This window comes from Lemur catta, chromosome 2 (genome assembly GCF_020740605.2).
Source record: "Lemur catta isolate mLemCat1 chromosome 2, mLemCat1.pri, whole genome shotgun sequence".
In the NCBI taxonomy this organism is placed as follows: domain Eukaryota; kingdom Metazoa; phylum Chordata; class Mammalia; order Primates; family Lemuridae; genus Lemur; species Lemur catta.
Genome location: NC_059129.1, coordinates 57,478,652 through 57,550,740, shown reverse-complemented (window position 1 = coordinate 57,550,740; position 72,089 = coordinate 57,478,652). Strand labels below are relative to the sequence as shown.

General features: G+C 35.5%; 2 protein-coding genes and 1 long non-coding RNA gene across 3 annotated transcripts; 2 read left to right on the top strand and 1 right to left on the bottom strand.

Moving 5' to 3' along the window:
- Window positions 1-27,290: 27,290 nt before the first annotated feature.
- On the bottom strand, window positions 27,291-47,236 carry LOC123632933. The gene is made up of 3 exons (XR_006733508.1): window positions 47,159-47,236; window positions 30,134-30,224; window positions 27,291-27,860 (listed from the first exon to the last, which is right to left on the bottom strand). It is a non-coding gene; the product is annotated as an uncharacterized LOC123632933 (long non-coding RNA).
- Window positions 29,154-57,238, top strand: CRISP1 (cysteine rich secretory protein 1). Its single transcript, XM_045543717.1, has 8 exons — window positions 29,154-29,286; window positions 39,357-39,424; window positions 45,327-45,455; window positions 49,594-49,684; window positions 50,743-50,891; window positions 51,920-52,017; window positions 53,951-54,039; window positions 56,669-57,238. Exons 2-8 carry the CDS (start codon window positions 39,359-39,361, stop codon window positions 56,794-56,796), a joined length of 750 nt encoding a protein of 249 aa, XP_045399673.1. The 5' UTR covers window positions 29,154-29,286; window positions 39,357-39,358; the 3' UTR covers window positions 56,797-57,238.
- A 12,430-nt stretch (window positions 57,239-69,668) lies between these two features.
- PGK2 (phosphoglycerate kinase 2) lies at window positions 69,669-71,322 on the top strand. Its single transcript, XM_045543716.1, has one exon. The coding sequence runs from the start codon at window positions 69,779-69,781 to the stop codon at window positions 71,030-71,032; it is 1,254 nt and encodes a 417-aa protein (XP_045399672.1). The 5' UTR covers window positions 69,669-69,778; the 3' UTR covers window positions 71,033-71,322.
- Window positions 71,323-72,089: the final 767 nt, after the last annotated feature.

Here is a 72,089-nt window from a genome sequence, read left to right as displayed (position 1 = left end):
GTTGAACTCAAAGATGCAACTAATCATTTCCAGTAGTGAAGCCCTATTGGCTTGGGGCTTAAAGTGGCTATTTTGTTTGTTTTCATTCCATTTCTGATTCCCAGATAAATCGAATCTGCTTTTGAGCATGAGCATGTTTTTAAAAATATGTACTAATAATATTTTGTCAATTATGCTGTGTGCTTTGAATATGTGGATACAGTGTGAACTAACTGTAATGTACTTACCAGGAGATGTCCCAAAAGAGTTTTTTTTAATCTATTTTTATTTAACCTTGAACAGCTTTACAATAAGCTACGCCTTTAACAAAATTCAAAGATCAGAAGGAATACAGACTATATTAGCTCACAAAAGAATTCAAGATCTTTATCTGAGCATGGGGTTTCTGGATTTAAGTGTGGAGAGAACAGGAATATAATTTTTAAAATTAGAAACTGAATGTTTTGTGTTTAGAGAGAAAATATACAGAGAGTAGAGAGAGAGAGAGAAAATGAGCACTGACTAAGAGATTGTGAGGCTTGAAAATGTGATTCTTGAATGTATAATTCATCAACAAAAATCTTCCTCAGAATGCTATCAATTAAGTGCAATCAACCCTTTCTTATAAAAATGTCTTACATTATAAAATATCTTATGCCACAAAATATCTTACTCTATAAAAATATTTTAATGCATCATCAATTGATATGTCACAAAAGGTTGAATTTTTAAAAATTACATTAAAGTACTTTATTGCTCAAGTACAAAAATGAGCTTAAATTAGTAATTAGTATTCAGAATAAGCAATAGCATGGATCATATTACTTATTGGTTTATTCAGCTTAAAATTGCAGAAGCCAAATGAGGTAACAGACATGTTATTCAGTAATAGGTAGAATATTATTTTTTCCTTCATTGGAAATAATCCATTTCTTTTAATACCTAATACTAATCTTACTAATGCTAATGATAATATATAATTCAAAATTTCATTGCACCCAAACCCTCAAAATTTCTGATGCTAGTTTTACAATGAGAATATATAAAAATAAATTTCATTTATTTAGCCAACATATATTTTGGGCCATCTAGTCTGTATAGAGCATAGCTAGGTTTTAAGTGGAACACAAAATAAGTCACACTTTTTGCTATAGCAATCATCTGTATTTTTGTCTACACATTCCTTTTCTTTGAGGAGTTTCTTTATGTCACATAGCACTTGATATATCAACTTCCAGTAAGTAGAGCAACTCTGACATGGAACAAGTTGTTTATGTAAGTGAGAACTTGCCTATCATCCAATAGATACATGTTGAACTTAAGTAACTAAAGGAAACCCACATCATTTGAAATTATTCCATTTGGGGAACTCTCGGCATTCCATAATAGTGCTCTCAACCACCAAGCCCTCACCTCTTCCTCTTCTCTCTCCCTTAAGTTTCTGTTTTCTACCCTTAATAACACCTTGGGAATGTGTGGGTAACTTAAAGATATGCACTTTGTTTTTTTGTGTTTGATTACATGGCATCCATCATCATTCTACATGTATGAAGTAATGTCCTTCCAAGACTGACTTGGAAGAGTGTTTTTTCCAAGAAAACATCACAGAGATTTTATGTGTCAGTGTTTCTCTTAGTCCTCTTTTGAGTCGTTTTTCTCCTTTGTAACATCTCCTCAAAGTAGAATATAGAAAGAGGACAGAGAAATCTTCATTATTTAGCCAACTAGCTTTCACTAGCCAAAGAAATGCTACTGTTGCTTCCAAGTCTAGCTATTTCCACTTCACTTCCAATTTTCTTTGCTTATTTGAAATTAAAACACATTTTTATAAAGGGAAATTGTGTTGTTTTCTGACCATATCTTTCTTAAAGGTCCTTTCTTATTCTTTAAAATATCAATGTTTTTATATCTATATTCAGTTTAATCCCCTTGCTTTAATTATCTCAAACTTTTATGTATCAGTAAAGCTGGCTCCTGCCCTGGATTGAAGGATAAACTTAGAATGATAGGAATAAAAAATATCATTGAGTTGACAACATAGCATTTTGTTGGCTATTGAAGGTTACTGTACTTTGAGTAGATGTCTCAAAAAAGAAAAAGGAGAACTCAAAAATTGGGTTGAATTCATTTTCACTTGCATTACAACATTGTATCTTCTTTTTCATTCCTCTCAAACAGCACTTGCAATAAATATTTTCTATCCCTAATCCTTACTAATTCATTGTCCTGTGATTTCTTTTCCTTTTAGTTGCCATGCTAAAAAAAAAAAAAAAAAAAAAAAAGTGAGTTAAAATCTCATGCAAATGTGTCAGTACAGTTACCAAATTTCAAATATTCTGTTGGGAAATAATGTGACTTGATGAGTATTCTAATAATAAAAACCCAAATCAAAGAACAGTAAAAGCTTTCTGTAAAATTGGATGCATAAAATGTTGGTGCTCATGTACTCTTAATCTGGGCACTCTTAATAGCCAATATCACTACTGAGAGATTAAATATCTTAAGTATTAAAATGCTTTATAAACTTGCTACTTAACAAAAGGGCAAATCTCGTTAGGTGGACAATATTTAACATGCTTGCAATAAACACAATTACCATGCATCTCTCCATTTATGTATTTTAGTTTCCATGTTAATCCTTTATTTATTAACTGAAAAGTATGGGTCTTTGAGCTCCATCTAAGTGTTGGTGTCTGGATGGAAAAATATCTAATATTGAGAAAAAGATCAGTATTATGTAGTGGAAAGATCATGAGAGAGAAATAAAACACTTTGAGTTTGAATCTTACCTCAAGAATTTTATAATTTTATATATATGTAATCTTTGGTAAGTATTCAACTTATTTAACCTCTTCATTATTTTTTTTTTTTTTTGGAAAGTAAACTCACTGCAGGTTTTTTTGAGAGTTAAAAGTAAACCCTTTGACTACCTGAGTATCTGCCACCAAAATATACACAATAGATTATATTATATTTCATTCTTATTGCCATAAAAATTATTCTAACTGTGTATGCTATTTCTCTATCTCTTTATTCAAAGCTCAGGTACTGAGATATTGAGAATACATACTTTTCTCACAAAACATCTTGCAAAGCTGTTACATGTTTAAGACTGAAGAGCAATCAATGCCTTTTACACTATAAGTATACTTAAAAAGACAAGTCCTTAGCACTAAATGTAAAATAGTGTGTCTCCATCTTACCATCTAAGTTCAGAAAACAATGCACATATTTTTTGAGTTACCTATCATGAAGAGTAAAATGCATGTTAGAAAGCTGGTAACTAGGAAAATTTCTCTGAACAGAGAAAAGCTCGGCTGGTGACAACAAGTATGAAAGTCAAATAATTTTTCCTTATATCTTTCTTAAAAATAAATATATCATGTCATTTTGGGACTGTCTACTTATTAAATATGAGTAGACTAATTTCAGTCCTTTTAAAATTGCTGAAGCAACTATCTATAAAGAGCAAAGAAGCAGATGTTTTCAAATGATGAATTAAGTTCATCTTGCATACATGCAAAAAGTCTCATATTTTAGATATGGTATTTTGGAATTAGTTCCCCTAAAACAAATGGACTTCCTATATACATGCCTTCATATCTATCCATAAGCAGAAAATAATTAGAAACAAATTCTAGGTTAACTGGTCATGATAATAGCAAAGATCCCTATAGGCATGAAGGGACTATAACAAATCACAAGTTTAACATCCTTTTGTCTAGAATAAACTTCACCTTCCCCAAGTCTGATTGCTTCTCTCAGACTATAAATCCCCTGAAGAGGCAGTTTACAAATAACACCCATGTTAAATATAATCTACTCCTTTGGGTATTTACCTTTAGGATCAGATATGCTCATTAGCCTAAGAAGAGAACAGAAGCCTTGGCTGCTTACATGTTAGTGAGAAAAAAAGATTTTTGGAGGGGTATTCTAGCCCAAGTCCAGGTTAACATGCTTTGGCTTCTATTACTCAAAGGACTGCCAAGTCTAGTGGGGGGTATGACCTGCCACTGTGTCATCACCTCGCATCTGCTAGATGCTGACAATAACCCATTTTGGGGCTAAGCATCCTGACAAATAGCACTTTCTCATGATTTATTTCTGGCATATCTTCAAGTATTCAACAACACTGCCAGAAAAATATCTGTTGTTCCTACAGGAATTTTTAGAATGGAAATGAATATTTCCTTAGTTATGGTTATTGTGTACTGACAGAAAGTAATGAAGCAGGAAAATTTGCAGGCAAAAATAAGTGCCTACTGATTGAATATTTGTAAAATGCTAACTATGATTTCATAATGTACTCTTGAAATCATGGAGATAAGAAATGCTCCCAAGAATTACAACACAAATGAGAGGCAAAGGAAAAAATTCTCTAAAATGACTATGTGTTATGCAGAAAGTTCATAATTAATATTGTAAATACAAAATGACTGCTATCTTATTCTTTATTTAGACCTTATACAAAGAAGGGGGATTCTGGTGGCATTTTCCTAATTATGAGTCATGATGTGCCTAAAACCTGGTTCTCCAACAGAAAAGGAGGCCAAAAATTCCAACCTCTAATCTGGCTCATTCGATTGTTCAAATTTTAAAATTAGGTATATAAAATCTCACTAGAATACATGAAAAGCAGAGTAATTTACAGTTAGTCATAAAAATAAAGACATATAAATGCCAGAATTCCTTCCAAAAATATCTATGATTTGAGGACCATTTAGAAAGTGAAAATCCTCATAAAAACCAAAATATACTGTGAAGGATTGAATTACATAGCTTAAAGTATCTGAAAAGCAAGGCTGCATTTTTCCACTGAAGTTAAAACCCCTATAATTATACTTACATTTGAGGCAAAATTAAGATTTATATCACAACATCCCTTTCTTGAAATCAAAACACAATTTTGTTGGCTACGTATTGTTGAGTGGCAATGGAGATCATCAAATATTCCATCTGCTTCCCCCTGCTTCTCATCCACTCCCCTGCAGTTAGTGGAACCACTGAACATCTTCAACCTTTAAACTGAGAGCAAATATGATGTGAGTTATTTCTGGGCCTACAAATAAAAAAAACCTCGTAAACAATATTACAGCCATTTTTCCCATAGCCACAGTGATTCAAGAGCCCACATATTCCAAATGATAAACCTAAATTACCCTCTTAGTCACTTATATGTGTACATGTTTAACATTCTCAGGTATCCTATAGGGTAGTGTTATCAAATTCATTTTATAAATTAGAAAACTGAGGATAAAGTTGGTTAAGTCACTGGCATGATCAATGTGTTGGTGAAGAACCTATGTCCTGAGATTAGACAGAAAAATCATTCAAGTCTTATCTCTACCACTTACTTCTCATATGATGTTATCCTGGTTATGTAATTTCTTAAAGCCTCAGATCCTTCATCTAAACAATGAGAATGATTACAGGACCTTTTTGTAGGACTATAGTGAGAACTGAGTAATAAAATGCACATTGAATTCTTAGCATGTAGTAAACACTCAATACCAGAGAGCTATTTGTCTTAAATTGTCACAAACCCACAGGCTGTTTGATGTCTTTTAAGCTTTAATATTTTTTAATGATTAGGTAGGAGATATGGACAATCAGTTTGAAAGTGGAGTATTTTCATATTACAGAAGATCAGGTGCAAACAATGTTGCCAGCATGATACAAAGATGTTAAGTTCCTTACATGAATAATATTCTTTCTATGGTTCCTTTATTTTTAATGTGGGCAATACTCTTCACCACTCTTGTCCTAAAATTAAAACGTTGCACAGTTATAAATTCTGGATCCCCTAGTAAATTATGTAGGACATTTTTAATTTTTATCTCATCGTCAATTTTCAAAAGAACATAATTTGAGGCGGGAAGAGGGAGATGTGAGAGGAGTTCCATTGTGAAGTTTCCTTAAATTTCAGAGAATCTTTGAACAATATTTGTTTCTAAGAATTATAGTAATGATACAGATGATCTTTCTAAAATGATTATCTAAAACTACCAATTGCCTGAGTATGAATTTTTTCAAGAATAAGGTTCAGGTTCTTTAGCATGTGACTATTTGGATCTGCTCTCTATATTTCAGACCCTTCATTTCTCTTGTCCTGTTCTACTTTGAGTTAAATTAAACTATATTCAATTTCCCAAATTATCCATATTCGCTTAAACCCTAGTCTTTACACTGTGACCTACAACAAAATTCCCAATTGTAGGCCTAAAAATTTTGGTTTCCCAGGATGAGAATATAACCAAATTAAAAAAAGTCATTTTCAGGTACAAGTAGAGGAATTGTTTGGAAGGTAAACCTTCCTCCTCCCTAAACAGAGGCCCAGCAGAGACAATGAGGTCTGAGAGATGAAGAATGATAAAGAGAAAGAACATTTGAGCACCTGCATCTAGCCATATACAAAGTCAACATCATCTCATCTGACTTCCCATATATTTAAGTCAAAAATATAATTTTTCTCATTTGCAGCCATACTTACAGAGATTTTATGTTTTTCCATTTTTCCCTAAATGTTCTTAAGGTACAAACTCTAAATTTAGTGTGCATAAGATTTTCTGGAGAGGCTTGTTAATGACAGATTTATGGCTTCACTCCTAGAATGTCCAATTTAACAGTTTTGGGAAGGAACCCAGGAATTTGTATTTTTTAGCCAATACCCAATATGTCTCTTATGCATCTGAAGGTTTTGTACCATAAGAAATACAAGCTATAAGGGTTAAGAAAGTATACATTTTGGTAATGCTTGAAAATACCAATTATAGTGCCTGATGCAAATGTTAGGTCTCTTTCTTATACTCACAAGTATACAAATAATGAATAATATTTGCTTTACTCAATTAGATTACTGAAAATATGAAATCAATGATTGTATTCTTATAGAGACATCATTCTGCTCGATAATCATTGGTTGTCTTTATTCAACACTCACCACCAGTGCATACTAACAAGTGATCATTGAAACTAATGACCTCATGTTGTACTAGGTTCTGGACAGCTGTTCCAGAATCTTCTAACATGAACTTACAATACTTCTCACTGCTGATGGCTGCCGTGGCCTATGCCATCACACCATCTGCTCAGCTCTCACTCACCAACAGCTGCTATTCTTGCTTTGGCACCATCTGCCTGGCTATCTCTGCATCCCATCTGTACTACTCATTGGCACTGCTAAAATTACAACACATTTCACCCTCTATTCTTAAACAGAGGAATTCCTCAGTCATTTCTCCTTTTAGATTTAGGGAAACCCTTTGTGGAACATCTATAGGGCTCACTTTAAAGATCCCTTTTTTCTCACATTTAAAAATTTCCCACAATCATTATTATTATTATTATTATTTTAATTGGGGTTAGGGGGTCTGACTTTGTTGCCATAGTAGAAATACAGAGCTTCATAAATGCAATTATAATACTTGGTGTTTAGATAATGCCTCTTCTGTAAAAAAAAAAAAATGCTATATATAATAAAGAGAAAAAACTCAGGGATTTTGGCAATTTGGATATATAAACAAATCTGGTGACTAAAAGTTTGCCATGTATTTGATCAGTAAATAAGTATGAGGTAAGTACTGTGTAGTATCAGTGGGAAATATAAAATTTGAAAGGCATAAATTTATAACATAGTTTGGAAAATACAAATATGTATAAATGATTGAAACATAAGTCTTAAAATGATTGAATGTTTGAAGGTGCTGACTCGGGGAGGTGGGGGGTGGGGGGAGGGGATGGAGGTATGACTACATGGTGAGTGCCAGGCGCTCTGTCTGGGGAATGGACACACTTGAGGCTCTGACTCAGGGGGATGGGCAGGACATGGGCAATATATATAACCTGAGCTTTTGTACCCCCATAATAAGCTGAAATAAAAAAAAAGACTAAAATGAACAACAGTATGGTATCAAATGTCAAAGTCACAGAGCTAAAATGAATAAATGAGTTGTGGTGTTTTGCTGGCTAAAAAAAAAAAAAAGCAACCTCTACAGGAGATTAGAATGTTCTCTTAAGATCCAAAACAAAACAAATACTATCAACATTATATATATATGTATATGTATATATATATATTCGTGTGTGTGTGTACATACATATGTAATGAGTTCATCAATAGCAACATATAAGTCCATATAATCCATAGCACATTGCCATGCAACTTGTTTACATTTTAAAAGCCTCCTCTTACAAATTTATGTTAGAAAGCATTACCTTGTTTAGTTTAATATATTCACCATTGGAATTCATTTCATCTCTTTCAAATTTTCAACCTAAGATTGGAGTTATGATTAGCCCAAATTTATACTTACAAATTGCTAACCTGGCCTAGCAGCTTCATTCTCTTATTTTCAAACTGTATCTTCCCTCTAGGAATTTCTCATTTTGTCCCAATGGACCCAATCTAGCCCTGACCAGCAGAAGGTTCCTGCTGTTTCCTGTGAGGTCACAGCAGCCTTCACCAATACCACATCAGCGGGGTATGAATTTTGCCTTTTATTTCAAAGTTCTAAACATAGGAAAGACTTTACTGTTACTTAAGATCTTCCTATAGGATTTAAGGCCTATCAAGAGACATATAAAAGTTCTGATGCATTTATATGCCAAGTCTTTCATGTTTTAGCCATTACTAAAAACTTTAGCTTTTGGGTAAAATAGATGAAATTCCACTGTGTATAAGGGGACAGTAAGCAAATGTGACATCACTTTAGTGACTTTTGGATGGAGAAAATGCTATTAAATCAAGGGCCAGACTTAATAGAATATTCCAAGTTTACTCATTTATTCTATTAAGAAAAAATACCCAACATGTTGAAATAAGGTAAATAGAGGGCAGCGTTTCCTTTCATATATAGGTGCATTGTTTAACAGGGTTACTTAATCATCCAGGGAAGCGTACCATTGCTCGGCTCACTATCTGCTATTGATCAAAGGCCGAGACTCCGTGAAGTTGCATGTTTATTTATCATTTTGTCCATTAGAGATGCAAATGATTTCTGTCTAACAGAAAAATAACCCCAAACACTATGCTTATATGGCCTATAAGATATCAGTAGGTTTAGTATATAACCCAGCAATATTATTTTAAATTGTCTTAAGTCAAATGCCTATAAACACTCAGTTCTTGAAATGTTCTTTTTCATCTTTACCAACATTATCATCCTGCTGATTCCCATTTTAATAACCTGAATAAATCTTTGACTCATGTTTATTCTAAAAAAAAAAAAAGTCTTTATTTAGAAGAGTTAAACCTTCCCCCCTGCTTCTTCAGTGCCCTCATTTACCTACAGAAACAAATGACCTCTCCCCTGAAGAAAATAGGAGGCTTATAAATTGGAGAAGTTAAACAAGAAGAGCTTTGGATTCAGAAACCCAAAATGAAGCACAGGGCAATGAAAGATTGCAAAGAGCAAAACAAAAGAAAGGTTATTCCATGGTAATTTCTATACATGCCGAATCAGAATTCTCAGTTCTAACCTTCCCCACTCTGCTCCTAGAATACCAGCAGCCAGGTCTGTAACTTTCCCTGACTTTTAAATTAGAGGATTCTTCCCTGCAACAAGGAGGAGGAGTGGTGAGGGGCTCCACATTTTGACATTTGAGGTGTGTAGAAAAATTTTTTTTAAAAAAAGAGAAAACCATGATTTTTATACAAATATAACTAACGTGTCAACCATGTCAAATAAAAAAACCTGAATTTAATAAAGACAGACTTTTATTCAAAAGGATTGTTGCAAGGGAGGAAAATGGGCTATTTTAACAGGGGAGAATAACAAGAATTAAGTCTGAACTCAATTATACTGAAGCAGAGGGCTATAGGGTGTTTAAAGCCTGGAGTGAGCTGGTGGAAAAGTACTAGAAAATGGGAAGGTGCAGTCACAGGGCATCTGTGTTTGGTAATTGGCTTTATTCAAAGGAAGAGTAAGCTCCTTGTATCTTTATGGCAGGAAGTGATTTTACAACTTGGAGCAAGGTGCCTACCAGTCAGGTTCCTACCTTCCCACAGAAACTGGGAGATAAGGTTGCTATCTCCTTTGAAATAATTAAAAATAGCTTTAGTAATACACAAAATATTTACTATCTAGGCATATTTCATAGAAAGTAAAGAAAAATCTTTCATTTTGTAGGGGGAGGCATGAATCAATAAAACAAAGGAGCAAGCCCATGGCAACTGAGCAAACTTTATAAAAATTTTAATATGTGCCATAGCTTCTTTTCAGACCCAGCTATGATAAAATAGTTTTGTCTTTCTCTATGTTAATTACTGTATATGCTTTCATATTCTAGAGCAAACTGATGCTTTAAGATAAAATTCTATTTCTCCTTGAAAGGGACACACATATATATATTTCCGTCACCGTTGCACCTCATATAGATTCCACCAGCAATATTAACTATTAAATTTTAACCAAAATCATCTAACTTATATTGTACAGGAAAAAACATGGCCGGTAGATAAATGATAATTGGCCATCATGTGAGGATATTTTTAAATGATTAGCTAAATACATGTAGCTGACCATGTTAAATTTTATCTGAGCTCTGTGTTCCCAGAAAGCAGCAACAAGCAAGATATCCCTCACCCTGTGGGGATGTGTTCTGAGGCAAAGGAACAGTCTGCTCTCACATATTTTTTTCCTCTTTCCTCATGACTCTTACACACTTATGGACTCCTTTTGTTTATCTGCTTCTATAAACCCCCAGACTCCTCCTTTTGTTTGAGGTGTTCCTCACCGATGAACATTCTCCCTATTGCAGTAGACTGAATAAAATCATCTCCTAAATTATCTAGTGTATCTTGTCTTTCACATAGCACAACTTGCTACAGCCATGTACATTCTTTTTTAAATAATGTATTAGTATAATAAATCCAGAAAGTAGTAAAATATTTTCTAGTCATATGACAAAGGTCAAAGCTTTCCTTGATTATAGACACACAGACTCACAGACATACACACATGGAGAGCTTGTAGCTTTAGTTCTACAACTCCAACCACAGATTACAAGTAAACAAACATAAAAATTCACAAATTTCTTCCCAGTAGGCATGAAATTAGTCATTTATTTGTGTTCACAAATAAATAAATACAGTAAAAGGTTAACAAACTGGATCTTCCATCATCTCCCACCTAATAGAGAACAGATTTCTATCCTCCATCAGCCAAGGACATTAACTGTGCAGTCGATAAAACCAAATTCTTTGCTGCCACTAAAAGAGAATAATTTAGAATAATTTACATGATCAGAAACAAAAACAAAAACACAAAATCAAAAGAGAGGAAGGAAAAGGCTAAAGTAAGAGTTACCCAAACTAAGGCCCTGTTGTCACTTAGAATATAAAAAAAAAAAAAAAAAGAATAGAATTTGTGAGCCAAGAAAAGACATAAAGACATCGCTGGGCTTTAGTGTCACATTAGATATCTTTATCGATGCACTTTACCTGGCTCTTATAGGTGAATTCGCTGAGTATCTTAGGTTGGTCTCCATAATATAAAACACACTGATGCTTGATTACTCTATGATGAACTTTACCTGTTTGTAAGGTTTGCCCTCACATACTCAGCTTCCAGGGAGCTTCTGTAGTGCCTCACTCTTAAATGTGAGCTGACAGTCGTAAATCAGCAAATAATTTGAACATCAGAATGAAAGGTACCAAAAATAGGTAAAATAATTATGAAGTGAGCAGATCTAGTTTAACTCATATATTTTTTAAAAAGAGAGAAAAATGACCACATGTTCTTATATAAATATATTCATTATGTTATCTCACGCAGCCCTACCAGAAGCAGCTATTAAGTAATTTACTCAACAAACACAAATGCATATATTTCCTAATGAGGTTTAAGAAGTAAAGATAGCAAATGGGGGCAAAAACATAGGCAGGACCATATCCTGAGGGAATTAATCTATTAACCAATTATGCAAAATAAATCATAAAATCTATGGGGAACTGCTGGAAAATTCTGTGTAGGAAATGATAGTATATAAAGTGCTTTCATAAATATTGGCATTAATATAACATAGCACATTGTGCTATAGATTTACTGCAGTATTTTCTAATGTTCATTTCAACTTTAAAAGAAACCAAATGCTTAAAGTTATATATAAGTAAGTCTTTTCTAGAAATTAAACTTCATTTCCACATTCTAGATTTTTAAGGTCTAGAATAACTGATTCTAGTGCTAAATAATTCATATAGAAAAGTCCATCCTTTTTCAGGGTTGATGAAAGATGGAAAAAAGGAAGCAATTGGGAAAATACAAGGGAATATGCTTTATGATGTCTCCAGCTTGAAGAGTGATCCTCTCTGACTACATCTTCAGGGAAAGAAGCATTTTCACCCCGACTATTCAGAGGCTGAGGTGTCCATTTGTCCATCCAATGGTTTTGTGCAACAATAATATCCAGAGCTCATAGGTTACTTAGTGGAGGTTTAAGGAATTTTGTCTCTTTTTGCATTTTGTGAGAGATGGAGTCTTGTTCAGTTGCCCAGGCTGGAGTGCAATGGCATGATCGTAACTCACTGCAGTCTCGAACTCCTGGCCTCAAATGATCCTCCTGCCTTATCATCTAGAGTAGCTGAGATTACTGGAACCACCCACTGCTTTTTGCATTTTTTAAATGAACACTTCCTAATTTCTCTGTTTTTGGTTTTTTTTTTCTTTCTAAGTGACCTGTGTCTTCCTCCTGTCAGCTTCTCATTAAACATTTCCTCCATTTGCTATTCATTACCCCTTGAAAATAGAGTCTGGCTCCCTTGTCCTGCAATCCAAACTTCCTCTGAATGAGGAATGTAAAGGATAACTTTCCGTACCAAGAAAGTACGGGAAAGCGGAACTCAGCTCCCATAGAAAGATGGTGACATTTTCAATTTTAATCTAGCACAGTACTGGGTGTGGAGAGGTGTGTTGTTGAGTTCACTTTAATCTCATTACTCTGTTGTCTCCTAGAAATAGATGCCTCACATTTGACCTGGAGTATAAAAGACAAGAAACCGATAAGGTAAATAAACAATAAAAGAGGTAGTATAAAGAAAAAAATTGTATATAATATTTGTTAAAAATCACAAAGAAAATTTTATTCACGGCTATTGCAATAGAGTTTAGGATTGTATTGCAATAAGGAAAAGAGATTGAACTCAACTCCATTGGAACAAAAGGAAGGAATATTTTTATACGAGGGAGCCAGCTAATGGAAGAGTACTGAAGGACATTAGAGGGTAGATTGGTCAGTGTGATTAGATCATCTGTGTTTACTAATTTTTGAGATTAGGCTCCTGTGCTCCCACAGAATCTAAGAGACAGGACCTCTATCTTTCTAAATGATTACATTTCAAAGAGATGGTCAACCACAATGAGATATCACTTAACTCCAGCGAGAATGGCCTTTATCAAAAAGTGCCAAAACATAACATGTTGGTGTGGATGCAGAGAGACAGGAACACTCATACACTGCTGGTGGGACTGTAAACTAGTGCAACCCCTGTGGAAAGCAATATGGAGATACCTCAAACAGATTCAAGTAGACCTACCATTCAATCCAGCAATCCCATTATTGGGCATCTACCTAGAAGAACAAAAGTCATTCTATAAAAAAGACAGCTGCACCCGAAAGTTTATAGCAGCACAATTCACAATCGCAAAGATGTGGAAACAACCCCAATGCCCACCAATTCATGAACTGATTAGTAAAATATGGTATATGTATACCATGGAGTATTACTCAGCTATAAGAAATAACGGTGGTATGGCATCTGTTTTGTTCTCCTGGAGAGAGTTGGAACCCATTCTATTAAGTGAAATATCCCAAGAATGGAAAAATAAACACCACATGTACTCACCATCACATTAGTTTCCCTGATCATCACCTAAGTGCACATTTGGGAATAACACCAATTGGGTATCGGACAGAGGTGGGATTGGGGGGAGGGGATGGGTGTATACCTACATGATGAGTGCGATGTGCACTGTCTGGGGAATGGACACGCTTGAAGCTCAGACTCGGGGTGATGGGTTATATATAACCCAGGTTATATATAACCTGGGTTCAGGTTATATATAACCTGAACTTTTGTACCCCCATAATAAGCTGAAATAAAAATAAAAAAAAAACAAAAAAAATAAAGAGATGGTTCCAAGGTCCTTGAGAAAGACATTCCTGGGTAGTATAAAGTTTGCATCGCAAAAGGGCAGAGAAAGAATTTACCATTAAGAGTTTTCTAAAGTAAATGCTTCATGAAAAGGGAGGTCAGAATCCTACAGTCAGGAAGAAGCCTGTCTAAAGTTTAATCAGGCTGAGGGAAATGTTAAAGCAGTCATGGTCAACAGCTTTCCAAGAAATGAATATTTAAGAGAGTATTCTAAGAAATGTTAATTTGATGTATCAAGAAAGTGTGTATGTAACATAGTCAAATTATGTTAAAATCCTCTGCCCAAATGTGTTATAAAAATAAGTGTTTTCCATTTTTTCACCTTCACTTTTCATGTCTTTGTTTCTTTCTTTAACAAATATTTACTGCACAACCCTTGTTTATTAAGTACTCTGTTTGAGAAGCACAAAGTATACACACATAAAAGAAATACAAACTTTCAACATCAGCAGGAATTAAGCACTAGAAAATTTAGATTTTTGTTCAGATCTATTAAATGCCAGGAGAAATTTTCACTAAACAATGTTCAGGTGAAAAATTTAAGTCCCAATCATGGCCCCATGGGCAGGAATTAGGTTAGTACAGAAATTAGCAATAATTTCTCCCACAAAATTATGTTTTGTTCACTAAAACAATAATAAGAAAGTCAAAGAAGGAAGGGTACCGATTCTTGTACGTAAGAGCTGCTTTCTGGGATGACCAAAGTAGAGTTGACCCTTGAACAACATGGGGGTTAGGGGAGCCTACCTCTCATACACTTGAAAATCCATGTACCACCTTTGACTCTCCAAAAACTTAACCACTAACTGCCTACTATCGACAGAAATCTTATTCATAACATAAACAGTCAATTAAATATTGTATATGTTATATGTATTATATACTTTATTCTTGTAATAAAGTAAGATAGAGAAAATAATGTTATTTTAAAAATTCATAAGGAAGAGAAAATATATTTACTATTCATTAAGCAGAAGTGGATCATGATAAAGGTCTTCATCCTCATTGTCTTCACATTGAGTAAGCTGAGGAGTAGGAGGAGGGATTGGTCTTGCTGTCTCTGGGTGAAAGAGGCAGAAGAACCCACCCAGTTCAAATCCATGTTGTTCAAGAGTCAACTGTAATTACCTTCATTAATAACTCATCTGTTGCATTGATTCTAAGAACTCCATTACTTCATGTTAGCTGTGAGCCCCTACTTCTTTTTAATTTTCTGTTATTGACAATAAACTACTCAGACTATTCGTTATTTTCAGATATTTGATAAATAAGGAACAGAAGAGTCCTTCTTTGATGATCAAAATTCTATTTAATAAAAGAATAACAAACACAAACATATTATAATAATTAGATATTATTCACATTATTCTGACATTTAGCTGGTTTTAAAAGAATAGCAATTTTTAACTGCAACTGTGTGGCAATGTGCAGGGTCTATATTGAGGGAAGGTCTCGCCACATACTGAAAAATACCTGCTAAAGCAAAACCTAACTTGGACCAAACAAGGGGGAGTCATGAAATAGGTCTGTTTACCTCCCAGAATGGACCTTGAGGGATTATAGATGAAAGTTGACCATGCAGCAAACGTGGAAAATTATATTTGGATCTTACTGAAAATCTCTGAGATTGGACTTTCGGCAGGTTAAGCAGTAGGTGCTGCAAAGGTTTATTTCTCAATATTATAATTAGATAACTTCAGGCAATTATAACAAATAGATACATCTTTCAGAACAAAGGAGAAACTCCGTACTATAACAATCTAGGCTGAAGTTGCTTCTCTTTTGTCCAAGTGGATGATCTGATGTGGGTTGGTAGTAAATGAGAATAACGGGGACACTTTAGTCTGTATAGGACAGTGGGTATTATGGGATAATTCTGGAAGCAGGAACTAAACTAAAGTTGAATGTGACCCAACAATATAATTTCTGTACTCATTAAGAGAATATGCATGTATTCCAAGAATTTGAAATATTATTACCAAAAATTGTAGCATTATTCAAAATTACCAAAAATGAATAAAAATGTCTACTGGCAGGTAAATAATTACATTGTGATATATTTGTAAGATGGAATTATTATTCAAAAATAAAATATAAATGGCATACAATTACACATAGCAACATAAACAAATTTCACAAATATAATATTAACCAAAAGAAACCAGGCATACAAATAAACAGTGTATGACTTCAGATAGAACTCAAAAGCGTCTACCAATAATCTATGCTGTTAGGAAGGAGAATGTGAGAGGCATGAGAGGGGAGTCTTAAGTGCCATTAATAGTCTACTTCTTGACCTAGGGGGTTATAAGTTATATTAGTGTTCTAGGGCTGCCCTAGCAAATTATCACAAACTAGGTTGATTGCAATGGAATTTTTTTCCTCACAGTTACGGAGACCAGAAGTCTGAAATCAAGGTGTCAATAGGATCATGCTCTGCTGAAGGTTCTTGGGGAGAATCATTTCTTGCCTCTTCCACCTGAATTCAGTTGTTCCTTGGCTTGTGACTGCATAACTCCAATCTCTTCTCTGTGTCTGGATCCTCTCCCCTTTTGTCTTTTACATAGACTTGTCACTGGATTTAAGGCCCACACAGATAACCCAGAATAATAACATCTCAAGGATCCTTAACTTAATTACATTTGCAAGGACAATTTTTCCAAATAAGGTCACATTCACAGGTTCTAGGCATTAGGATGTTGGCTTTTGTTTTCGAGGCCACTATTCAAATCACTACATGTGGGCATGTTCATTTTGTACATATCCAGTGAATTGCATACTTACAATTTGTGCACTTTTCTTTTTATGATTTCTACTTCATTAAAATTTTCTTAAATAATTAATGCCTCTACATTTTATAAGCTTTCTAATTATGCAAATCTTATTTTGGCATATATTAGACATTATAAGGGGGAGAGAATATTGCTTTCCTTATAACTCCAAATTTCTTAGCCACAGACTGCACAGAAATTCCACAAGCAGATATACAATATAAAATACAAACACACATTATTATTTTATTGAAATAGACATTTAAATAAAACAGGCTCACAAAAATTAACACTGCAGAAATCAACAATAAAAATAAGAAATTTCATACAAATCAAAATAAGAATTGTGGACATAATGATAATGTTATATGACATTTTTGAAAATATTTTTGCATTTCAACAAGGGTGTTTTAACATACTCAGCTCAAAATAGATGTATCAACCCCTTTCCCTGAGCACACACAATTCAGAACACCTGCACTGAAAAAGCTACAGTGAAATGCCTTGCTTTGTGTGAGATTAAATATAAGCATAATTATGAGAAAATACAGAAGGACATCCAATCACAGAGATCAAGGAGTAGATGAACAAAAAGACTTCCTGAAGCAGAGGCCCTTAATGATTAGCCTAATCCAAATATGTGCCACCAAGTGCAAGTTGCTCATTACGTGTTTCTGATCATAAAACGTACCAAACACTTTTGTTGCTTGCTTTGTTATATATAGGTTGAGCATCCCTAATCTGAAACTCTGAAATCTAAAATACTCCAAAATCTGAAAATTTTTTAGCACCAACATGAGGCCACAGTAGAAAAATTTTAGACCCGACCTCATGTGAAGTGCGGCAGTCAAAATGCAGGTGCACAACACACAGTTTATTCAGCATCTCCAACGGGAAAAAGACCCTCCCCTCCCCCTTCATCTGTAATGCATGCTTTACGCACACTCCCCAATTCCCACATGCAAGCACACCCACAAAGGGTAATGAAATGGCACGTATGCAGGATGGACAAGCCGACCAGCAAGTTCCCCAGGATGTCCTATGTGGGGCCAAGACTCATGTGCATTACTCACTGTGGGTTTTTTTTTTTTTCTTATTATTTTCTCCATGGTGTAAAGATATTATAAGATATTATTGAAAACACCAAAAAAAGAAAGCCTGCAGATATCCTTGTGGTTAATGGTGGTTTAAAAAAGAGGAAGCATCTATGTTTATCTTTAGCACAGAAAGTCAAGCCATTGGAGAAACTGGACAGTGGTTGGAATGGCCACCATATATGATTTGAAGAAACAGAAGGACAAATTGTTGAAGTTCTAGGTTAAAAATGATGAACAGAAGTTAAATAAAAATAGAAGAACCTTGCATAAACCTAAAAATGAAGATATGGATCATATATTGAAAGAGTGGACCTGTCAGTGTCTCAATGAACACATGCCACTTAGTGGTATGCTGATCATGAAACAAGCAAAGATTGATCATAATGAACTAAAAATGGAAGGGAACTGGGAATATTCAATAGGAAGGATTCAGAAATTTAAGAAAATATATATTAATTTTTTAAGTATTTGTAGTGATAAACCATCTGCTAATCACAAAGCATCAGAGAAATTCATGGATGAGTTTGTCAAGGTCATTACTGATAAAAATATGATGCCAGGTCATTACAGATAAAAATATGATGCCAGAACAAGTCTCTAATGCTGATGAAACATCACTGTTTTGTTGTTATTGCTCCAGGAAGACATTGACTAAAGCTGATGAGAAAGACTCCATGGGAATTAAGGATGCCAAGGACAGAATGACTGTGCTGGGTTGTGGTAACGCAGTAGGCACACATAAGCGTAAACTTGCTGTGATGGACAAAAGCTCCTGTCCTTGATGTTTTCAAGAAATGAATTTCCTACCACCCCATTATTACACTAACAAAAAGGTATGGGTAACTAGGGACATCTTTTCTGATTGGCTTTACAAACATTTTGTACCAGCAGCCCATGCTCTCTGCAGGGAAGCTGGACTGAATGACAGCTTCAAGGTTTTGTTATTCCTTGACAACCGTTCTGCCCATCCTCCAGCTGAAATTCTCATTAAAAATAATGTTTATGCCAAGTACTTTCCCCTAAATGTGACTTCATTAATTCATCCATGTGACCAGGGTATGCTTAGATTAATGAAGAGTAAATATAAAACCATTTTCTTGAAGAGTGAGCTGGCATCAGTGAACAAAGGCATGGGTGTAGAAGGTTTTCAAAAGGAGTTTAGGGTGAAGAACACTGTATACACTGTTGCCAATGCTTCGAACACAGTGACCAAAGACACAGTAGTGCATGGCTGGTACAATCTCTGGCCTGAAACTTTGTGCAGTGGTGATGATGAACAAGATTGTGACTTTGAAGGATTCCATATGTCAAGTGAGAAATAAATAATGTCTAACTCCCTTACATATGCAAAAATATATACTTTGAGAGTCTATCGATAAGCCAGAAAAAGTGGACATCAAAGAAGTTTTTAACCTCAATAACAAAGCTCCAGAAGTTCATTCATTGATCAGTGGTGAAATAGCTGAAATGGTTCTGAATTAAGGTGATTGTGATAATGGTGGTGAGGAAGATGATGCTGTTAACACTACAAGAAAAAAGTGCCTATAGCCCATATGGTAAAAATGTGTGATGAGATTATTAAAGAACTTGAGCAGCATGCATTCAGAACAGGACAAGAAATCATGTCAGTTTATAAAATCAGAGACTTCTAAGACAAAAGCCATTGTTAATGAGGCAGATGACTCTGGAGGAAACATTTTCAAAAGCCATCCTGCTGAATTCCTCCTCATCTCTTAAGTACCCATTTCCTGATCCCTCAGCTGCTTCTGATGTTTCTTCTCATCCAAAAAAAATAGTAAAATACTGTGTACAGTAACCTTTTACCCAGAACACAGCGTTGTAGGTGGAGACTGAAAGCCTGCCGTTGTTTGCTGTTGCTGTGGTTTATCAGCTGGTGCTGTGCTGCTTAGTTTCCCTAAACACATTATTTTTTCACCATGTTAATGATATATCATGTTTTTTACTGTTAATAAGTAAAAAAATAAGTATTTTTACTGTAAATAAGTATAAGAAAATGATTTCTTATTGGTAGCATAGAAAGTCAGAGTCAGGAATGATGGCGCTCGCCAAACAATCACAGATTGTCCAAGCGGGTGGCTGAGATAGTGACACGTTCACTTTCTGATGGCTTAATGTACATAAACTTTGTTTCATGCACAAAATTATTAAACACATTGTATAAAATTACCTTCAGGCTATGTGTATAAGGTATATAGGAAACCTAATTAAATTGCATATCTAGACATGAGTTCCATCCCCAAGACATCTCATTATGTATAAGCAAATATTCCAACATCCAAAAAATTTGAAATCCAAAACACTTCTGGTCCCAAGAATCTCTGATAGGGAAAACTCAATCCGTATTTAATCAATGTAGCCACATCTAACACCTTGAGCAACACTGAATTGAGTTATCAATATTCCAGTTCATTTCATTGGGTTTTTCACCACAAATTTATTCTTCTGTACAAAAGGTCTTCCGAGTCTTCTGAAGTTGTTATTGAGCCCATTGTTGTTCTTAGTGACCAATTTATGAATTAGCTAGAAATATTACTCTCACTAAAAGTATGCAAGAGAGAAATGGCATTTTCATTTTTGTTTCATTTTACTTATCTGTTTTGAAATCATGTGCAGCAGTAAAGGGTAGTATTTAAAAGTCTAGACTCTGAAGCTAAAGGGCATGGATTCCGTTCTGCCACTTACTAGTTCTGAGATTTTATTTAAGTTGCTCCTCAAAACCACACTCTATTCATCTGTAAAATCGAGATAATAAGAGCTTCTACACCCAGGAACATTGGTATTTTTTTAAACTATATTAAGGAAGGGCTGTAAATGGATTAAGAAAATTCTTCCTTCACTTATATTATAATAGCAGAAAAAAGTGTCTCCTTAACACACAAGGGGATGGGAAAGCAGAACCGGAAATGGGTAAAATTAAGCACATTCCTTTCTGAGAGGCTGAGTTAGCATCCTTACCTTTGCTTGCTTTTAAAAAATATTTACATGATATGTAGCATACCCTAGCAGATATATGCATCATTCTATTAATTTGTGTCATCAGATTACCAAGAATCAGCAATTTTTGACTATTTATTTTGATTATTGGAGTTTTTCTTCAGGTCATATTAATGGAAATTAAAGCGATATTATATGAAACACTGTCTTCCTGCTTGTGGTCTGAATTAACAATGGCTCCCAAATTTATGTAAGGCTATGGCTCTTCATCGTATTATAGATAAACCTCCCATTCTGGAAGAGTGATTTGTGAGACCACTATGAATCCAATATCATGATTCACTCTTGCCCATTTTCCATCTCTGCTTCTAACCTGCTTCGAATTTCTGAACCAGAAAGAATCACTGAACATATCGCCTGTAGTGGGATACCAGGTCTGTAACATGAGGGTAGGATAATACTAACTTTACATTAAATAAATCTGTAAAGACTGAAAGGCAAGAGATGAGTTATAATGGGCTCAAATTTGTTTAAACTGCCAAAACAATAAATAAATAAATAGAAAGCTAACATTTACATTCAAAGTCAAATACCATTACTCTTTGCAGGTTACCAGTTTTGATATGAAATTTTCTGGCAGAACGTAAAGGAAAAAAATCACAATTTTTCTGAGTGTTTCAATTGGGTCCATTTTTCAAATGTTTTATAGCATCAGGCCTGGCTACTTGCCTTAGAAGCACTATAATTTTTTAAGCACTAACGTTATTCAGAAATGCCAGAGTGTTTGTTCAATAACTACTGAAAGATGATTTGTCATTGATAGTAAGGTATCTACATTAGTTTCTGGTTTGCTAAGCTTCTACCATTGACTGAAAACGCTTCCTCCTCATTTACCTATTTTTTTTTCTAACAAGACATAGCTTTGGAACTGTAAGGAAATACTGAAAATACTGAAAATACAACATGGCATGTTAATTCAAGAAGAACTCATATAGAGTATATATCCTGATTCCTTTATTCTAAATATCAGGAAATGGAAGTCTCTGAGGTTTACATGATGTAGTTAGGCCAATCCGCTAATTAGGAATTTTAAGTCATAAATAAAAATCTACATGTGGCTATCAGTCTAACACGCCTTAACATATATTAGTATCTCATCTTAATGGTTCAGATTCTCTGAAATGAAACTAGATAAATGAAATCTGAAGATCAAATGGGTTGTCAAATTCATATTTTGTCAAATATCTGTACTAAGCTCTAAAAACCACAGTAAATCTTCTATATACTGTTACTAAAATCTCACTAAATATAGAATTTTTAACATTGACAACATAAGGAGGACATAATCTTGAAAAAAGAACACTCAAACTTAATATAATTAGTTCTATTAAGAAATCAGTACATTTTCCTTATTTCTTCCTAATTTTGCTGGTGAATAGCATAAATTTCACCCTCAACTATCAAAAGTCTGAGTGTGCACATTGAGGAAGCATTTCAAGTGTTGTTCTCTAGGTAGGAAAAAACAACTTAACATGAGGACATGCATGTAATTTGAAATCAAAAAAGAGCTTGAATAGCCAAACTAATCTTAAGCAAAAAGAACAAATCTGGAGGCATGACATTACCTGATTGCAAATTATACTACAAGGCTATAGTAACCAGAACAACATGATACTGGTATAAAAGTGGAGACACAGACCAATGGAACAGAATAGAGAACCCAGAAATAAAACCCATATAGTTATGACCAACTGATCTTTGACAAAGCAGACAACAACATACACTGGGGAAAGATGCCCTATTCAATAAATGGTATGAAGAATGCAGAAGAATGAAATATGACCCATATATCTCACTGTATACAAAATTTAATTCAAGATGGATTAAAAATTTAAATGTAAAGCGTGAAACCATAAAATTTCTAGAAGAAAATGTAGACAAAATCCCAAAGGCAAATATAGCAGTAACAAAAATAAATAAATGAGACTTAATTCAATTAAAAACCTTCTGTACAGGGAAGAAAATAATTAGCATAGTAAACAGACAACCTACAGAATTGGAGAAAATATTCCCAAACTATACATCTGACAAAGGACTAACTTCCACAGTCTACAAATTACTCAAACTAAACAGCAAGAAAAAAACAACCAATCAAAAAGTGAGCAAAAAAATGAATGCAATTTTTTCAAAAGAAAATAGATAAATAACCAACAAACATATGAAAAAATGTTCAAAATTACTAATCATCAGAGAAATGCAAATTAAAACCACAACGACATACCACCTTACCCGTGTCAGAATGGCCATTATTAAAAGTCCAAAAACAACAGATGTTGGCATGGATGCAGAGAAAAAGTTATGATTATCCACTGTTGGTAGGACAGAAAATTAGTACAACCTCTATGAAAAACAGTATGGAAATTTCTCAAAGAGCTAAAAGTAGATTTACCATTCGATCCAGCAATCCCACTGTTGGGTATCTATCCATATGAAAAGAAATCATTTTATCAAAAAGACACCAGCACTCTCATGTATACTGAAGCACAATTTACAATTGCAAAGATAGGGAATCAACTTAAGTGCCCATCAACACATGAGTGGATAAAGAAAATGTGGTATATTTATACTATGAAATACTACTTAGCTATAAAAAGCAACAAAATAATGTCATTCACAACCTGGATGGAACTGGAGACCATTATCCTAAGTACTGTACCTCAGGAAGGAAAAAACAAATACCACATGTTCTCACTAAAAGTGGGAGCTAAACTGTGGATGTACATGAGCACAAAAAGACATAAAGGATGTTGGAAACTAAATGAGGGGAGTTTGGGAGGAGGTTGATGAATAAAAACTAACCTATTGGATACAATAAACACTGTCCAGGTGGTGGCCACACTGAAAGTCCTGATTTCAGCATTATGGAGTGTGTGTGTCTGTGTGTGTGCGTGTACTTACACACATAGATATAACACAAAATGTACTCCCTTAATATTTTGAAATAAAAAAATAAATTTGAAAAAATACAAGAAGGTATAGTTAAAATTAAGATCAGATACCATGAGTCAGGAGGCACGATGTGTATATTCATCAGAAAAAAATATGTGTGTGCCTTCCTTCCAACATGATGTATTCATTTATTCAACAAACACTGAGTAAGTGCTAACTCCTGTGCTAGATAGTGTACAAGACAATGAAGACATTGTTTTGAGCAAAACAATTGCCCTACTGGTATAGAGGCTACATTACAATGACTGCATGGCTTAAGGAAATAGATATAATAATAAGGACAAAGAGATAGATGCTTCTAAAAAGGTCAATAAGATTAAATTGTTAGAGTAACACTGAGAGGCAGCATTATTATTACCTATTGTACAGATGAGAAAATTGAAATACAGAGATGTTAAGTAGCAGTCATCCTAATAAAAGGCAGCCACAAGATTTGGACACAGGCTTTCTGACTCCTCCATGGTCTGCTCTCTGAGCCATTCTGCACTATAGGGTTTCAGCACCTACACATACTTCAGACAACCCTTTAATCTACAGTTCAGGTACTATCTTTCACTCTTTCACTATCTTTCACACTTCCTCTCCTCAAACTTTTGGTCTTTAGCAGAATTAGATTCTTTTCCTCTTGGATTCTAATACAGCCGTTCTGACTTCTGTCACACATGTGATAAGCCTTACAACTTTCCTCAACTCAACCGGTAATGTTATGGCCTCTATCTTGTTCTATGTTAGCAAAAGATGAATCTGTATATAGTTTGGAATCATGGAAAAAGAATGGATGTCGGTGTGTGTTTTAGTCGGAGATGATTTTGTTATTAGAAATCCAAACTAAAGTCTATATAAAAAACCTTCAGCAAAATTTTGGAATTGATTTGAAGCATGAAATAACTTCCTTCATTACTCAAAGGCAGGTAGTATGGCTGAGTCTCACAAGGAACTGAAGTTCAGAAATCAAAACACACACATTTACATAATTGTCTCTATTACCAGGCTCTCTTGACCTTGGCTTTGGGTTGGGTTTGGTGAGAGACAAACGCCCTCTCTGAAGCACTGTTATGGATTGGCTGTCTTCCTATACCCAAGGCCACAGTTCCCTGCAAGACAGCCCTTTTCACACAGCTGTCACTTTGCCACTCCTCTTTCCCCTCACTCATTCAGGCTGGGGGTAATACATTTACTGTTACTGGTTACTGTATTGTCCATACTGGTATCCTTATCCTCTACCCACACCTTTAGAAATTTTCCTTTTTAAACTCTCCTCCAATTACCCAATTTGAGTATACTATCTCTTTCCTGTTGGCCTCCTGACTGATACAAATTCCAAATTACCTATATCTAAGTCTCTGTAGTCATTTTTGAGAAAGATCTATATGATTGTTACACTTGGCATTGGTTAGGAATTGTTTTTTGTATGTGTGAATTTTATTTATCTGTCTTTCTGTCTTAGTCTGGGCTGTGATAGCAAAAGTACCATAGACTGGGTAATTTAGAAACAACAGAACTTTGCTCCCCATGGTTCTGGAGGCTGGGAAGTCTAAGATTAAGACAACAGCAGATTTGAAGTCTGGTGAGGACCCTATTTCCCATAGGTAGCACCTCTTAGCTGCATCTTCATATGGTGGAAGGGGCACAGGCAATAATACTGTTTACTATTTCCAGGCACTCCCTTCAACTTCTTTTAGAAGGACACAAATCCTATTCATAAGGGCAGAGCCCTCTTGACTTAGTCACTTCCCAAAAGGCCCTACCTCTTAATACTATCACATTGAGTTTAGGCTCCAACATCTAAATTTTGGGCAAACACCAATATTTAGACCATAGTACCTTTCTTTTCTGTGCTGAGTTTTTAGCATGATGTTTAAATACTTTCACTGCTGAGAAAGAAAGGATACACTGCTTTTATATTTCCTGCTTCCTACTGATGTCTTCCTCATAATTGGAGAGGAATTATAAGACTCTTCAAGCTGGAAATAGGGAAAAATTAAACTTGAAGTTAAGAAGGGATTGGAGGTAGGGGTTTATGATAGCAACTTCCAGGATGGCTGCAATAACCCTGCCCTCCTAGTATTTATGCCCTTGTGTGGTCTCCTTAATTGAATCGGAGCTAGTCTCTGTGACCAATAGAATACTATAGTGTGTGACTTCTCAATCTATATTTATCAAAGGTATTGTAGCTTCTCCTTGAGCTCTTCAATCACTTGCTCAGGAGCGGATAGCTGCCATGTTGTAAGGATATCCAAGCAGCCTGTGGAGAGCCCAATCTGAAAAGCAACTAAAGCTTCTCATCAACAGAGAAACAACTTGCAAGTCATATGAGTCAACCAACTTGGAAGCAGTTAAACCATCAGACAGGAATGCCTGCAGCCCCAACTGGCATCTGATTGCAACTGACAAGGCACCATAAGCCAAATCTGCTCAGTCTAGCCATCCTAGAATTACTGATCCCCAGAAACCATCAGTGATCATATTTGTCATTTTAAACCATTAAGCATTGGGATTATTTATTACAAGAAGTGGACTAGCAAATAGAACAAAGTTGAATAGAAGAATAAATGTGTATTGAGTTTCATGCCTGATTATAAAGCTATAAATTATAGGACAAGAGGGGAAAAAAAGTTCAAATGGCTATAAACCCCATCGGGTTTCTTAGAATTCAAATTCACAAAATGACTTTCTATATTCTATATTCCATGGATGACAGATGTTTTAATCTGATAGAGTCTAGAATATTTCAGGTGTGTGGGCCCAAGTTTCTGGAGAAGTCTAGAGTTGTTGAGGCCTTGCAACAAAGAGGATGCTGAAGCATAAGCATAATTTTACTGAGTTACATGAAGAAGTAATTAGCCTCAAATGGGACCCCCATAGCTAAGAGTTCAGCCGTGGAGGAAGAGAAGGGTGAAGAGAGGATATTTGTACCCAGTGGAAAATGGGAATGAAGCCATTGAATTGTAAAAAAAAATATCATATATGTTATATATATATAATGTATACATATAATATATATACACATATATATACATAACTGTCTCACAGGAGATGTTACTAGGTTGAATCTTCCCTCAGCATGTTACATCCAGAATATATGTAAGTATTCTTATACAAATATCATTTTCAAATAATATTTACTCCATGGTTATTGACTTCTTCCTTCAATATATATTATATATTTGTATTTCCTAATATTTTGAAGAGCCAACTTCTGACTGAATGATTAATTTTTGGAGGTTTTTAAAAAAATGCAAATATTTTAACAAATACTATGTGCTTACAAAAACATCAGTCTTTATTTATCTTCCAAGGATCTTCTGGGGCAGTTCCAATTTAAAATATCCCATCAGGTTGTTATATTATATGTTAGACTAGTGTTTTTTTTGTTTTAGGGGGAAAAAAATCACTGCATATAATTTCCTACTATGCTAAAAAGCTTAAGCAGAAAGAGAACAATCCATGAAAATAGGAGAGAGATGAACAGAAGCAGCCAACTGGCACCCATGTTTGGGGCTCACATGCAAATCAAGTTATTCTTTGCTTTCCAACACTTCCAAAATTCTTTTAAAACCATATTTGAAGCAGGATAGCAACTCTATATGAAGACATCAGTGGTATAAATACAGACAGCATTGTGTTGGGTAGAGCAATGCCAGGAATTGACAGGACCAACAGATAAAACTGAAGCAATTAAGTTTCCATAAACACTTGACTTGGTGTTGAATCAACACTCTTCTTTATAAACAGCAGTGTAGCAAGAAATAAATGACAATCATACATTTCCAATACATAAAACACACTAGTTTGGTGAACTAACAGAATTATTTTCCAACTTTCTTCTTACAATGTGGGGTGAAAAGTTGCTCAATTCATTTGTGAGTTTCACGTCAGAGATCATGTAAAAGTCACTGTCTGCAAAATATTAAAGAATTTACAGATAAACTTTGACATGTTTTCAATCTAACATTCTCTCTCTCAACCAAAAAAAAAGTTTCTTCTGGTTCTGGGTGAACAATTTGTGAGTGATATTTAATTTTCCTTTTCTGCACACTGTTTTCCAGACATTCATTATAAACTCTTTAGCAAGGCCAGAAAAATTCTGTCTTAAGAGCCTTCAACCTTTCTGTTAATTTTTATTTCCTAACCCCCACCCTAATATTAACACAAAATAACTCATGACTGCATACTTCTTACCTTATTTTCATTCTTTCCTTGCAGAAATTCAATTGGCCTCTCTTACAAAAAAATGTAAGGAAAGTATTATTTTTATTTAAAAATAATATCTTCTTTCTTTTAAAGAAAAAGACTTAATCCACAATGAAAGAAGATACCAGTAAGTCATGTAGAAAGAGACTTCAATATAAGTGACTACACACTCACATATAAAAACTTTTCCCAAATTTTCAGAATAATAAGATTAATCAAAAAATCTGATTATATGTGGTTTTGCAGTAATTTTTCTACTCTCATATATGATTTCTATCCACATGATATGTCCCTCTTTTTTTAAATTTCCCATTTATTTATCATCATCTAACTCAAAGGGTATCTAGAATATTTACTGTTTTTCTAGTTAATATTTGGTATAATACTGTTTACTATTTCCAGACTTCTCACGGTAGTTAGTTGCTTTGACCTCACTTCTGGACAAATCTTTATGAAAGTGCTCCCATAGCAGATATTTTTCCTGTTAAACAGAAAGTTCCTTAAGAAAATGGACTATTTATCTTTTTATTCCCAGAACCTGTCATTGTGCCTGACATATCATAACAGAGTTGACATAAATGCACTGTATGTACTACATGCCAAGCACTAGAATGCAAACTCCATGAGACTATGCAGTTTGTAAGTTTAGTTATTCTATGTATCCTCAGCATCTAGAAATGGACATGATGCATATTAATACCTCAATAAATGCTTATTGAGTGAATGAATAAAACAAAGCTGATGAGTTGCTTCCATTTTTTGGACCATTACGTGATCCCTGTCAGTGTTCTTGCTGTCTGATCGTAGCTCTGCTGCACCATGCAGCCAATCTTTGCAGCTTGTTCACAATGTAAAAGTTTAAGATCAGTGAGGTTCAGTGATGATGATGTTATCTGTGTTATAAACTAGAAGTCTACCCATAATAATGATTTGTAATCTTCATAGAATCTATACTTGTTCTGATTCTCTTGTATCTGTGCCCTCTATCTGCTTTAAATTCCTTGACCTCTTGTACTGACCGCATCACTGAGCAGGTCTCCTCCGTGGAGTATCATTTAAAGGCAAGACTACATTATATAGCAAAATACCTGGTTCTCAATAGGACACCAATTCACAAGCTGTGTGGACTTAGGTAAGTTATGCAGTGCCTTTGTTAGTTTCTTTATTTGAAAATGAATTTAAGAAGTGACTACCTAATAGCATTGTTATGATGTTTAGTATGAGATTAAATACAAAGTCTTTTTCTGATACCATTGTAATCTAAAAGTAAATGTTAGTTATTTCCATGTTTTTCATAAAGGAATTTATAAACTAAGACATACTCTACAAACACAAAGTAATATTACTTGTTAAGTTGATTCTCATGACCTTCTGAGAGCAAGGCTGGGAAGAAATATTTTTCATGTAGGGTCAGTTACCACGTAGTCATACAGATATGGAAATGCCAAGGTAGCCATCTTTTATTTCATGAACTATTTGAAAATGCTGCCACAACAACCAGCCAGTAGAAGGGGGCCATATTCAAACATGTAGTAGCCCTCTGTCTCCTTTATAATTGAAGGCAGGCTGATTTTAAGTTTTATTTTGGGGAGTTGACAGGCATTTCATGGGTAATAGAGATAAAAGTTTTCACTTTACAGAGACTGTAAGATAGTCTCTGTCAGAACGAGGGCAGCAGGAAGAAGACGTTGAGAACTCCTGGCGATGGGACACATTTTAAGCTAACCCACACTCCTTTCTGCAGTCTTTCCACCTGTAGTCTCCAAATTTGCTTCAGGTCCCCAGGGTCTTCATGCTAGGTGTTGGACTCCATAAATCACATACTTACTTGTGTACCCCACCTTATCCCAGCCTTCCTCAACAACTTCTCTTTAAACTTTTCTTTCTCCCTCTGTCCCCTTTCAATTTTCATCTCCATCCCATTAATACTTCCTATTCTGTGAACCCATCTCCCAGGCTCTGCTTTAGGAAAATCTTACCTTTAGTAATGTATACTAAGACCACCAGCAGCAGCTTTCCTGTCATTTTCACAGGGACCTTTTATATATATAATGCAATGAATCAAATGGACTGTAATGAAAGAAAATCAAAAGAAAAAAAACAAGAGAATTTGTTTGGAAAAAATGTAACTGCATACTTCAAATAATATCAGATCATCATCAAACAGTTGGAATTTATGTCTTACAAATAGAAGATAGTTTTCACATTTAGATCTATGATGAATAAGATATTCACATTTTTAATTTTTGTTTATTTTTAGTCTATAGCTCATGTCAAATTGTTTTTTGTTTATAATGGGAGGCAGAGATCAAAATCCATATTTTTTCCTTATTAGATATCCCATTGACCTCATACTTTTTATAAAAATTATCACCCTTTTCCTACCCAATTGCATTCAAGCCTTTGTCATAAATTATGTGACTATTATTCTGTATTCCATAATATTCCCTTGATCCATTTATCTATGCTTGTGTATAGATAAGCTACTGCTCTGTCTTAATTACTTCTACATTATACTAAGTCTCAATATTTGGTAGTGTTAAGTCCTCCAGCTTTGTTTTTCTTCAATATTTTTTACAATGTTGAATCTATCTTCTTGAAGAAAATAGCTTTAGGACCCATCACTTTGAGGTCACCAAAACTTCTTAAATGGAAAACACACACACACACACACACACACACACATACACAGGCACTAACCATAAGGAAAGAAAGATAAACTAGACTTATTTAAGTTAGGAACTTTTGTTTAACAAAAAATACAATTAAGAGAGTTAAAAAGATAAGCCACAAAGTCATGTATTTGTAACACCTTTGACAAATGCCTCATCAAGAACATATAGAGAATTCATACAAACAAATAAAAAGACAGCCAACCTAATTACAACAATGGGCAAAAGATTAAACAAAGAAGACACAGAATATGGCATCAAAGTGGCTGACAAACATATCAAAATGTGCTCAATATCATTAGTCATTAGACAAATATAAATGAAAAACTGCAATGACATAGTATTAAACAAACATAATGGATAAAATTGAAAAAAAGGGCTGAGAATACTAATAATTTTTTAGGCTATGAAGCTGGTGAAAGTATGAACTAATAAAACTTCTTTGGAACAATATTTGACAATAGTTTCTGAAGGAAAACATATGTATATCATATGACACAATAATCCCACTCTGAGGTATATATCTCTGTAAAAAAGTGAATCACAGTGTCTACTAAAAGATGGGTGTAGAAAATATTCATAGACGTTTTATTCATAATAGTTCCAAACTGAAAACACTTATGAATAATAGAATAGGTAAATAAATTATACTGTATGAATACAGCAGAATACTACAGAGCTATTAACAAACACAAACTTCTTCATATACAACATGGATGAATCTCATATGCACACCATTGAGTGAAAGAAGTTAGATACTAAAAATATATATTCTACTTTTATAAATTTTAACAACTGATAAAAATAACCCATAGTTATTAAAATCAGTATAGTTTTTACTCTTGGGGGCTACAGATTAAAAGGGGGCACAAGTAACCTTATAGAGTGTTGGAAATCATGCTCTATATGTTGATTTTAGTGGTGGTTACATATGTACATACATATTTACAAACTTTTCAACTGTACACTTAAGATCTGTGTGCTTTCCTATATGTAAAATATAACTCAGTAATTTTTTTAAGAACATAAATAATTAATAGATTCATTGAGGCAAAGAAGATAAAAAAGATAGAAAATATATTCCTTGTAGAGTTCATTCTTATCAATTCTTTGGTTACAGCAAGGAAAGGACTGTTCTTCATGTAAATGCTTTCTGAGAAGGTCATGCTCCAGCAATCTAATATATTAGAATGCATTTCCCAGGGTATGCCATAGGGCAGTACCCAATTGTCCTCAGTCTTTTCCCTTCTCCTTGATCTTTCCTCCTGTAAAATATTAACTTTTAGTTGTTCATGGTCTATTAATTTGTCAATAAGAAACACAATCTGCAACTGAACTATAAGAATATAAATTTAAGTAGACAGTGTTTCAAGTTTGTGGTATCAGTATCTAAAAATATTTTAAGAGTATTCTCTTAAAATTTCCTTTTTTGTGTAAAATAATTATGTTATAAAGGAATGGATGCTAAAGCCAATGAGGGGATGCTTCTTCGGGTAATACTTCGGTTCAGAAAAACTACCTTTACCTGAGTTCAAGCAACTGTAAAATTTCTTGCTTGCAATGGCCTATTTAGTTCCTATTTTTGCAGTCCTGCAGGAAATGGGGAATAATTCAGCCCATCCTGGAGGCTTAGCCCTGGTCCAGGCCCTGGGACTTATCCTGTCCCAGCACTCCAGAATAAGCCTCAGTCTGGATCCACAGGGGCTCTCACTCTGGGCCCACTTATATTTCCACCCCCACAACCTCTATTCAACCTCTGAGTCACGCTCTCCAATTCTAATCTCTATGTCAGCATCCTTGTTACATCTGCAGAATTCTCTGTTTGCCAGAACCTCTGACTGTTGCCTGTAGTTTTTCATCCCTTCAGCTCCAGACTCTGGCTTCCGATTCTGAGCTATACCTTCTGGAACTATCCCAATGCCCAAAGTCTCTTACAACTCTGGTCCAACAGAGATACCTACATGATTCTTGGATTCAATTATCGTTTTATTTTAATATATTTCTGATACCTAATTATTAACTTTTAAGTTTTCACTCAGTTGCCCCAAGTGGCTCTTTGAACCTTAAGCAAACAAAAATCATCCTCCATCCTCCTTCTCTCAGAAGCTGTAAGTTTAGTATACTTGTTCATAGACTTCAAGCCAAAACTGGGACTCAAAACTCTGAGGGTCCTTTCTTAATAGTTTATTTCCATCTTAGTCGACATAAACTTTGATCAACTAAAATTCTTTGGACAAGCCAAACATGCGAAGGTAACCATAATCCCTGTTGGCATCATTATCCCCAAATCACTTTTAAACGGTCTACACATAGTATCATATCAAATTCCTTATGCATCTTATATAATAAAATAATGAATTTTCTACCCAGTTGTGACAGAAGAAAAATACTAACACTGTATGTAAAATATCCAGGTTGTATATGTATATTTCCAACAATATAGGTGATATATGTTTTCAAAGTCCTCCTTTCGGAATTAATTAGAAACCATTTATAAAATATATCATGCTTTTAAATTTGAATTTTGAAGTGCATTAAGCAGATTGAAACATTCTGAAAAGAACAATATTAGTTAATTCTAAAGTGTTGGTTGTCTCATGTAGTCATATGAATCTGATCTCTGTCTCCAACATGTTGGATTTCCTTCTAAATGAAAGGAAGCTGATTTTCAGAGAACTTGTGAATGTAGAGGTGTCATAGATAACAGGATAATCTAGCACAAAACACTAGTATTTTAACTTCAGGATCAGTATGATTTTATTATAGCACACCGTATTGAATTAACAGATAGTGTGGAGAGGTGGAGGTGTGGGGGTTGTGTCTGTGGCTTCCAATATCTGAAATAGCTAATTATTTCAATTGTACCAAAATAAATTCATTTATTGAATATTTATGAAGCATCTACTATGTATCAGGTACACATAGAAGTAAAATTAGATTTATAACATTCTAAAATGTAGTCCACAGATTGTAATTGGTTTTTAATTCTGGGGCTCAAACTCTATAGTAATTCATGAAAAGAATTCTAAAACTGATAAGGGCATTTGTGCCAAAAGAACCACCATAGCTTTAGTTAGAAAAAAATATTAACAGCTTAAAAATCAAACTTTAGTCAAAATCAAAGTAAATTACAAGTTATTCATGATTTTAAGAAAATGTTCATAATGAAAATGTAATAATATAGAACCTGGGGAAAAAAAGGATATAATGGTTTTTTATAAATTGTGGTTTTTATATATAAATTCAACAAAGAAATTGATTTGTAGATAAGAACAAGTACAGACTTGAAAGACAAAATCTAAACTGTCAGTATCAGTTGCTTAACTGTTGTAAAACAGGTAAATTTTTTTTTTTTTGGTATTTCTCAAACCTTTTATAAGAGCTTTTTTGAAGTATAATTGAAGTACATGTATGTGTACACCCATGAAAACATCATAGCAATCAAACTAATGAGCACATATCACCCCCAAAACATGTCCCTCAGAAAATACAACAACAGAATTTATGGACAGCCTCATAATGGAGATCAACTTAAATAATAACACTTCAGTGAATATATTAATATATACATATGTAATACATGTGTGTATGTATGTACTTACACATATATAATATAGATAGATATAGATAGAAAAAGTATATGTGTGTGTGTATATATATATAGTATATGTGTGGGTATAAATATTAATATGTGGGTATATATCAATCTAGTATATTTCAAAAGCTCATTTTTATTGATACATATTTGATATTTGTACATATTTGTGAGGCATGTGTGACATTTTGTTACATCCATAGACTGCAATCATCAAGTCAGTGCATTTATGGTGTTTATTACCTTGAGTATTTATCATTTCTATGTATGGGGAACATTTCAAGTCCTCTCTTCTATTTTGCAATATACAATACGTTGTTAACTGTGGTTACCCTACTCTGTTATTGATATTAGAACTTATGCCTTCTATCTAACTGGATGTATGCACCCATTAACCAACCTCTTTGCACAGATGAGTGTCCTAGAATGTTTCCTCTATGTTTTCTTTTTCTTCCCTCTCGCTACTCACACACCTTTTCAGCTTCTGGTAAATCATTCTATTCTCTGACTTCACGACATCAACTATTTTAGCTCCCACATATGAGTGAGAATGTGCAATATTCGTCTTTCTATGCCCAGTTTACTTCCATTAACATAATGACCTCCAGTTCTATCTATGCTGTTGCAAATGATGGGATTTCATTCTTTTTTGGCTGAATAGTATTTCATTGTGTTTTTATACTACATTTCATTCATTCATCATTGATGGACACTTAGGTTGATTCTATATCTTTGCTATTGTGAATAGTACTGCAATAAACATAGTAGTGCAGATATAAATTTGATATACTGATTTTTTTGTCTTTGGATAAATCCAGTTGTGGATTACTGGATCATATGGTAGCTATAGTTTTAGAAATATCCATATTGTTTTCCATAGTGGCTGTGCTAATTTACATTCCCACCAGGATTGTATAAGAGTTCTTTTTGTTCCAGATCCTTGCCAACATCTGTTATGTTTTGTCTTTCTGATAACAGCCATCCTGTAATGTTATTAATTGATTTCTGTTTGTTTTGTATACCTTTTGGTCCCTTCTTTATCACTTATTGTTTATCGTTGTGGTTTGTGGTTTTCTGTAGTGATAACATTTGAGTCCTTTCTCTTTTTCATTTGTGCGTTTGCTCTACTAGTGGGTTTGTGGGTTTTATACTTTTGTGTGTTTTTATGATGGTAGATAATGCCCTGTCACTTCCACATGTAGGGGCCCCTTAAGCATTTCTGGTAGGGCCAGTCTAGTGGCAATGAATTCCCTCAGCTTTTGCTGGAAAAGACATTTCCTCTTCATTTATGAAGGATAACTTTGCTATCCTTCATTAGTAGTGTTTCCTCCCCTCCCCATTTTGAACACATCACTCTATTCTCTATTGGACTATAAGATCTTTAAATAGGTTTTCCATCCTTTCATTTTCTCTTTGTCCTCTGGGACACTAAAAAATTTGAATATTTGGTCACCATATGGAATTCCATTTCTCACGCAGGGTTTGCTCTTTTTTTTTTTTTCTTTATTTTTGTCTCACTGAGTTATTTCAAAGGACCTGCCTTCAAGTTCTGACATTCTTCTTTCTGCTTGATCTAGTCTATTGTTGAAGCTTGGAATGTATTTTGCATTTTATTTAATGAGTTCTGTTTGGTTCTGTTATATGGTATCTATGTGTTTGGTTAATTTCTCATTCATATACTAAATTGTTTTCCTGATTTCTTTGTATTATTTTTCTCTATTCTCTTGTATCTCACTAAGCTTCTTTAATATCATTATTTTGAATTCTTTTTCTAGAATTTCATAGATTTCTTTTTGACTGGAATCTGTTGCTGGATAATTATTGTGTTCCTTTGGAGATGTCATATTTTCTTCCTTTTTCTTATTTCTTTTGTCCTTATGTTGATATCTGTGCACCTCATGTAACAGTCACTTCTAACGTTTTGGATTTGCTTTCACAGGGGAGAACTTTTTTCTGAGGATGTTATCAATGGTGTTGGTTGTGTAGGACACTTTGGTTTTGATTCCTGATGTGTATAATAGTGTAGTCTCCATATGATTTCCTTGGCTGTAAGCAGTGGCGTCTGTGATTTCCTTAGTATCTTATGGTGTGATTGTCAGTGGAGGTTGTGGTGAAGTTTTTCTGGGGATGAGGACACCAGGTGGACTTATCCTTGGGCCCCACTGGTGGCGGCAGCTACCCAAGCATGCCTGTCCTTTGTCCCCAAGACAGTGTATGCTAGCACCAGTGTTAGCAGGTCCAGGTAGGCTGATTCTTGGGACTCCAGGCAGCTTGCTCAGGTGCTGGTAGTGGTAGTGGTGGACCAGGTGGGTGGGCAGGTTCTCGAGCCCCTGGGCAGCTGGCATGGGCAATGGTAGTAGCCATGGTGAGACAAATCTCTGGATTCTATGCAGTTAATGCTGGTGTTGATGATGGCTGCAATGGGCTGGACAAGCCAGTCCCCAGGCCTGTGCAGGTGGCACTTGCAGGTGAGTGTCCACTGTGATGGTAGTGTCAGATTAGGTGAGCCTACTTTGAAGCTTCCAGGAGGAGTTGCTTAGGTACCAACAGTGGAAAACTGGGCTGGGTGGTCCCCAGACCCCTGGTTGGCATACTTGAGCACTTGGGCAGTGCCAGGTCAGGTAGACCTGTCCTCAAGCCCCCTGGTGGTGCAGGCAAGGGCTGGCTGGGGTAGACAGGAGCAGAGTGATCCCCAGGCCCAAGGCAGAATGCTTGAGTGGGGGTGGCAGTTGTTGCACTGCAGCCTCGATACTGGGGAGGGCAAGGTTGCTTTCAGTGGTAGCAGCCATCTGTAGTGGGTGGGGAGAGTACGCTTCGCTCGTGCTTTGTCCCTAGCCACAGTGGCTGCTATAGGCAGAGGAGTTTGTCCCTGGGGTGCGTGAAAATGTGTGATGACTTCCCTGCTGGGGGCAATGGGGTTTTGCCAATGACTCCCATGTCAACCCTGGTGGCAGCAGCCCACTGTGGTGGTTGGTGGCTGCAGGAGAGGAATGGCAGAGAGGCTTCTGACATATGGATGGATGAGCAGGACTGTTGGGCCCCCAGGCAGAATGCAGTCTGGCGGGCTGGGCTCTCAATAAGCCACGTTGATGTAATTGCATAGTGCTCAGGGCTGCGTGAGACCCATTGTGAGCTCCCTCTTTGCAGCAATGCTTTTGTGTGGTCTCCAGGCATTTCCCTAAGTTAGTCTCAGGGACTATAAAGGTCTAGCAGTTTTCCGTGGCTAGGATGCAGGAGTTTGTGGTGCAACGTAGACTACTTGGGGTCTCTTACTTCCCCTTTCCCTGCATTGAGGAGTCTCTTCAGGCTTCCAGCCGATCCTGGTCAAGCAGGCTGCCTTGCTTCCATCTCCTTCCTTGCTTTCGGTGTTTCCTGTCACTTCTCTGTTGAATCCCAGTGTTTTCTCTTAGACTATCTATTCAAAATGTGATTATATACCACCCACCCCCACGTTATGATTCCTTTGCAGAGGAGGTGAGCACCAGGGGCCTCTAGTCAGTCATCTTGAAGCCCCCCAACTTAGAAGCTTCTTTTTATTTTATTATTTTTAAATTAAGTTGGGGTTAAAATCAGCTTTACTAAATTTTGTGAGGATTCAGTAAGAGAATGAGATGCATATTTCATCATCTATGTCACTATACTATTGTAAATCTTGGGAGGTGAGAGTATCTGAACCTTTGGATGCAGAGAGAAAGGAAGGGAAAGAAGTAAAAGAAAAAGAGTGATAAAGGTAACATTGTCTGCACGTATATTTCCCCCAAAAGAATTGACTGACGGAGTTCTCCTCTTATCAAACGTGTCCAGCAGTAGGCTGGGGAAGCTTGAGAGCTACGGCAAACCACATCATTGGGTGAAAAAGCGGGAGTAATCTTCAATATATTATTGCGACAAATCAGTTAGCTTGCTCTTTAAAAGTATCTGTGTCTATAAAATGAGAACCAAATCGTTAGCCTGTACTTCTTATCACTCAGCAGGATGGATTCAGAAATAAACTTAGCAGATTGTGAAAAGAAGGTGTCAACCAAATTTCATAACCTACACTTATTAATATCCTAGAGTTAGCTAGCCATATCAACTAAAAATAAAGGAGAAGATACATTAGCTCTAATTTGCCTGACTCACAATGACTATCGTGCTTGGCAGAATGATTGTATATTACAGTATATCTCTAAGTCACACACACAGGTTACTAGTACCAAGATCACGCCTCTTCTCGGTAGGTGATGAAGAGTTCAAATCTAATCTTGCCGTGTTCTTACATAGTTTCCTCTTGCTACTGTAACAAATTATCATAAACTCAATGTCTTACAATGAAAGAAATTTATTATCTTATAGTTCTGAAGTTCAGAAATTCAAATATGTCTCACTGGGCTAAAATCAAGGTTTCAACAGGGAGCTCTAGGGGACAATCCGTTTCCTTGCCTTTTCCTGCTTCCAGAGGTTGTCCATATTTCTTAGCTGTGGTCCCTTTCTCTGTCTTCAAGGGCAGCAAAGGCTGATCAAGTCTTTCTCATGCCACTTCACTGATTTAGACCCTTCTGACTCCCTCTTCCACATTTAAATACCCATGTGATTACATTGGGTCCACCCAGATATTCCAGAATAATCTCCCTACTTTAACGTCAGCCAATTAGCAATTTAAATTTCATCTGCTACCTTAATTCCTTTTTACAACACAATATAACATATGCAAGGGTTCCAAGGATTAAAACATTTATATCTTTGGGAGTCTATCATCCTTCCAAACACAGTCCTATATTCCTCTCTGGGTCCCAATGACTAATGCATTAAAACTTATTCTGTCCCTTCTTGTCTCTTTTTGCAAAAAAAAAAAAAAAATGCGAATATATGTAAAAGTGGTTCAAATAAGGTTTATCACAAAACACTATCCCATGCATTGAGAATAATTTAAAATTGTGCTACTTTTCTTTTCAGCAATGGCAATGAAATGCTTCTTGGGTTTGGTTGCTGCTATTGGATTCCTGCCTGTTTTGGCCAGAAGAGTATGTAAGGATTGTATATTTCATAATTACTTACTAGATAAATATAAGAGCTAACATTTTAATAGAACTCAATATGTTACAGGATCTGTTGTGAGGACACTACACCCATCATTCACCTAGTTCTTACAATAGCCCTATTAGGCAAGTACTATTCTTAATATTAAGTACCATATCATAGAGGGGAGAACCACAGAATAGGAAGGCTAAGTCATATGGCCAAGGTCAGATGACTAGGAAGTGGCAGGGCCTGAAATTACACTTAATCGGTGTAGCTGTATGGGCCCATGCCTATTTCATTATAGCCTTTCTGGATGATACAAAAGAAGGTGAGAATGTAGGGGAGCAACTAGTTCTTTATAACCTATCCATGCATTTTCCATGACTAAAAAGGGGGAAGAAAGCAAAGTTGTTGTTTTTGTTCCCAGATAGGGCCCATATGTCATCAATATCCTGATTGAGCTATATAGTTTGTATTTACAACAAGAATTTAACACATTAAAATGAAATATAAAATGGAAAGGTGCCAACAGCTAAGAGAGATATGAGTGGCTGTTAGCAATGGAATCAACATATAAGGCCTGAATCTCACTGCTTATTAAAAGCAAAAACTTTTAACAATCACAAAATAGAAATAAAACACTCAATGGTGCAGTAAGGAGTAGGTCCCTAACATTTTATCATCAGCCAATAATACTCACCCTTAAATCACCTCAATAATATAAATAAAATAATATATATTTTCATTTACCCAAAATACTTTTAATACAAGCTGAAGTCAATAGCTTTGATATAAAAATGAGTGAGTTTTATATTTTAATAGGCCAGGTAAGAGAAGTCAAAAGTGTCAGGCAATTTTATTGGTGAAAGAAAATCCATATACATTGGGCTGTTGGGGCAGTGGATTGGTGTTTGGATCCTATCATTTATACCTCTTCACTAAAGAGACACTAGGTAGTGCTCTTGTCCAATTCCCAATAATCCTCTAGTAAACTGGAATTATAGACATGAAGAAGACTTTCCTTTCTTCTCTCTTATTCTCTGACCATTTTACGCCCCCATTGTGGAAGGGTGATTGTTATACTTCACAATAGGAAAAGCTAACCAGAAGCATAGCCACTATTCCAGAGGAACAGGAGAAAGGCTGGTGGTCCAAAACCTACATTTGCCTTCAAGACCTAGTACTAGGCTGTCTAGGCCCCTTAGTCCAAGTTCTGGAAGACAGCCTGACCCAAGTTGCCATGTGAAAGAAGGAATCAGTATCACTAGTTAAAAACCCAGAACAAAATGTAGATGAGTAGAATTCCCATTCAAGGGAACCAAAACATCATCCATTTACTGACCAAGATCCAAAAGAAAAAGTGTTTGCATTCTATAGCAGAATTATGGGAACATTTACATATATTCTGTAGCCAGTTTTCTCATGAACTGAAGGCTTGAGAATTTTAAATTAAAACAAGAAGGTAAGATGAATTAAGCCCCAAATACAAATTTATTACATAAACTTTAAACATGAATCCAAATTAAAGTAAATAATAAGTTGTTCCAATTTCTCCAACAAAAATAATAGTATACTTTTTTTTTCAGACTCTAGTGGAAAGCAAATAGACTAACTACCAAGCCTGGATCTTATTTTAAACTTCCTCCAGTGTCAATCTGCCAGGATACTAGGCATCTAATCAAAGAGAACTCGCTTAACTACTGAGACATATAGTTTTCCATGATAATCTGGTAGACATGACACAAAAATAACTTTAAAGGAAAGGTATAGGGAGTTATGATCAGGTAACAGTTAGGCCTGATCTTGTCTGAGGTCATTAGAGACTTCTCCAAGGACATGGTAGACCTGAGATCTGAAGAATAAGTCAGTCTTGCATGCTGAAAGGGTATACTATCAAAGGTACAGACCTGGGCAAATAATCCAAGGCAGGATAGAAACTGGCATATTGGGAAAACAAAAAGAAAATCAGTGTGACTACAGCAGAGAAAACTAGGGGAACATATCTTAAACAGAGGCTGAGAAATAAACATAGTCTTCAAAGGCCTTGTGAAAGATTTAATTCATCTTCCACAGTCAAACTGTGGAAGACTTTTAACAGCAGAGTGACTTTATTGTGTCTGTGTTTTGAAATTTTGACTCTGGTTGATGAATGAAGAATGGGTTAGGAAAGAATGGATTGGGGAGTGGGAGAGAGAATATCGAGGTAATAAAGCATTAGTGGATTCCAGAAAGCCAGTAGAAAGCCACGCAGGAACTACAGTCAGTCCAGGTAAAGGAAGAGAAATCTGAGAGATACGAGTAAAATGAAGAGAGTGTGCTATCCCTTACACCAAGGGAATGTGTATACTGAAAGCCTAGTCAAAGGAGCCATCTGCCAATAGACCAAGTAGAATAGAGTTATTAAAACAATATTGGATATACAACTTGAGTTTGTCAGAGACCTTACTTGTAGTTGTTACAATGTGTAGTTTCTCAACCTCAGCACCACTGACATTTTGTATGGGTTAATTCTTTGTTGGTGGTTGCTGTCCTGGGCCTTGTAAGAATTTAGCAACAGCACTCCTGGCCTCTACCCACAAGACAGATAACCCTCTCCTCCCACTAAGCCCATCATGACAACCAAAAATCTCTCCAGATATTGCCTAATGCCTAAGGAAGGAAGAGGTCACCTGACATAGAACCACTGTTTTAGTGTAATAATGGAGGAAAGGTGAATGCAAAATTGTAGTACTTAGAGGGTGGGCAATTGTAGACAGCCAGAATTGGCAACATGCTCCAGAATTTTGATAGGGTAGGAGAATAGAGAGATACAACAATAGTTGAATGAGTAAGTGAGGTAAATGAAGAAGTATCTGTTTCTTTGAAGGGACAAGCAGTATGCTCATTGAGTATGCTCAACACCATTGAGAAAAGCCAAGGAGAAAGAGTGGTTGAAGATAAACAAAATGAAAAGAAAATAAATAATGTGAAATTTTGAGAAAGGTGGAAGAGCATGGACTAAAATAACACTGGTGGAGAATTGAGCGTTAGAAAGTATGACCCATTCTCTAGTACTACAGAGAAAGAGGAAAGAAAGGGGACAGATACAGGAGATTGGTGGGCTGGGTGAAAGAGTTGAAGCAGCTGGCCTCTGATGGCTTCTTCTTACTGAGAGAAGTAGGTATTTCACAATCTCTTGAAAGAATCTAGTTGTGAATAGGAGAGAATGCAAAAATTCTGCAATAATGTGGAGAAAGACAGAGTGAGTTAATCAGATAATTGATTAGAATTGAGGAGCAGAATTAAGGGACAATTTGAGATCAGTCATATTGACTTGTGGTGATACTAATATTCATCATTTTGTGTGATATTTTTCTGACAATGCTCAGCTGACAGTGCAGGGGCTTGTTAGCCTCATCTGAAGTTGGAGTATTCCTAGATGGGTATTTCTAGATGAGGGTGTACAAATAAAAGACTTAGTATTTCAGGAAGAGAGTTATTGAAATGAGAGAACATGGATAGAGAAGAAAGGCAAGACAAGAGAAGGCTAGTAGAGAAAATGCAGAATGAGGTAGAAGGCAAGATTATATATATATTTTTTTTTAAATAATTTTTAACATCTATTTTATTCTTATAAATTTTACTCAAAACCTGTTTTCATATAGGTCCATATTTCTTTTTTTTTTTATTTCAGCTTATTATGGGGCTACAAAAGTTCAGGTTATACATATTGCCCATATCTCCCCATCCCCCTGAGTCTGAGCTTCAAGCATGTCCATTCCCCAGAGAGTGCGCATCGGCACTCATCATGTAGGTATACACCCATCCCCTCCCCCAACTCCCCACCTCTGTCTGATACACAATTGGTGTTATTCCCAAATGTGCACTTAGGTGATGATCAGGGAAACCAATTTGCTGGTGAGTACATGTGGTGCTTATTTTTCCATTCTTGGGATACTTCACTTAATAGAATGGGTTCCAATTCTCTCCAGGAGAACAAAAGAGATGCCATACCACTGTTATTTCTTATAGCTGAGTAATACTCCATGGTATACATATACCACATTTTACTAATCCATTCATGAATTGATGGGCATTTGGATTGTTTCCACATCTTTGCAATTGTGAATTGTGCTGCTATAAACATTCGGGTGCAGGTGTCTTTGTTATAGAATGACTTTTGTTCTTCTGGGTAGATGCCCAATAATGGGATTGCTGGATCGAATGGTAGGTCTATTTGCATCTGTTTAAGGTATCTCCACATTGCTTTCCACAGGGGTTGCACTAGTTTACAGTCCCACCAGCAGTGTATGAGTGTTCCTGTGTCTCTGAATCCACATCAACATGTATTGTTTTGGGACTTTTTGATAAAGGCCATTCTCACTGGAGTTAACTGATATCTCATTGTTTGGCAAGATTATATTGAATAGTCTCAGTCGTTGTCCTTAGCTACTTGGAAAGACAGGAAATTCTGGTCAGGCAGGAAAATGCTTGACCAGGTGATTTGAAAGGTGCAGTGTCTGGGGAAGATTATGAGACATAGTTGGTGTCTAACAAAGTGGGAGCTAAAGAGAATTGGAGGAGAAATTTAAAGGGAGGAAGATTTCAAGGGCCTAAGACATCAGAGTGTTGGAGTCATCTATGTGGATGCTAAAGTCCCTCGAGTTGACTGCAGAAATCTGGGTAGACAGGATGAATTTATGTTGGGAGACCCAGTTTCCACAAATGAGAGGAAGTGAGAAGAAAAATCATTATAGGATGTTAAATGAATGTTGGGGGATGAGGTGGAGGAAAATGTTGTGAGTGTCACTGGAGCAAGGGTTTGTAGAGGAGCAGGGAGAGTTATAATGTGGAAATCGTACGTGGAATCTTGTGAGTCCTCAGCCTCTCTTCAAGTCCAAATCAGAGCTCCTTGCAATGTCAGAGAAAAATGACAACATATGAGTATATCCAGTCTCTAGAGGGGTCTTCTGGATTCTGTATTTATGTCCCATCCCTACACCTTAAAACTGCTGATATAAAATAAATGATAAAAACTATTTCTATATTTGAGCAAGGTATGGTGCTGGACCCTATCCATTCATAAATTGTGCTGTTACCTCCTGTGGTAATTGAGAAGGAAACAGAGACACCACTAAAATTATATTAATAGTGCATTAGCTTTGCCACATTTTTTAAAAAAGGTATCAAGTTTATATCACACAAGCAAAAAAGAAGATGCTCTTTATAGCAAATTAATGCTAACTTAATATATTTTGGCTGTAAATTTTTTCTGGTGAGTTGCAAGATAAAAGATAAACAAGTGAAAGGAACTGTCTCCAATTCTACATTGTAGGCTGAGTTTGAATTCTATTTGATACTTTCTCCCTGGTACACTTGCAAACATTGATGCTTTCTCATATGAACAGGAAAACGATACAGAATCTGATTTAGTAACACTTGAGTCTTTGTACTCAATAATGAATCTCTTAGTTTGGGTTCTCCTGGGCAGATACTATTAGACAAGAATTCAAACGCAAGTGGTTTATGTGGGAGGCAAAGAGAACACTTGTTGGGGGGTGGAGGATGTGGAAGAGAATCCCATCAGTAAAATGTATGATTTCAAAACATCTCCCACTATGGTTCTTATTGCCCGATAAAAAGTGCTTTAACATGGTCCAAAGTATCTATCATAAATTTGAAAAACCATAATCACCAGTGCACTGTTCTGAAGACTACTGTAATGTCAGCCTGACATTCAGAAATCCTCAAAACTAGAACTGGAGAAATGGAATCTAAAATACTGAAATACCGTCCATTCAAAAATGCTGCAGATCAGTTTATTCAATATAAACTATAAATTCTCATTGCCTATAGGTCTGCAAATATATATGTGACAAATTCACTTAAAAGAAGGAGCACTAATTAATTATTTTCGGGTAACAGGAAAAACCACCTAAAGTCCCGTTTCAGGAACTTGTCACTGAACTGGCAGCTGTACAAGAAGAAATCGTTAATGCACACAACACCCTCAGGAGAGGAGTGGTTCCACCAGCCAGCAACATGCTGAAGATGGTAAGATCAAGCCACAGCAGCACCAGTGATGGCAATAGTTGTAATGGTGTTCACGGAGTTTTTATTAAGTTCTATACACTTTCTGTGTACTAAAAGTTTGATCTTCACAGCACACTTATGATGTAGCAGAGGAAACAGAGGCCCAGAGGAGGTAAGTAACTTTCCCACAATCGTACAGCTAGTCCATGACAGAGCAACAATTCCGACCTAACAGGTTTAGCTTCATTCTTATGTACCCTAAGTCAGAGCTTCTCAAACTTCAGTGTGCTTAAGAATCACCTGAGGAACTTGATAAAGCACAGTTTCCTGGACCCCATTCTCTGATATCCCAATACAGGAGATCTGACTTGGGGACCCCACAAGCTCCCAGCTGATGCTGATGCTGCTAGACCATACAGCAAACGTTGATTAACAAGTTAACCCGGGCATTTCGTAGCTGTCTTCATTGGGCAATAGCCCAGAGGCTAAAACACTCTTCTGAGGACTAAGATGTTCAGCTTTTTAACTAGTTGAGGTGGCCAGGTAAATACATACCAGCAAGTGTATTCCCTAGTTTTGTTGCATTCCCATAAAGCTTAGAGAAATTATCTTTCCACTATAAACTTGATGTGTTCTGCCACAACAAATTTAAGGAAGTGTCAGGTGTATGAGGTTATTAGCCTCACATTTACCATCCAGCAGCATCACTCAGGTTCATAGTTTATATGGACAACCTTAGCCTGCTTCCTTGAACCCTGGACTGGCCTAGAGAAACAAGGGTTAGAAATAGCACAGGCTCTGGAGGGTGATTCTAATGGACAACTTCCTCATGCAAATGGCATAGGGAAGGGAGCACGTGAATAGCAGGATTTTGAAATATTTATCCTGGTCATCTTAGCATCCAAAATGTTATTTGAACAAAACAATAAAAATGAATAGCTATCATAGACATTCATAGACATTCTTGTGTTGGAAGAGTTATAGGTAACATGTATATAGTGCTGCTTCTTATTGACAGGCAATCTTCTGGTAACTTGTTACATTAACTCATTAATTCCCCCAATACAGTCAGCTCCATTTTACAGATTATGACAGTGAGCCTTAGGGAAATTAAGTAGCTTATTCAAAATCGTAAGTGCTGGAGCCCAGATTCAATTGCAAGTGGACCAGCTCCAAGGATCCTGTTCTTAATCACTTGCCTCCCTTAGGAAAAACAGGGTCCAAACTCTTTTGTTGCCAGATGAAAGTAAGTGTGGCCAGGAGATACAAAAGAAGTTGAAGAAAAATGAAAAACATAGCTTCAGATTTCAGAGATCTTATCACAGGTGAAAGGCAAATACAAAGGAAACATTGGGAAATAATATGAAAATGCATATATTCAAGTGCCAAAGTACAAAGTTATGAAATATCAACATGATGATAATTTAAGTGTACCAGTAAAACTGAGTAATATTTTGAAGGAAACGTGAAGGTTGCGTTGTTCCTACAGGACATGTATAGGTTTGAACTGATAGAATTAGCAGCAGCACCTTTAAGGAACAACAATAGGACTGAAGAGCTAAACACAACTACCAGGCAGAGATTTTGTAAAAAAGAAAAAAAACTATCTGTACATAAGATTAAGACCTGATTAAGTAGAGTCTCATGTTAAAGCTTTGGGACAACAACCATGAATACTCATTGGTAATTTTAATTTTGGATATATCACAGAAGGGGGACCTTACCCACATTAATCAGAGGTAGCATCCTAGGCAGCTTCTTCAAAGTGGTCTGAACTGCAGAATGAATATGAGCATTGCAAGTAAATTCCCTTGATAAAATAAGCAGACTCCAAGATAGAGATTAGCAGGCAGGATGTTTATTGAGGAACAATCTCCAGATTTACACCTACCTGTGGAGGTGAGCAGAGAAGCAGGAATGAGCGCAGGGAGAAATTGGTCTGTGATGTACTCACAACAGAAGCCTCTGCTTAACCCATGGGAAGCTATAATACTAGGAAAGCTTTTCTGAGTTGTCCTGAACTGGAGAAAGAAGGCCTGGCATTTATATCTACCAGCTGTTGAATGTAGGCTGCCCCAGTGAAGGGAGTAATCCCATGGATGATGGCAATTTTCAGAGAGGGCAGGCAGTAGAGCTGTCTCTGGTCGGGACTCCCACCTGCTAGGGAAATAAGTCGTTCAGTGCACATACATACCTGGATGGCTGATCAAAACATTCACTACAAGCATTTAGCTGTGATTCAACCTGATAAATTCTAGTTCTAAGCATCTGGTAATCCGATCATAACAGGCAAGTGTTCTTTACTAGTGGGTATGATAGGATTCCCCCTGCCTGGAAATCCTACACACTGACAGATGTGTTGTTGATCTCTGCCCCTTCGGTTAGACTTATCCACGAATAAAATGCATCTTTTCTTGCATAAAACAACCAAAACCTGCAAGACCATGTTCTTATTCGTTGTTAGGCTGACATTTAATTCATCTCATGGTTTAGTAAATTCATTAACCTGAAGCGTAAATCTAGACAACTACCACAAGATGGCAGCATATACATGTAATAGTTAAACTTCATTCCATGCCCAGGACAATACTGAAAATTTGAGTGTCATCCAAACATTCTGAAGAGTAGCTGAATGATTTACATAAAAGCCTGTAGTAAAAACAAACTGTACAACTTTTGTTGCTAATGGGTTATATGTAGATATAGGGACAGTCTTTTAAGTGGATGTATACACCACTGATGATGAAAGAGTGTTGGGAAGATCTTTTGTCGCAGAGTATCGTTAAGTAAGGATACAGAATTTTTCCCTTTCATCTTTCTTAGAGAATAGATGTTCCTGAGTCACACCCAACAAAATGCTTCAACTCTTTAACATTGAGCGTAAAGAACACACACTCTGAAGCCAGACTAACTGTATTCAAATTCTTTTTGTCATTTATTGGTAGTGTGATCCTTAAAAGTTATTTAAATTATCTGTGCTTTAGTTACATAATTTGCAAATGGTAACAATAATGCCACTTCCTTTGTAAAGTTGTTGTGGGGTTAAGTGACAGAAAATACCTACAGAATTGGTGGCAGATTCTGGCATGTGGTGTTAGATGTAATTATTATTATTCATAATTTTATATGGAAATGTGTGACTATACTTGCTTCTAATCACAGCGATCATTTATTTATTGAGCATATAGAATAATATTTAGCAGATCCCATTAAACTTTTTGAACAAACCTTTGGGTATGAATTATAGGTCAGATTTTACAGATACAGAAACTGAGATTCAAAGAGATAAAATAGCATGCCTGAGTTAAAACTACTAATAAATTACTGGTCTGTTTTACTGGAAGCATTTACTGAAAATCTTTTTTTTCCTGGCCTAATTTCCTTTCATTTTTATTTGAAGATGTTAATTAAGGGGGGTACAAATGTTTTTGTTACAATGATACCTTGTATTAATATTCTGCTTAAGCCAGGGCTTTTGGTGTACCTGTCACTAGAATATTGTTCATTTACCCAATAGGTAAGTTTTTATCCCACATCCACCTTCCCACCCTCCCCCTTTCTTGGTTTCTTATGTCCTTTCTATCACTTTGTGCCTGTGTGTACCCATCATTTAGTTCCCACTTATTAATGAGAACAGATGGTTTTAGATTTTCCACTCCTGAGATACTTCACTTATGATAATGGTCTCCAATACTATTCCAGTTGCTGCAAATGACATCATTTCATTCCTTTTATGGATGAGTAATATTCCACAGTATATGCATACCACATTTTCTTTATCCACTCATGAATTGATGGGCACTTAGGTTGATTCCACATCTTTGCAATTGTGAATTGTGCTGCCATAAACATTACAGTACAGGTGTCTTTTTGATAAAATGACTTCTTTTCCTTTGGAGCAGATACCATTTACTTAAATTCCTTACTACATCTGGGAGAGAAGCTACATCTAAATATTATTATTGAATTTTGAATTTGTGAATCTGAGGGTCAATACAATGAATTAAAATTTTTGTCTTATATTTAAGAATAATCTCATTTTTTAATTTTTTAGTTTACACAATTGAAGATATAACAAGTATGGATTTTTAGAAACAATAGAATTTTATCATGGAAATGTTAATTAGATCATGTGCTTTTTTTTTCCTTTCCACTGTAGAATTGGAGTGAAGAGGCTGCACAAAATGCCAGAGCTTTTTCAAAGTATTGTGACATGGTAGAGAGCAACCCACTTGAGAGGAGAATTACAAGTAAATATACGTCTATATGAACCACCTTTGTACTAAAACAATAAGTAAAGCAAAATAGAGATTGTTAAGTAACCTGTCGAGAATAAGTTAAGTCATCCAGTTTTCAGTTGTACTTGCTCATACATGGCAGTAAATTGTGGCCTATTATTATTATATTTTAAAATTTGGGTATTCAAAATTTCAGATCTCAAGTTCTAACCATCAGGAGAAAAGAATCAAAGCTCTCAGTATTGCAGACGAGTTGAGAGCAGCTAGAGACCTAGAAGGTTTCCATTCTATGTTGATACCTCAGCTACCTACAATTTGGAATATTAATACAGTCCAGAAGTGAATATATGCAACTCTGTTGAGCCACCCATAAAACAATTTGAGATAATCAAAAGTGAGCTATCTTAAGGCATGTGAATTAGGTAATTTACTACTATTCTCAAAAAAAAACTGTTAATACTTCCTACACAGTACACATTAATAACATTTATAAGAATTGTTTTTTATTAAAAATAATTACAAAGTACTAATGTAACTTTCATATCTACAGATTATTGGAAATCTTAGCCCAATGCTATTGAAAAGTGAATTAGCAACATAGGTCCTCTTTGCCCCAGGGAAAGGCAAATGACTTTTGAACTCCATGTTCCACCAAGAGCCCATTCCATTAATGAATGGCCAAATAAACAAATGTTTCTTCAAGGTCTATGAATACCTGTGTGTGGCTGCTTTTAATCCCTGGACCCTGTTACAACTCCTAGGCTTCTCTGATTTGGTTTCACCCATCACCATCAGCTTAGATGAACCAGAGACTGGAATATTGGTTGATCTGATTTCAAGGCTTGTTCGTTATTTCCTATTGTCAAATTCTCGTTAAACTTGAGCACTGTGCGCTCATTAATCAATGAGAAAGAAGACTCTTAGAAGGGGTACAACTGCATTTACCTGCTCTTATAGGATATTACCAAGATGAGCAGTGAGCCATTTGTAAAATAAAGGTGAAGAAGGTCTCCTTACATAATGTTTCCAGTTTGTTAGGAGTGTGACCCAGCCCTATTTCCTCCTTTCAGGTAGCTTTTGCGGAGAAAATATGCATATGACATCTTATCCTGTTTCGTGGTCACACGTAATTAGAATCTGGTACAATGAGTCTAAACATTTCAAATATGGGGAACAGATATCCACGGATGATGACACAGTTACTAACCATTACACTCAGGTAACCTGTGCAATGGCAAATGCACACATTTGTCAAGAGACCATAAGCTTGTGTGGGGAATGAGTGAGAAACAAGTGCAAATCATTCTACCTGCTTATTGCAATCTTTACTCAACCTAGGGAGCTCCTCTTATAATTTGGAACAAAAGGAAGTGTGATTCTCTCAAAATATGGCTTAGAGAACCTCTGTAGACTGCTAAGTGCTCCCCAGCCAAGAAGTGACAGAGATGGAATTTAAATCTGGGTCATTTTGCCTCAAAAGCCAACTCAGTACTGTACACTATGCCTGCTCTCTGGCCAATAAGAAAAGTTCCTTCCATGCTTTGATTTTTATATAAACACCAAGCAGCCTTCATCATGTTAACTGATTCTCCACATAGGTTGGAGGAGGAGAGAATAATCTAGGGTTGATGATAGCTGTCATGTTTCTTCATAAATAAAATTTCTAGTTCTAATAAGAATGAGTCCTGGATGGTTGACATAGGGTTCTGATCATCCCTAAATATACTGGATAATATGGTCTGAGAAACAGTCCTAAGCACAACCACGTCCAGCCCATGTACTGAATGGCAGCACTGAGGGCCCTTTTGAAGAGCAGCCTGTTCATTGCAAAATGATCAACATCACTTCTTTGTCACCTATTTCCTCTGTCTACCCATCTCTCATTCCCAGAGAAAACAAATATTGGAATTTTTTAACAGTAGGAAGCACATCCAGAAGCTCGACATATTGCCAAAGAAAACTAAATAAGCTGACTGTATATAGAGAAAATGCCGATCGCCAAGTCACCCTTTCCTGTCAACCTGACTTGATGTTCTCCACCTGGTTTCCATTCTTTGCAGCTGTGTGTGCATGTGTATGTTATCTAGATACATGGGATTCTTCCTCTTTCTGTGACTTATTATTAAGCTATGCCCGAAATAAATCTGAAAGCAAACATGTTTACTTTTAGTTGTGGATAATAATATTGATATGGTATTATTTGGTGAAATATCAAACCTGTAACAAAATAACTCTTTATCTTTACAGATTGTTTGGGCCACTTCTTACCTGGTTGGCTGTGGCATTATGTCATGCCGCAAAGGAGGGTTGCCTCGGTATTTCTACGTTTGTCACTATTGTCATGAGTATGTATTACTAGTTTCTCACAGCTTTCGAAAAAGTGTCCCCAAACAGTAACCTAATCTAGTTTTTTAAACATTATTAAAAAAAATCAAATACTTTTTCAAAATGATTTTCCAGTAGTCTTCCTACATATCATTGATTTTTCACGTTGTTATCACATAAAGGAAACAAATTCTTAAGCAAAAAATCAAGGATATTTATTTCAATACATCAAAAATATTTTTAGAACACAAGGGTAGAAATGCAGTGGAGTCTTAGGAAAGGAACAAATAGAAAAAGCCAAATGTTTTTCCCCATACTTCGCTTTTTAGTGCAAATATTGAAATATGTCTCTCCTTAGAATTAAATCAACATGTTGTAGAGTCTATCACAGGTACTACTCTCAAATCCTAGAAAAGGTAATCTGATTGCTTCAGTGAGCATCATATGTACTCTCATCCCATCAGCTGTGGTTATGGAGCAAGATCAAGCAAGACAAGGATGACTACAGGGCCCACTTGTGTGGCTTAAGTGGTGGTTATCAGAAAAGGGGAGCTTGTTTTCAGAGCAAGATATAGCCCCCTGGTATTTGACCACAAATGCCAGTTTCTCATCACTTCTGCTGGTGAAAGTTGATGTCCGGTCTCTACATGTCTCTTCAGCTACGTGCATTTTCTAGGTTCACACATAAGCCTTTCCTCCAAAATATGAGCTCCAAGAATGGTGTGTAACCACTGTTTCCCATGTTTGTCACACAATAAAAGATGTTCAACATAAATCAATGAACATGATTTTTTTGATAAGTACCACATTTATATTTTAAATGGGGCCTCCAAATATCACAATATATTCACTAGAATATAATATATTCATATAACTCTATATGAGCTACTATCTGGTCTACGTCTTACTTTCAGTAGTTAAAATTTGTTGGCATTTTATCTATGTAATATGTGATGAAGACAATAAGATCTATTTGCACCTACAACACATCATTTGCATTACATTTTCGCAGGGGTTGGTGATCTGTGGTGAACTTCAAATGATACAAAAAAGAAAAGTATAACATATGAGGAGCTGTGGTAGGAGAATTTTCTTGGTTGAACATTAGTCCAAGTCTCTTTGACTAAATCTCTTACTAAATTTAGTAATAACTTTCTTTTATAAAGTGATATTTTAATGATTCAGATATTGAAGAAACAAATATCAGACAAAAAGTTTTTTTTCACCAGAACATTTACTTTCTTTTTAAAATTACATTAATTAAGAAGCAGATATATTATCTACACTGTGTTTTTAAACATCTGCAGGTAAGAACTGTCTTTTCTAAAATTCCAGATTAGCTCAGAAGTGAATTCTCATCTACTCTCTATTTTCCCCACTCCAACACTTTAGGTTCATCCATGCTGATGTATTTTCCTCTTTTATACACACCAAGTGTTTTGACAAAAGACATTAACACGTATCAAGTTTCTCACAACATAGTACAAGATGAAATTAGAACATCACCAATTTGCCTCACTGAAGATTTTTCTCTTAACATTGATGAAAGCCATGCCCTTCTACACGATGGCTTATCAAGTTCTTATGGGTATTAATAAAGACTAGTGTTCTGTTGTAATTCACTCTAAAGCCCTCTTGCTTGTTAGGATTTGACTATCCAAAGGTTCCAAGTACTGTTAGCTCTTCTTGATTGTCCAAAGAGACATGTACATTGCCTGAAAAATATTCTTGTGACACCCGTATTTGCTGATTATACGTACTAAAAAAAAATCTTATCTGTAAATCTAGAAATCTCACACCCATCTTAAAAATTATTATTGGTTCTTTATGAGAATATTTACACAATTGGTTTTTAAAATTGGTTGTACACAGTGAGTAAAATTTTATATGCATTTTCCAAAGATGGATTTTATCAGATCATTTGTTTTTTTTCTTTTTTTTTTCTTCTTTAAGGGGAAACGATCCTGACACAAGGAATCGACCTTATAAGACAGGCAACCCATGTGGCGACTGTCCCAATGACTGTGAAGATAAACTTTGTAGTAAGTTTCACAAATTCAGTTTGTTTTAAATTAATGCATTGATCTGGAGCCATGTGTCCCTTAAATTAAGCACTGAAAAATAATGCACTTTCCTATAACTTTCATCTCAATCTTACCACAGAAAATATCAACATTATTTTTGTTTACCCTTCCCCCAGCCCCAGAGTAACCAAAGAAGACCATTGATTTAACCTATGTCAATGGACATTAGAATGTCTAGGTTCTCACCCAAAGGATTAAAATATTTAATTAGGGTCAACCTGGATAAAATGTTAATGTAAGTATAGATTTTTCTCTGCTCTCTAAAATGTTTCTGGGCTCCCTTATTGCAGCCCGTAAGTTACACACATTGCTCTCAGTTTACCATTGTCCTCAGATTGCCTTCTGCTCTGTGACCCTGGTTGTCTGACCACTTCTCGGGGCATGCAGTTGTTTTTCCTGAATGATCCTTATTCTTTGTTTCTTCTGGAGCATCTAAGAAGTCAGCTGATGCTCACAGTATCTCTTACAGTCCTTCCTTTTATTTCTTAAGTGAATCTTACCTAAAGTGAAGTATTAACCAAATGAGTACCATTTTCATGTTAATTCCCTTATAGTAAAATTTCCTTTTTTTTTTTTTTTTTTTTTTTTGAGAGCCTCTCTGCAAACATAATTTCTTAATCCCTGGGGATAATGTTGATTAAGTTAAATTTCATAAGTCTGTGGAGAGATAATGAACCCAAGGAAAATATTCTGCAACCTCAGCCTTGGAAGGCCAGAAAATTTATTTTCCTTCACCTTACCAGGTCATTCTATTTACTTTTAAAGTAAGGAAAATTGATCCTCTTTTTCCTCTTTTTCTCTCTCTCATTTCTTCTTCCCTGTTTTCTTTTACTTTCTGTCTCATTCTCATATTCTTCTCTCTCCAACCCCCTCTCATTTTCTCTGTCAACTTTATTTACCCCATTTCTGCAAAGAATCAACTAATTACCCATGTCTTAGGGGGAGGAGGGATAACGAGCAAGTAGACTTTTTAAATTCTAGAAGAGAAAAGCAATGTATGCAGTGATATGAAAACTGTAATAGAAGTAAAAGGGAAGTAGGAAAGAGAGAAATATTATCCAAGAAGATTAAAGCTATGACAAGCAGATGTATTTCATAAGCTCTTTATTTCCCAAAAAATGCACAAGAAGATGAGAGATAAAGAAATATACAAACTTAAGAATGGGCTATATTAGTCAAAAACAATGCTAAAAATGTAAGACTTGAATATTCAGGTTTAATCCATTTTATGTATTTCAAATAAACTTTATGAAAACAACACTTCTCATTTATAAGATTGGGAAATTATATAAGTTAAAAATAAAAGGTAAAAGAAAAAAATGGATTAAAACACCATTCAGGCTCAAAAAAAAAACATTATTATAGAGGAAAAAATATCCACTGTTATCATAGTTCCTCAGAATACTATAAAACAGAATACATTGGGATAATAGTGGGCAAATGATTTTAAAAAATAGTGGTAATGACCTTGGCAAATTATTTATCATGAGATTAGAAGCAGAGATACACTACCAATTGCTCATGCAGTAGTATAACATCCACATTCTGTCTCCCTGTTTTACCTTGATAAATCTACTATAGTCATTCTCCCGGTTACTGAAAGGTGAGCCAGTTTAATAATTCAGGAATGGGAAAACATATTGCATAGAAAGATATCGATGAAAATAATAAAGAGTACAACATAAATGTAAATGTAAAATCTATAAGATTGTTGTAAACTTAATACAATGACTAGACTTTATAATTGAAAGAGAAGAGATATAATGGAAAAATTTAAATTGACCATCTAATTATCAAGATTTGAGACTCAATAGTACATATTGAATTAAGAAAATATTAAAGGCAGAGAAGTAAATTATAGTTATACTTGCCTTCATATATAAAAGAAGATCCATTTGTCAGTTCTGATAGAGAAATTCAAGTTAAAGAATGTTTTGGTAAGTTTTTAATAGCCATGACCATAATTTTAAAATGTCAGGTATCTTCATACTGATTAGAGAATTTTGTGTGTATTTCTGCATGTGTATATACCTGGCTATAGGTGTGTGCATGCTCCTGGGATGCAGCAAGGTGAAGCAAATCGCTATAATGTTGACTGAGATGACCCCTGGGTGGAGAGATTATATGCCTATCCTATATGTGCTTTTTACTCAATGTTTTCTCTGGCTATATATTATTTTAAATAATCCAAAGCAAAGCTTCAACCATTAAATGATACGGCATTAGATAATTAGGCTGAAAAATGAATGAATCTGTTATCATTTTATTTTATATTGCTAATGGCATTGAGGCTTTCAAAATGACAGTATGATTGAAACAATGATTCATCTCCAATCTGCTTAGATTAGATTAAAAATTGTGATAAAATACATGCTTTATAGGAAGACAAGAATATCATCTTTTCATTTAGTACATGATCTCAACTCATCGCCAGTTTTACTTTCAGGTTTAGTTCACCCATGTTCAATCAAATTTAATTAGCTATTTTTAATAAAATTTTTCTTTATGTCTTTCAGAAAACCATTTCTTTCCTATGAATGTGATTTTTCAAGATAATGTTGTATAACTGTACTGTTTTCTTTTGCAGCTAACCCCTGCATCTACGATGATGAATATGCCCACTGTGAGCAACAAATCAGAGGTTTTGGATGCAGCCACTTATCAACTAAGCTATTCTGCAAAGCTACTTGTCTGTGTAATACTGAGATAAGATAACCATTTGTCATGTGCAACTGTACTGTCCTGTGAAGATGAGGAGATGCCTGCCGGAGCATGTCTTCTACCAGTTTACTTCACCATCTTCTGCTGAATTTCATCTGATTTTAACTATACTCAAGATCCTAAGTTCTGTCCTGATATATCCTGAAATAACGTAGTTTTAAACCTCCTCAGTACTGGAAAAAGGCCCATTGCAACATCAGCCTCAAGTTCAAGTTCTTAGGTTGACATAATTCAACTGATGGCATAACTGGGTCCCTCAATAGTACTTTGTGCTATCGTAGGGTCATACCTGGTTGAACTCCCACCTCTGCTTTCCCCAAGTTTCCAAACACCTGATGTTTGCCTTCCCTGCACAGCTAATGTCCAGTAACAATTCTTAACTTTTTATTTTTACTTCTACTTGAAATCAATCATTAAAAAGAGTCCACAAAGCAAACCAAGAGTCCAGTGTCCACTTGGAAAGTCAATATTACTGAATCAGAAGTGGTTTAAATGTCTCATTGTTTCATTGCCACATCTATATGCACATTTGTGAAGCAGGAAAAATTAAAAAACTGTGCACCATTAATTTAACAAAATCTGTATACAGCACTGATAACATACAAGAAATGTGTATATACAGAGAGAGAGAATATTGTCTCATTTATTTCAAAGAAATTATAAAAGATATATGAAAAACATAGCATAATGTGAGAAATAAGTAAGTCCCTGAAGACATACAGGTAATATATTACGAGTGCCAGATAAGCATAATTGCTTCCGTTTGGAGATTCAGGGAAGCCTCAGGTGTAGAATGAGGATTATATTTGAGCAAAAAGGGTTGTAAAGGTTGTGATTATTTCAAGACAGTAGAACAGCACAGGTAAAGGCCTACTAAATTAAAATGCACTGAAGCCTTAGGGAACATTGAAGGGTCTGATGTGGGGAAAGTGAAGCCTATAAATATTTGCTCCAATTTTAATATTTTGAGATTAAATTGATACTGGTTCTAACTACTTTTATATCTCTTTACCCATTTCAAAACAACATCCAGGAAAAAAATGAATATGTACTTTCCAAAAGTAAGCCATGCCTCTCACCCCTTCTGTGTCATACACTGGCACTTTGTCCCAGCTGCAAAAATTCTGTGTGGTGGCTCCAAGAAAAAAAGGCATTTTGAGAATGACGCCCTCTTGACATGACCCATGCCTTTCCACCTACATCCATGAGCATTGATCCCGTGTAAATGCTTCAGAACCATTTTCGGTTTTTATTTAAACCCAATTGATTATCTCTGTTTTCTGAGTAATTACTGTCAACATAGTCATCAGGCATATTAATGTCAGGAGAACAGTGATTCATCCCAGGAGCACTGTAAGTAGGTTGGCACTTTATAGCTGAAATATTTAATAACTGGAACTCATTATAAAAAAACTTATCAAAATAGTAATAATTTACTCCTAGAAAATTCAGTGTATGTGCTGTAGGAAATCTTTACTCATTTCTGTATTAGCAGGTATTATGATTTATCTTCACTAACCAAGTTAGCGTTAGGGTTTGGAATGATTCATACCAGCACTGATCTCCAAATTTTTCATGCAGTGTACTGTAACGTATTGGCAGGATCAGTGTTGACTGATACTGTACTCTTACACTACATATGTCCTCTCTAGATATTAACATGATGGTGAGGCTTCTCAAAATTTGCATTCCAATTACATCTCTTTTCACCTTGTAAGAGAGTAAGCATATTCACATATTTATGGCAGGTGGGCGAGGGAAGAGGAAGGATAAGTCCATGTAGAATGAAAATTCAAATAAGCAAGCAGCAAAACTATGGCTTTGTATTCTACAATTTTAAATAATGTGCTGGCTTATTTCATAGCACATTATATTTGTTAAATATAAGAAAGTTTTTCTCCCTGCAAAAATGTCTAAGGACAATGACTGCATGAAAAGTACCCTATAGTGAGGAAGAGGTGGGAGAACTCTCTCATGTACATTATTCTTCTTTTATCTCAAAGGCTCTTAGAATCAACCATACCGTTTGGAAAATCATAAAAAGAGCTATTTTATATTTTAGATGACATTGGAGAGAGCTTTTATTTATAATGCGACACCTTTCTAAAAAAGGAGAAGTCTTACATCTCTTTCCAAATTTCACTGAACGTAGAATAAATAAATAAATATTAGCAAATGATTGTGAAGCAGTCTGTACTGTCACAGTAGTAAATAAATTAGTTCTAAGCGTATAATACAGAGGTTAAGAGCATGGGTGGAGATGCCACTCAGCTAGGGTGAATTCAGGGTGTAACAATTAGCTTGCCCTTTGACCTTGAACAAGATGACATTTCTTTGTCCTCATCCCTAAGTTACAGTGAGAGATAGTTATAGTACCTACTTCATGGGTTTGTTATAAAGATTGAATGAATTAATACGTAAAATGCTTAGAAAAGTACCTAGTGTTTAAAATGTGCTCAATAAATATTAGACAGCATTACTATTCACCATTTATATTCATTTTCTTTACACCCCACGGCTTGAGCTCTACCCTTCAGACACAGGTGAAAGTTACTCCCTGACTCTTCCCCTTTGGGAACTTAGCACTGAATTCATGTTATGATGATAAAGGAACAATCTCTGCCCCAACCCAAATAAAATTAAAGGTATGGGATAATTTCTTAATACACTAAAGGGGTTTTCACAGAAATCTATAGTATAAAATCACCTTTGATTAAATGAAACATTCAACTTAGGAGAAATATATTATTTCACCACATTATTTAATAATTCAATGCAATCACAATGGAAATACCACAATGGAAATACCAATAGGTTTTACAGAATTTATAAGTTTATTGTAAATTCATTTTAAAAATAATTATTCGGTACTGACCCCTCCAAATTAAATTAAATTAAACAATATGCTTTTCCTAATAAAAATGTTTATGTATAAAGAAGAAAATTTTAGAGAATAGTTTTAAAATACTAGGGAAGGGAATTTGAACAAAATCGTGACACCAAAATCTTGAAGGCATTTATCTGAAGAGTTCACAATTTCCCTGGAAAGATTAAAAAACATATCTCTCTAGAAAGAGATATGTTATGGACATAGGGGCACACTGGCTCAAGTGAAGGAAGTCAAGATTAAATTTAAAAAATTTTCTTTTAAAAGGTCAGCACATAGTTGATCTATGTGACCTATGTATATATTATATAAATACGTAAAAAAGAATCTATAGATTGCTAACAATGGAAAGTGCTGCATTAGAAAACAGAGCAAAGAAAAACTACTAAATAGGTGCAGAAATTCACAGACCATTAAACATAGAAAAGTTACCTCTTTAATAATGATAAAAATGAATTTCAAATATAGTTAGAATTCTGTTTTTTTGAAACTAGTAATAATTTAGGTATATGGTAAAATCTACAAATCGGAGAACTATGAAGAAGCAACCTCTCTCATACATCATTGATGGGACTAAAAATCTGTAGAAAACCCCCTATTCAATGGTATCAAGTGATATTAAAAATGAACATGCTTTTGAGTCCATCAAATTCTCATGAAGGAGAGTATTATAATGAAATACCCACATGCAAAATTATGTTTCTATGGAAAGATTTTTATGTCAGTATTATTTGCAATAAAGGGAAATCAAAGGATATAAAGATATACCTAAGTGGAGAAATGCTTAAATAAATTAAGAATGATCAGTTATATGAAATACCATACAGGTGGTTAGAAAAATGATAAAAATGTTTATATTCTAATGATGAGAGATACAGGTTTTAAAAAGTCAAAACTATTGAATGTATATACATATCCCATGATCTAGCCTTCCCCTTTCTTTTCCACTTTTGCTGTTGCTCTCTTATTTTCTCCTTTTACTCTGAGCATTTTCAGATTTTCCTCTGGAAACACCTTATGCTGCTGAGCTATTTGAAATATCTTTTGATTTCATTTTATTAAATTGAATAATTTGAAAAATTGCAGATAAATTCTTTTATACACAAACTTAAAGTTTTGGATAAGAAAAGAAATAGAAGTGGAAGAAAATAATAAACTATGAGTCCTTAGTGTTGTAAAGTGTTTTCGATGTATTCAACAATTTAGAAGCACAAATGCAGATACAAATATTGCGGATACAAATACTTGTGTATTTGAATCCTAAGGAAACATGGCAAATAGTTAGCTACAAACAAAGCCCAGTACCTGACATCTCTTTTTAGTTTCAGTAGGTTTTTTTTTTGTAAATCCACTCTGTCCTTCTGAAAGTTTATATTATAAAGCTTCCCTAGGTTTCTGGCATTTGTCATAGTCTTTGTAAAAGGTAGCAGAAACCAGGTCTACATCAAAGATGAAAATTGGTTAAGTGACTTAAATATGCTTTAGAAGCTAAATATCTCCAAGGAAATGTGAAGCAATCTATGATGAAACTTTTAATTTTTTTTATTTTTAATTATTATTGGTACCTAACAGTTGTATATATTAATATTTATAGAGTACATGTGATGTTTTGATACAGTAGTACAATGTGTGTTAAACAAGTCAGGGCAATTGGGGTATCCGTCATCTCAGGCATTTATCTGTGAAGCATTTTTTTTTTCATGCTTTCCAATATCGCCCTCATGGCCACAGTCATCAAGAGTGTTCATGGACATAGCGGCACACTGGCTCACAGCAGGAAATTTCAAGGTCATGGTCAGGGAGAAGTGTCATGATAGGATTCAGGAGCCCAAAACCGATATGTTTCTATGTGTGTGTGTGTGAGTGTGTGTGTGTGTGTGTGTGTACGTGTGTACATATATGAATAAAGGTCAGGACGACATGTAAAGCAAAGGTAGAAAAGATCAGGATTCAGGATACAAACTAGACAAGGTTGTCAGGCACCAGTGGAGAGCAAGAAAGCACAAAATAGAGATTACAGGGAAACTTGAAAACAAAGCCAGAATGATGCCCTGGACAAAGATAATTCTTGACACTACATTCTACAAGCACTACAATATAAACTGTGTTTTGTATAGACTTATAAGGAGACAAAAATAATGGAGTCTTTGAAGGTGTCCAGACTGAGAACTACCTTATGATAGAGTTAATTGTGAATTTTCAAAATGTGCTCAAAGCCTAAATAGTTGGGATATCATAGGAAACACTATGTTGTTCTTAACATGGAAGGGCACTACCGTTTCCTCACTGCTAAGGGAATGGTGATACCAGAACAGTTCTGGGACCATATTCAGCAAACTGTTGAATAACAGTGGGGATGTGATATGTCCCCATCCCCTAAACTGAGATCAATCTGTAGTTACTGTATGTTTTTTATGGGAAGAAAAATGATGAATCAGTACAGACATTTTACAACTGTGAAGCCAATGGCCTCATGTAGAGATGAAATAGAGATGTTTTGCTCAGTGTTCCTTGAACTTAAAGTTCAGAATTCACTACCACCTGAAGATAAAAATCTTCCAGAAAAGAAGGTTCAAAATGAGAAGAAATTTCAAAACGAGACCACAAAATGGCATTTATTGCATTCCTTAGCGATACACACTGCATTTAGTAATCTTTTTGGGAGGAACTGTTTGGGGTCATCTGTGGTCTTTTACTTAATCTGTATGTTACCCTTATAAGACTTTTGGTGAGTCATTTACCTAAGTGCTCCTGGTGTATGAAAAACTTCACATTTGTTGGTAAGATTTTGCAAATATTGGAACTTCTCTAAGCAGATAGAATGAATCAAATTACAAAAAACTTGAGGATATTACGTAGTAGAGGATTTCTCAAAAATATGTGTGTTCTAAATAAAGCCCAGTTATCTCTGAAGAGGTAAGAAAATGGTTTCACTTCTGCAAATCCTAACGGCATTTAGGTTTCTGGCTTGAGGTTGTGAATAACAGAAATCTTTATTTCAAATAGTAACTGTATTCAGGTGTTTAGAATTATGCTGATTGTTAGGAATACACTGTTATATGGCATCACTTCAGCTATACAATAGCTTTCTGTGGTGGGATTTATTATTAAATAAATTAAATTGAATTAAAATTGAATAAAAATAAATTAAATTAAACTTTTATTAAATATTACATTAAATTATTAATAAATATTATTTACTGAATATTATTTCAGTGCACTGAAACTCCGAAATTCAGGACACTGAAACTCCGAAATTTTGTATGACTTCTTTAGGGTTAAATAGCTTGAAAGTAATAGACCCTGCTCTAAGAGATCCTTTCAAAATGTAGAGGCAATGAAACAGTGTACCGCTAGATGGAGCAATAAGGTACTAAAAGATTTTGATGTGGAAAATACAGACATGAGATTTAGATTTTGAAATTCTTTTTTTTCATCCTTTCCAAGCGTTTTATAAATAGGACTTCTATGCCCTTGTTAAACTAAATAGCACATTGAACTATTCACTGGCTTGCAGTTGTCAAATAGTAACTGCAATTTTATAACCATGATAGGGAATTTGTCTCTAGGTGAGACATGTGTTTCAATTTAGAGAGCAGAGCTGCTATTGAGTCTCAGTCCTGGTACCGCTCTTTGTGTCTGGAACTGTGCAAGCTCTTCTGTACAGGTTCTCTGTCTCGTTTTAACCATTTCTTTGGACTAACTAGAATGCCATTCTGACTTCTCCATCATGCCTCACAGAGGTAGTCAAGAAGACTCAATTGCCATTGAAATTTCCCTTGTGATATCCTTTTGATAAACTTTGCTGAAAATGTATCCATGTACATGTCTAAATAAAATTTGCCAAATGATACTGTCATAGCAGAATTCTCATTTTGACCAAGCTTCAAATTCAATCCTTTACTGAATTGTCATGACCTCTCTTGATCCCGCCTCCATCATCTTCTCACTTTCCTCTTTTTAAAATTATTGGTATGTTTAGGCTTACGTCAGCCTTATATTGTTTGATTTTTGTTTGTTCCTGTTTGTTTTTCCTCTGTTTCTCTTGTCTTGCCTTCCTGTGAGTTATCTGAATATTTTTAATGTTTCCATCTTCAATTTTTACTGTTTTCGAGTGTATAATTTTTTCTAGGGGTTACTCTAGATATTAAAATATATACACATAAATTATCACAGTCTACTGGTATCAATGTTTTGTCCCTTTGAATGAAGGGTAGAAACCTCACTTTTATTTAGGTACCCTTTCCTCCACTTCAATAATACATTTATAGCATTTCCTTTACATACACTGAACATCAACACATGGCTTTACAATTTTTGCTTTAACCAACAAATATAATTTAAGAAAATCATGAGAAGTAAAGGATACTATGTTAAACCCTTATTTCTATCCATTCTGATGTTCTTTCTTTCCTGAATTTTCAAGATTTCTCTTATCATTTCTTTTTTTTTTTTTTCTTTACAGATCTTCCTTTAGCCATTCTTTAAGGTTAGGTTTACATATGAAAAGCTATGCTTCTTTCCTTCATGTGGGAATGTCTTTATTTTCCCTTCATTCCTGAAGTACACATTTACTGGATATAGGACTCAGGGTTGATCATTCTTTTCCTTTCAGCACTCGTAAACTGTGGTGCCATTCTCGCTTCTGGCCTCCATGGCTTTAAATGAGAAATCTACTGTCACTAAAACTGGTATTCTTCTATAGGTAATATATTATTTCTCTCTGTCTATTATAATTTCTTCATTGTCTTCAATTTTCAGAAGTTTAATTATTATGTGTCATGGCCTTCATGCTGAGCTCCGCTGAAACCAATGGTGAGTGGGCAACTTTTCCATGGGTGTTTGCCTGAAGCAAGACGGTTATTGCCAAAAATGTTTTCTGTTTTATTATTCAACCCTTCCTGATCCTTTGACTGAGTTGAGCAGGATTTTCTTGTGTGCGTGTTTTTTTTTTGTTGTTGGTGGTTGGCAATAATAAAAAATCATATAGTAAAGTGAATTTCCTGAGTGTATGTATTAGAAGACAAATTGATGATACTTAGAATTTTTTAAATTTTACTGAATAAATTCATTACTTTATCTTAGAATAACCAAATATACATAAGTTAAATTATAAAAGTTACTGAAATATCTTTAGAATAATAATTCAAGGTTATTAATTAGTTAGTTAAAAATAACTCCAAAATAACTTGGGACTGTGAATTTAAACTCTCTAGCTTCTAATATCTTTTATTAAAAATGTAATTCAAGTGTTCCCTTTTGAAACACCCTTTTAAAATATAACTGTTAGAATACAATTCCTTGTTCAGGGTGACTGCATCTACAGTTTGAACTTTGGGGAAAATAAAACAAAACCCAATGTTAGAAACACATCAATCTTCTCCTAAGATTAGTTTGAACTGTTGATGATTTGTCTTATTTTATAATATAAAATTTATAGTTTTTGTCTTATTAACCTCTTAGTCTTTACACCATTAGTTTGTCCTATTCAGTGCCTACTTCAATTAATAACCAATAACAGAGATCTGTAGGAATTAAATATGCAAAATTCCTTAAAAAATTACGTATTTATAATTTGGCTAACTTGGCCACTTAACTTTGGCCATATTTGCAAATGTCCTTTGTATCGTCTAAAAAAGTCAGAGTATAAGAACAAAATATGAAGATAGTACATTTTACTTAACATTTATGTAACAGAACTATGTTAGAATAGATGAATAGGCAAATAGGATAATATATTTTTATAAAGTATAAAAATTATACTTTAAAATAAATGCATTGGCTAATCTGTACATGTTACTGTATGAATTATTTAGCTATTTTTAAATTAATTCTGCACTGTGTAAAATGTTATACAGCATTGAACTCCCCTTAGTTTACACTTTACAATGATCCTAAGTCCTCATAAAAATTTTTTAGAATGCAAAAATTATAGTTTACTGCTAGTATCTATACAGACATTTACCAATTCCTAAATAATTAAAAATTGTTCTAAAAATTGTTAAAGGAGAGATTGGTTTATTTTTAAATCATAAAACTTAGTGGCTAAAATGATGTAACTATATACCTAACATAGATTATTATTGGTCATTTTAGCACCCAGAACTGTGCACAGCATAGTGGAATGTATATTTTGCATTTACGGTCAACAGAAAGGTGAATTCAAGCTAAACTGCTCTAAATTTTTCAAAGGCTTCCTAATAGAAATAATAATAGATTATACCTACATGTGTCAATTTTATATAATTTTTTATTTCTAATATTTGATAATCTATAATGAAATCTTCCGACCACAGAGTTCAGTCACCAACATGGGCAAATACTAGTGGCTAAGCAAGCAATCCTTAAAGGACCTGCTAGAGAAACAGTTAGAGGATATTTGCATAAGTAAAACCTGGAAAACCTGCCCAAGAACAACAGCGGGATGTAGAGGTATCTATACTGTAAACATAGATGAAATGGATTTAATTAGGAAGACATTTCAGGTTGACCTATATGTGGGATGGTACACAGCAGCAGGGTTTTTAATTTTGAAAGACAAGATCCTCAGTGTTTGATCCTATTACATGGGGGGCTAGAGGGGAGAGGGAATGGTGACAAAATGCCCTTGTGGTTTAGCTTAGTGCAGGGAACACTGTAAGTTTTCCTTATGGAAAGATGCCAAAACGGAACAGTATATTTCCTTTATGGGTCTTTCAAATCTAATATTTTGTTTATAAGTCATGGTGAATAATACTTTGAATACCTAGAACCTTTTTATCCACAATCAAGCAGTGGATTAATTAAGCTCCACCTTCAGTAGGGGAAAGCGTCTATACATGTTGTTTGGAATTCTTTTATAGGGAAGACTTGTCCCTTCTCCACTGCTTATTTATTTATAAGTCACTGTTTCTATGCCCTCTTTTTTTTCTGTGAAATTAAAAAATTCAGTTTTATTTTCCTCTTTAATTACAAGCTTGTTTAGGAGTTTGTTTATTTTTTTAATTTTTTAATATATATATTTTTTTCTTTCAGAATATTGTGGGGGTATAAATGTTTAGGTTACATATATTGCCCTTGCCCCACCCAAGTCAGAGCTTCAAGCATGTCCATCTCCCAGACAGTGTGGTACCACACCCATTAGGTGTGAATATACCCATCCCCCTCCCCTCTCTCCCACCTGCCCAACACCCGATGAATTTTACTACTATATGTCAACATAAGTGTTGATCAATACCAATCTGATGGTGAGTACATGTGGTGCTTGTTTTTCCATTCTTGTGGTATTTCACTTAGTCAAGTGGCCTCCAGCTCTACCCAGGATAATACAAGAGGTGCTAGATCACCATTGTTTTTTGTGGCTGTGTAGTACTCCATGGTATGAACTAAGCTGAAAAATATTTGCTGTACACAAATCATGTTTTGGTAGTCAGAATAATAGCCCAACAAAGATGTCTATGCCCTATTTCCCAGAACTTGTGAATATGTTAATAATTATGTTACAGAATTTGACTAGGGAGTTTATGTGTGTTATTTAGTTGGGCCCAACTTCATCAAATGAGTCCTTAGCATAGAGAATTTTCTCTGGCTGAAAGCAGAAGACAGATGGAGCAGGAGTGAAAGTCAGAGAGATTCCAAGTATAAGAAGACTTCAGCACACCATTGCTTGCTCTGAGATATAGGAACTCATGAAAAGAAACCTGAGAGGACCTGCAGGGACTTGTTAACAGCCGATCTACGTCTGTATGTTATAAAATTTAATATGAGTTCATACTGATATCTTCAACTCTAATTCCACCATCACAAAGTTCATTCTAGTCTTTCTTCTTGCTTATTTGTAACTTCTTTTTCTGACAGTGAGAAACCTAACTTCCATTATCTACTATTATTTATCTATCTGTTCATCTCTAATACACATGTAAAATAGTGTAAGAATTGTTGATCTATATGCCTGTGATATACAAACGTACCAACTGGAATATCATATGTATTTACACTTATTTTTGTCTTTAGCCTTACAAACTGGAAACCTCTTTTCCAAAGCTACTTAAGTCATCTCCTTTTTTACCATATCACCTGCAGGTTTCCTGTGCATTGTAAAACAGCCTTATTTGTCAGAGGCTGCATTTCCCAACATCCTAGTTCAGTTTTTTTTCTTTTCATTCATTAAAGTTCACTCTCTATAAAGTACAAGTCTATGGTTTTTGACAAGTGTATAGAATTTTGTATCTATCACTGCAGTACCATACAGAAAAGTTTCATCACACTTAAAAATCCTTCTGTTTTCCCATTAGAGTTGACTATCTCCTCTTCCCCTATCATGTAGCAGCCACTGATATGTTACCACCCCTACAGTTTTGCCTTTTTTCAAATGTCATATAAATGGAATTATATAATATCTACATACTTTTTTGCCTGGCTTCTTTTAGTTAGCAAGATACATTTAAGTTTTATTCAGGACTTTTGTATAAGTAAATAGCTTCTTTCTTTTTATTTTAGGACATTCCATTGTACTGATGTATCAAGTTTATCCATTCACCAGTTAAAGGACATCCAATTTTTGGTAATTATGAACAAATCTGCTCTAAACATGTAAACAAAATTTTGAGGGAATATAGGTTTTGATGTACTTGGATAAACATCTGTTAATAGAAGTAGCATTGGTGACTTGTATGGTAAGTCTATGTTTATCTTTATAAGAAACTGCCAAGTCATTTCCCAAAGTGGCTGTAGCATATTTCATTCTCAACAGCAATAAATGAGAGTTTCTGTTACTATCTTTGACAACATTTGTTATTGTCAGATTTTTGGATTTTAGCCATTATAGTGATATCACATAGCAAATACCTTGGAATGGAATAGTAAGGTCATACGGTAACTCCATGTTAAACATTGAGGAACTGCCAAACTTTTTTCTACAGCGGTTGCATCATTTTACATTCCTATCAGCAACATATGAGGATTCCAATTTTTCCACATCCTTGTCAACACTCATTTTTGTCTTTTTTTATTAGAGCCATCTTAGTGGGTGATGCCTCAAATATGTTTCTATCAAAGCCTTCATGCTTCATGTTTAGTTCATTCAACTTATGAAGTTGAATGAAAAAACTGCAAAGCCAGTTTTCATTACTACACGTATCAGCCACATGTATTTGCTTTCTCCAAAAATAAAATCTCTGATTTTTAATTTTAATAGGTATTTTCATTTTCATGAAAACCATGTCTCTTCTGGGCTCAATTTCTAGGTGATAAAGATAGTTGGTAAAGAGAGTAAAGAGAGAGGAGAGAAAAGGAGCCTCATTATAACTTTGTAGCCTGAAAGAAATGTCACTTATTACTGATACTCTCTTTGCTATGATCTTATGGAGTCTCCTGCAGAAGCCACCATGCACTCTTTCATGGTAACCTGAGAATGGAAGAAGCAAGGTAATGAAAACATGACATCATTCCCACCCCACCCTAGAATATATCTAAAGCTGAATGCTAACACCAAGCTGCACCCTCAATAGAAGTATTTATCAAAACAAGGAAAAAACAGAACCATACAATGCTACCTTGAATAAATAAGGTTTTGTAGATCCATTATTTCAAATTCCTTTTATTTATTGGAGAGCTGTTTGCATATCAATATAATTAAGATTTGACATGCATAACGGGTATGCAGCTTATTGGAGGTGTTTTGTTTTGTTTTTTAGGATTAAGAGCAACTATTAAACAGATTGAGAGGCCGGGGGTGGGTGGAGAAGCCAGCAGGAGTCTCAGTCCTCTGGAGCTTTCTCATTCCAGGGTTTCTTCACCATCCCAACTCGTACCCCAAGCCAGGTACCACTATTCACTATGCAGTTGGCAGTTTGAATGTGTACGTAGCAACGTACTTCAAATCCAGATTGGCAGGAGGATGGACCAATCACAGAGCTAGATTTCCATTCCCAATCTAATAATGGCTGTTGTCCTGGAGACTTAGTTGGGGGCGGGGAGGAGGGCGTGAGGTTGGAAGGGGTGGGGCAAGACGAAAGACGTTAGAAAACACCACCCACTCAGCCTCCCAGCAGTGAAGCCGTTCTTCAGCGTTGGGATCCAGGTGTCATCTTATGTCTTTATAATATCAAGATGTCGCTTTCTAAAAAGTTGACTTTGGACAAACTGGATGTTAAAGGAAAGCGAGTCATCATGAGAGTAGATTTCAACGTTCCCATGAAAAAGAACGAGATCACAAACAACCAAAGAATCAAAGCTTCCATCCCAAGCATCAAGCACTGCCTGGATAATGGAGCCAAGTCAGTAGTCCTTATGAGTCATCTAGGCCGGCCTGATGGTGTTCCCATGCCTGACAAATACTCCTTAGAGCCTGTTGCTGCTGAGCTCAAATCCTTGCTGGGCAAGGATGTTCTATTCCTGAAGGATTGTGTAGGCCCAGAAGTGGAGAAAGCCTGTGCCGACCCAGCTACTGGTTCAGTCATCCTGCTGGAGAACCTGCGCTTTCATGTGGAGGAAGAAGGGAAGGGCCAAGATCCTTCTGGAAAGAAGCTTAAAGCTGAACCAGATCAAATAGAAGCCTTCCGAGCATCACTCTCCAAACTAGGGGACGTTTATGTCAATGATGCTTTTGGCACTGCACACCGAGCTCACAGTTCCATGGTGGGAGTGAATCTACCCCAGAAGGCATCCGGATTCCTGATGAAGAAGGAGCTGGAATACTTTGCCAGAGCCTTGGAAAACCCAGAGAGACCCTTTCTGGCTATACTTGGTGGAGCCAAAGTGGCAGACAAGATCCAACTCATCACAAATATGCTGGACAAGGTCAACGAAATGATTATTGGTGGTGGAATGGCTTTTACCTTCCTTAAGGTACTCAACAACATGGGGATTGGTGCTTCCCTGTTTGATGAAGAGGGAGCTAAGATCGTCAAAGATATTATGGCCAAAGCAAAGAACAATGGTGTAAATATTACTTTTCCTGTTGACTTTGTCACTGCTGACAAGTTTGATCAGAATGCTCAGGTTGGACAAGCCACTGTAGAATCTGGCATACCTCCTGGCTGGAAGGCTTTAGACTGTGGTCCTGAGAGCAACAAGAAGTATGCTGAAATTGTGGCTCGAGCAAAACTAATTGTTTGGAATGGACCTTTAGGAGTATTTGAATGGGATGCCTTTGCTAAGGGAACCAAAGCCCTCATGGATGAAGTTGTGAAAGCCACTTCCAAGGGCTGCATCACCATTATAGGGGGTGGAGACACTGCTACTTGTTGTGCCAAATGGAATACTGAAGATAAAGTCAGCCATGTGAGCACTGGAGGTGGTGCCAGTCTAGAGCTTTTGGAAGGCAAAATCCTTCCTGGAGTAGATGCCCTGAGCAACTTGTAGTTGAAAGAGTATTACATCTTCCTGTTTCCTGTCCACAGCCTTTAAGTCAACTTAATACTTGTACATGTCAACTTGACTTTTGTTAAAATCTACCCCTAGATCAAGACCCTGGTAAAGAACAAGCAGTGGGCCATCAGGAATGCTTAACATCAGCACAGCAAATCAGTTCATTTTAGTTTGGCCATGGATTTGCCAATTCTTTTCAAGATCTCATTTGAACTTCATTGTGCCTTGTAGGGAGGATATATTCTTACGCTGCCTATTAAAAAAAGTGAGTGGAATAAGCTGAATCTCTCTTTTTGTTTTAGATTAGTTTTGCTTTTGTTTCACTATTGGAAACATAGTAATAAGACAAAACCCAAGTTGTTGGGTAAAAGTTGACAAACTGTTAAACAATAAAAGTGCCCAAATAAACTGAGAAATATAATTACATATAAGAACTCATGGATGAGTACCATTAAAGCAGAGGGTACTGCTTTGGGAAAAACACTCCCTAAACTGTGCTTTCCTCTAAACTCCACAATGATCCACACAGAAGAGAACCTCTGTGACCAAATGTGGGTTTTTCCACACACACACCAAGCAGTGAACACCAGTTGGGTGTCTTTTAATTCAATTCTGACACTATCTACCCAGAGATAGTGTCAGATCCCACAAGGTGAGAGCTCAGTCCCCAAGACTGCACCCTCCTACACCTGTCCCAAGTCCAGGCTTTTGGAGCTTCTGACTGACTGGGTTCAAGTTTGGGTTCTCATGACCCTCTCCCTCATTGGGTTTGATTAATTTTCTGGAACAGCTCACAGAACTCAGGGAAACATGTTTACTGATTTGTTATAAAGGATACAAATGGATATATATTACAAAGGGATACAGACAAAGAGATGCATAGAGTGAGGTACAGGGGAAGGGGTGCAGAGCTTCCATGTCCTCCTAAGTGCACCACCCTCCAGGAACCTCCATGCCTTCAGCTATCTGGAAGCTCCCCCAACCCTATCTTCTTGGGTTTTTATGGAGGGTTCATTACATGGGCATGATTGACAACCATGTAGAAATGTGA

Excerpts from the sequence above, each read along its gene's own strand:
- CRISP1 (XM_045543717.1), top strand. The coding sequence starts at position 39,359 with ATGGCAATGAAATGCTTCTTGGGTTTGGTTGCTGCTATTGGATTCCTG. Across the intron at positions 39,425-45,326 it reads TGCCTGTTTTGGCCAGAAGA|GAAAAACCACCTAAAGTCCC; the intron begins GTATGTAAGGAT and ends TTCGGGTAACAG. Across the intron at positions 54,040-56,668 it reads CTGTGAAGATAAACTTTGTA|CTAACCCCTGCATCTACGAT; the intron begins GTAAGTTTCACA and ends TTTCTTTTGCAG.
- PGK2 (XM_045543716.1), top strand. The coding sequence starts at position 69,779 with ATGTCGCTTTCTAAAAAGTTGACTTTGGACAAACTGGATGTTAAAGGA.